Consider the following 64,354-nt stretch of genomic DNA (forward strand, 5'->3'; position numbering starts at 1 on the left):
GCAGAAAATATTTCAAATACTTTCAAATATTTCAAATGAATAAGGGGGAAGGATTAAGTGCCATTACCATCACCATCACTAAAGAAGTAGTATTAGACAAACTAATACAACTTGAAGGCAGAGTAGGATCCTAATGGAGATAGTGGATGCGTTGGTTGTAATTTTCAAAAAAATTCTGGATTCTGGAGAAGTACCAGTGTACTGGGAAAATGTAAATGTGACACCCCTCTTCAAAAAAGAAGGGAGCCAAAAGATAGGTAAATATAGACCAATACGTTCAGTTTTTATTGTTGGAAAGGTATTGGAATCAATTGTTAAGGAAGCAACAGCAGAACATTTGGAAAATTATACTTTAATCAAGCAAAGTCATCATGGCTTTATGAAAAGAAGATTTTGTCTGGCTAATTTATTAGTGTATTCAACGCAGTCTCAAGCAGAATGGATAAAGGGAAACCAGTACATGAGTTGTATTTGGACATCCAGAAGATGTTCAACAAGGTACCACATGAAAGAGAAAGTGATAAGACCCCATGGTGTTTGAAGTGGTATACTGGCATGGATAGAGTCAAGAGTGGTGATTGAAAAGCACAGCAGGTCAGGCAGCATCAGGAAGCACTTATGCCCGAAACGTCGATTCTCCTGCTCCTCGAATGCTACCCGACCTGCTGTGCTTTTCCAGCATCATACTCTCAACTTTGATCTCCAGCATCTGCAGTCTTCACTTTCTCCCGACATGGATAGAGAATTGGCTACTGGGTAGAAAGCAAAGGATCAGTGGTTCTTTATCAGGTTGGTGACTATGAGCAGTGGGCTTCCAAAGGAATTGATATTGGGACCATTACAGTTTGCAATGGGAGTGAATGACTTCAAGGAATTAATGTACTGTAGCCAAATTTGTAGATGCCACTGAAATAGATGAAAAGACGGGCTGTGAGAGGGATACAGCAGTTTACAGAGAAATTAATACTTTAAGTAAGTGGACAAAAAGTTGGCAGATGGATTATAAAATAGGAAAATGTGAAGTGATTCAATTTTGAAGGGAGAACAAAAGAACAGATTATTATTTAAGTGGAGATAATCTACAGGAAGTTGCAACACAAAGGGACTTGTAGGTACTTGTACTTGAAACACAGAAAGCTACCACAAAGGTGCAGCAGGTAATCAGGAAGGTTAATCGAATGTTGTTATTTCAAGATAGTTAATCAATTAGGAGAAAATAAGGACTGCAGATGCTGGAGATCAGAGTTGAAGAGTGTGATACTGGAAAAACATAACCAGTCAGACAGCATCCAAGGAGCAGGAGAATCGACATTTCAGGCATAAGCCCTTTATCGGGAATGAGGCTTGTGGGCCAAGGGGATAGAGAAATAAATGGGAGAAATGTGGGGCTGGGGGAAGATAGCTGGGAATCCGATAGGTAAATGAAAGTGGAGGTGAAAGTGATAGGTTGGAGAGGAGGGTGGAGCAGATAGATGGGAAGCAAGATGGACAGTTTGAACTGTTCAAGAGGGCTGTGCCGAGTTGGAAGGTTGGGACTGGGATAAAGTGGGGGTAGGGGAAATGGGGAAACTGGTGAAATCCACATTGATCCTGTGTGGTTGAAGGGTCCCAAGTCAGAAGACGAGGTGTTCTTCCTCTAGGCATCAGGTAGTTAGAGTTTGGTGATGGAGGAGGTCCAGGATCTGCATGTCCTTGGGTGGAGTGAGAGGGGGAGTTAAAGTGTTCAGCCACAGCAAAGTGGTGTTGGTCAGTGCGGATATCCCAGAGAAATTCTCCAAAACAATCCACAAGTTGGTGTCCTGTCACCCCAGCATGGAGGAGACCACATCGGGTGCAACGGATGCAGTAGATGATATTTGTGGAAGTACAGGAAATTTCTGTTGGATGTAGAACAATCCTTTGTGGCCTTGGACAGAGGTGAGGGGGGAGATGTGGATGCAGGTTTTGCACTTCTCGTGATGGCAGGGGAAGGTGCCGGGGTTGTGGGGGGGGGTGGGAAGTGTGGTTTGGTGGAGGGCCAGGAACCTGACTAGGGACTCACGGAGAGAATGGTCCCTCCAAAATGCAGATAGGGGTGGGGAGGGAAATATATCTCTGGTGGTGGTGGGAGTGGTTGGGGGAGGGATGTGGGGGGATCTGTTGTAGCTTACACCTGAATGGATATGCAACAACAAAGAGTGGCCGAGCAGAGGCTGATAGCCAAGTTCGGTACCCATGGGGATGACCTTAACTGGGACCTTCAGTTCATGTCACACTACAGGTGACCCCACTACAATATACACACACCACTCAAAAGGTGAACACACGCAAACACACACTCTCACATGCACACACACTTCACACCGCCCCCCTTCCCCCCCCCACACACACACACATGTGCACACACACTCTCTCTCTGTCTCCCTCACATGCATGCACACAGACATATAAGTCTATGGGGTGAATTTGCATTTGCAGAATTGCCATTGCGGATACATTCTATTTTGTTCAAAAAGCACACAGTCTGCAGGCAGTCATTGCAGGCAGTCAATCCATATAACATTTTATAAATTCCTACTTTGGAAATTGAACCGGTCTGACTCAAGATTGGGATAGGACAGATTCTAACCTCACATCTTTAATGCATTGTCTGAGCTGGGATGTCTCCGTTTTTTACAAAATCTTAAGTTTTCTCGAGAATGTGATTTGAAAGACATTCTGCGATTTACATATTAATGAACCTAAACATGCAACCCATTCTAAAAGATGAAAGACTTAACATCAAACAATATATCATATCAGTTGCATGTATGAAACTGTGATCCTTTGCTATAAATTCTGTGTCTTATGATTCTGCTCCACAGTTACCTGATGAAGGAGCAGCACTCCGAAAGCTAGTGCTTCCAAATAAACCTGTTGGACTATAACTTGGTGTTGTATGATTTTTAACTTTGTTCACCCCAGTCCAACACTGGCACCTCCATATAATGAAAACAGGGCCCGCAGCAAAGATTATTCAAAAAACCAGCATGAGATAGAAAAATTAAAGTCCGTACTTTCTGTGCAAGAGAAAATGAGATGCACAATTGTGACAATTAATCAGATGGGGACAGCAATTACGGGAAAGACTGGAAGGTAATGGAAGACCAAGCCTCTAGATAAGCTGCAAGCAGTAAAGACTGGGGGCCGCCCCACCTCCCTTTCTAGAGGAAGGACATCTTTCGGTAACCCCAGGATTTTATCCTACCCCAATAAAGCCACTGACGACAACCCATCTGGACAGCCAAAGCAATAATCTGATTACTCAAACAATCCTGGCTACTCACTCAATTGGCAGAGATAACAAAAAAGATCCCGGCATTTGAGATCTCAGCTGACCCCCTATATGTTTTTCAAAAGCACCTGCCAACAAAGGGACTCAATAATATCAAGCAAGTAAAAATAATGTTAAGGTAAATAAGCCCTGCACTCCATTGCCCAATCCTCAGAATGTGGGAGAAGGGGAGCTGCAGGCTATCACAACGCTGTAGGATTAAAAAGGGGAGACCCTGTGGAGAGATTGAATAAGTATAGACAGCGAAAGGGAAAGCACCCAAATGTATTTCCTATCATCTGTGGATACAGTTCACAGGAATCTTCAGTAACTAAGATCAGACTGTGCTGACACCGCAAACAGGGTAAAATGGACTCAAGCCTGTGAAAATTCTGCTCCAACAGACAACACCCATACAGAGTTCTCACAGATCACAAGAGTGCACTCATCAAACACAAACATCATTGTGATCATTATCGAGGGTGAGGTAGTAATAGACAGACCAGACCCAAACAACCTTTGCTGGATGGCAGGACTAAAGAATGGTGCAGTCAGACACACCGTGTTGTGTACTGGACCCTAATATTACAGGGTTATGACATTGCAGCCACATTCTTCGCTGACAACTTGAGCTACAGACGAGAGCTCCATGAGTGTCAGAGAGTGGCAACAGATCTCCCCAATGGAGCATTTGTGCCAAAACAAAATTAAAGCAAGTCCTCAAGGTACAGTATACCCACATCTTCATAACAGTTAGCTGAGACTTCTTACGTACCTGTATAGTCTGTGTCTGATCACATTTTCACCTCAAGCGATCAACAGAAGGACTATGGTCAACTGACCAAAATTGGACATTCTAAATTAATCTACAGTCTGTGCCTCTGACAAGACAGTCCCCTATCACAATCAATCGCTTGGAACCCAATCAACCCCTCATTACATTAGAGCTATTCTCGGTATCAGAAACTTGGCTGTTCATTCTACATTCCCCTGAGAGTCCATCACCCCCTACATTTTCCAAAACAGCACACATATTTGAGATGGGGATAGCTGCAGGAAAGTCCTGCACTACCAGCCTCCCTCTCCTACATTTCCTGGAGTTAATCCATCAATCTGACTGTATCTGCAACTTTGCTCCCTTCCTATAACTGCCATCCATCACACACCCTGGTTCCTGTAAATTCCTCATTGCATCTAACTACTTCTCCAACTGATCCATGTGATCTGATAGGATTTGCAACCAAAAACACTTGCTGCAAATATAATCATTAGTAACATGGAAACTCTCTGTAAACACACACACCCAAAAGGAAGAACACATCACTGTACTAGTGGCCATCTTTGCTCCTTCACAATCTACAAAACCAGAAAATAGCACTGTCTTATTGCTGTAAAAACACTGCTCCAGGATAACTTAATACTTATGGCTTATATTTTTAAAATTTTACTGAGACAGATCTCAATAAAAGATATAATCAAGGAGGAACCCCCTCTTCTCACTATTGTAGATTTCCAGCAAGGCTACTATGCATTTAAAAACTATGCATTTATTTGTTCATGTGCTGTGAGCTTTGCCACACAGGTGCCTCCAAGGTCAGCTATAAATTTCGCTATTGGTTGATTTTTCTGAGATGCACTTCGATGTCCAGAGATACTTGAACTCAAAGAGCAAAGGCAGTAGCTGTGCAGATTCACTGCTGTGTCAGACAGCAGTATAGATTTCTTTATCTGAACATGTGGTCACTACCTTTGTCTGTCTTTACCCTTTTTGAAGTGCTGTTGTTTTGATCTTTTTTCCACAAAGTTCCAAAACAATGCAACAGTATATAACACAGTAATTACTGCTCCTGTAATTCTAGGCAATCACCTCCAAAACCTAAAAAAACTCAAAAAAGGAGCTCTTACAGCCATAACTTTTTCCCGTCCTCCATCTTGGATGACCTAGAATCCAATGATTGAAAAAGTTTTAGTATTTACAGAATACATTCCATGTCAAATAAACAATCTGAAGGCCTAGAAACATGGCTAATTTGTTTCTGATATTGCTCTAAATACAATCTGATACCTATTTGATAATATCTCTAGAATTATAAAGCTTTATTATGACCAGCGAAAGAATGGGAGTGGTATGAGTTGCCCTCCAACCTTGGTCATATTTAATATTAAGCCACTGTGTTGCTACTGAAAATCCATCTTTATAAATATGGAACTACATCTCTTATGATTGTAATTAATGTTGAAATTTTCTAAAAGGAAAATTGTTTATTTTCCTTCTGCTTCTTTTATGTTCTTCTACCAATTTCATCTTTCTTCGCCGCTCTTTTGCTTTACAGATTGTACTTGGATTTTTTTAAAAAATATATTTTTACTGAAAAATAGATTTTTTAATATTACAACAAATACAAAACAAAACAATACAAAGAAAGAACACAGAAAAATTTAAAAACCCAAACCACCCTCATGTACAAATTTATAAATATATATAAATGTATATTTTCAAAAACCCCAACTAACTACTTAATAAATAAATAACAACTAAAAACAAACTAATTAATAGAAATAATACAGCTCAGCAAAATGAAACGCTAACTCTCAAGTATCAAGAGCATTAATTTTCACATATTCATACGTTCGCAGGTCCCCTTCTCTGGATACTGGACTAATAAAGCACAATCGTTATGGCTATATAAAACCCCTTATTAGTGTGGCAGGCAAATCTTTACATTTGGGGCATGCTGAAGATACTCCTGCTTTAAATTTTGACAAACGATCCGGAGCCAAGTGGATCCTGTGGAGAAACTTCAACTGTAAAGCATGGGTCCTACTGCAAATTTATTTCTTTCTTGTGTTTTCCCAAATATCTTCCCATGCCTCTGAGGAGACCGCAACACCTAGCTCTCTCTGCCAAACCCTGCAAAGCCGATTGGACGCATCTAAGGGGCCGCTCCCCAGTTGATGATATGAAGTGCTGACAGAAAGTGTACTCCTTGCACTGAGCACCCTCCTCTATGTTGGAGTTTGTAGGGACCAGTCAAAAGTGTAGTTATTTTTGAATGAAATCCCTAACTTGAAAAAAATGAAAGAGGTCCCTGCTAGATTGCTCGTATTTCCATGCTAACTGATCAAAAAACATCATTATGTCTCCCTCAAATAAATCACCCATGCAAGCCACACCCCTAGCTGTCCAATGTTTGAACTCTGAATTGATCATTCCCGGTTGAAACCCTAGCATACCCACTACAGTTGTAAGAAAAAATATCTTGTCAATATTGCCTTCCATCTGCCGAATTGCCCTCCATGCTTTAAGAGTATTGATGATTATTAGGTTATGGCAATATTCCTTAACTGTCCTCATTTTGTCCAAAAACAGCAAGCTAGTAACGGGGCACTTTGCCTGAGAGGTTCCAATATCTAACCATATTGAAAGAGGGCTCCCACAGGCCCAGTCACTCACGGAAGTTAGAAGTGAGCTCAGTTGATAATTTTTCATGTCTGGGAGATCCACTCCCCCCATTCTGTTAGGCAATTGCAGTTTAACTAATTTAATAAGGCGCCGTTTACGATGCTAAATAAAAGAACTGAACCAGCCGTTCAGTCTCCTAAACGTTTGCTTATCGAAAATCAGGGGGAGCAGTCATACTGGGATACAACAAAGTGGGGAGAATATTCATCTAAATAAGTGCTATCTGATCTAACCATAAGACTGGAAGCGCCTCCCATGTTTAAAGGTCTTGTTTGATTTGTCGAATAAGTGAACAAAATTAACTTTAAACAACCAATCAAGAACTGGAGTGATGAATATGCCCAAATGTATAAACTCCCCCTGTGACCACTTAAATGGGAATCGAGATTCACTCTCAAGACCTAGCACCTTCATAAGCCTCTTAGCAACCAATACCAACATAGGATGAGGACGTTGATCCAGACCTGACCTCCGCACTGTGAGCCGGTGAGCCTTCTCAATCTTCAAGTTTCCCATTCCAGCCTCCAAGTTAAGGAATTTCAGCAACCAGTCCTCAACAAATTCCACTGGTCACTCACCTTCCTTACCCTCCAGCAGACCGACGATCCAAATACTTTTTCTCCTGCCCCTATTCTCAAGGTCATCAACCTGGACAAGCAAATTATGGACCTGCATCTCCAGGGCCTGGATTCTATCCTTGGAGGAATTGATATCAGCTTCCACCACTGTGACTCTGCATTCTACCTCATCTGTCCTTTTCTTGAGGTCTCCCAGCTGCTGTTCCTGCTTCTGCAGTATGATAGAGATCGGGGCCAACTTCTCCTCTATCTGCTTCCCCAACATCTCATGAGATTTCACGAGCTCCTTTACCAGGACCTGATAGGATATCAAGTCCAAGGATCTGGGCCGCAGGCCACGGACACTCCTCCTCCCTTCTTTGGCATCCCTGGATGGCGAAACCGTGGTAAGTTGCTCTCTAAGTTTCCTGGGACTCCACAAACTTTCCAGAGTCCCAGGATATCACAATGGTCCAGGTAGGGTGGGTCAGGGCTTTGTCCCGCTTGTAGATCTTTCCAGATTGCCCCCATCTTGGATCCCCTTGTGCTTGGATTATTTTAACTTCCACTTTCTGATTTAGCCGAGGAAGGTAAATACACAAAAGCTTTCATAACTGATGCAGAAATTAAAAGCAAAGAACCGTGGAAGCTGGAAATCAGAAACAAAAACAGAAATTGCTAGAAAAGTTCAGCAGATTTGGTGGTGTCAGGTCCACTGAACCTTCTTGAGCATTTCACTGTTCATTACCTTCTTCAGTTTGGTGCATTCTCTGGCATCCATGGGCTGGTCTCTTTGATTTACCTTTAGAAGGTAAATTACAACATTGATTCAAATGATGGATTCTGCCACAGTGAATGCACTGGGTGTCTCCCTGCTGGTATTGCCAGCTTCCACTGAAAAATGCTGGTATTTCCAAATGATGCTTCCTCTGGAAATTTTGTGGATTCCCAGGGAACTTAGAGAGCAACTTACCTCGGTTTTCGCCATCCAGACATGCCAAAGAAGGGAGGAGTGTCCAAGACTGGGCCCGTGGCCCAGCCTTCCAGATCCTCAGCCTCGATATCCTACCAGGTCCTGGTAAAGGATAGGTTTCTTTTTAGGTGGTGTGATAGATTTGGGCCCAGCCAACTGATGGGCTTGGAATGACCCTTAGAATTATGCCAAATCGTACTCTGGTTTTGCTTCAAATATGTGTGATTGCTTATTGTAACATTAAGTCTTCTTTAGATTGCAAACATCAGGGAGTCTGTTATTGAGGACTCCAACCACTAGTCCTCTCATATAAGCTTTAATGTGCTATAACTGCGTAAGCTGGCCAATCTGTGTAAAACAGTAATAAAATGAGATTGCTGATTCGCTGGCTGCTTGGGGCTGCAGTTTAAACAGATTAATAACCTCCAACCTCCAACCACCATACTGATTCCTGATGAAGGGCTTATGTCCGAAATGTCGATTCTCCTGCTTCTCGGATGCTGCCTGACCTGTTGTGCCTTTCCAGCACCACACTCTTGACTCCATACTACACTCAGCTTTACTGTTGAAATTAAGCAATCCTTTTTTCAACACATTAGTTGAGAAAAATGCCAATGTGTTTTTCACCACTAACTGCTGAAATGCGACATTCACTTTGTCAATAGGTGTGTTTGGATTCCTACAGATCCACCTTGTATACGATCAAGTTTATTTGTAACCTTGTAAGTAAAGACCTTGTCATCTGATCACCATGTAACCCCAAAGCCATTTTGCCTATGACACAAATTATTAATGTTATATATTACCATACTGGTCTTATAAGGCCATAGAGTACACACCAACAACTTGCAAACTTTATGAAACAATTGTCACTGTGAATGTCCGCAATGGTCAGCTTGCTGACTGTGCTTTAGAAGCATTTGCTTGCAAAGCTCAGAACATCATGCCCAATATTAAATGTGACCCTGTTACTGTGCAAAGAACTAAACCAGAAAATAATTTTCGGTTGGGCTTGCAATATGATTCATTTCTGAGCACTCTAAGTTCCATACATTCACATGTAAGACCTGTTCTACTGAGACAAAAGGAATGTCTCCATTCACTGCATCTTTTTCAATCAGATAGAGGCCATGGAGACAGCCAAACCATGCTGCATTCCACGGTACAGTGGCCAATGAGAGTCTATCACCTGGTCTGAGTAAAATCAGTTGAGATTGACAGTTGACAGTTTCTGTTGCATACAGTTTCTCCATACCAGCCATGGCCCAAAAAATCAACACCCTCTTCTCATGCTGCTTGAACTGTTCGATCATAAAATCATAAAATGTGGTAGCAAAAGTAGGCCATTCAGCCCATTGAGTCTGTACTACTGCTCAATGAGATCATAGATGATCAGTTAATCTTCAAATCCATTTCCCTGTCTTTTCCCCATAACCCTTGATCCCTCACTGATTTAAAATCTGTCTATCCTACTCTTGAATATATTTCAAACACCCAACCTTAACAGCCCTCAGAAGTAAAGAGTTCTACAAGTTCACTACTCTCTGGGAGAAGAAATCTCTACCCTTAAATGGATGATCCATTATTTTAAGATTATGCCCTCTGGACCTAGGCTCTTTCAGTAAGGGAAACAATCTCTTTACATTTACTCTGTCAAGCCTTGTAAGAATCTTCACATTTTAATAGGTTGCCTCTCATTCTTCTAAACACCAATGAGTAAAAGCCCAATGGTCTCAACCTCTCCTCATACCTCCATACCCAGAATCAGCTTCGTGTACATTCCCTGAACTGCCTCCAATGCCAGTATATTTTTCCTTAGATAGGGGGCCCAAACCTGTTCACACCATTCCATGTGGGGTATGTCTAATACCTTGTATAGTTTTAGCAAGATCTTTACATTTTTATACTCCAGTATACTTTGACGGAATATAAAGCAAACACTTCATTTGTCAATTTATTACCTGCTGAAATTGTATGCTAGATATTTATGATTTAGGCAGGAAGCTCCACAAATCCCTTTCTGTTACAGCTATGTGTCGTACTTCACCAACTAAGTCATACTCAGCTCCTATTCTCTTCCAGCCAAATTGTAAAACCTCATATTTTCCTGCATTATTTACCATCTGTCAAGATATTGCCCACTCATCTAACCTGTCTAAATTCCTCTGTAGACTCTTTGTGTCATCCTTGCTTACCCATTTATTCATCCACAAATATGGCAATGAAGCATTCACTTCTGTCATCCAAGTCATGAATTTATACAAGTAATTTGTGGCCCCAGCTCTGGGCCCTGTAGCCATCCAATAGGTACAGATTGCCATCCTGAAAATGCACCCTTTACTCCAACTCTTTTTCTTCTTAAAGTTAACAATCTATTATCCATACTGACATACTACTCTCAACAAAATGAGCTCTTACCACTATTAGGAAACATCACAGTATCTTAACGGACAATGTTTGGAAATTCAAATACATTACATCTACTGGTTACCCTTGATTTTTGTGAGTTGTTATCTCCTCAAAGAATCTGAATAAATTTGTCAAACATAACTTCTCCTTCAAGAAGCTATACTGACTCTGCTTGATTATGTTATTTGTTTCTAAATGCTCTGTTGTAAATCTTTTAACATTTTCTTAATGACATATGTTAAGCTAATTGGCCCACAGTTTCCTATTTTTGTCTCCTTTCCTTTTCAAATAAAGGTACACTGGCAATTTCCCAATCATAGAGTCATAGAAACGTACAGCACAGAAACACAACCTTTGGTCCAACCTGTTTGGCCAACCAGATATTCTAAATCAATCTGTCCTATTTACCAGTATTTGACACATATCCCTCTAAAACCCTTCCTATTCATATACCCATCCAGATGTCTTTTAAATGTTGTAATTGTACTAGTGCTCAACGCTTCCTCTGGCAACTCATTCCACACATGCACCATCCTCTGCGGAAAAAATTGCCCCTCATGTCCCTTTTTATATCTTTCTCCTCTCAACATAAATTTATGCATCTAGTTTTGGACTCCCTACCTAGAAAAAAGACTTCGGCCATTCATTCTGTCCACGCCCCTCATGACTTTATAGACCTCTAGAAAGGTCATCCCTTAGCCTCGGACACTCCAGAGAAAATAGCCACAGTCTACTTAGCCTCTCCTTATCGCTCAAACCCTTAAACCCTGGCAGCATTCTTTGTACAAAGTTAAAAATCACACAACACCAGGTTATAGTCCAAACAGCTTTATTTGGAAGCCCTAGCTTTTGGAGCTTTGCTCCTTCATCAGGTGGTTGTGAAGCATAAGATGGTACGATACAGAGTTTATAACAAAAGTTTACAGTGTGATATAACTGAAATTATATATTGAAAAAGACCTGGATTGTTTGTTAAGATTAGATTACTTACAGTGTGGAAACAGGCCCTTCGGCCCAACAAGTCCACACCGCCCCGCCGAAGCGCAACCCACCCATACCCCTACCCCTACATTTACCCCTAACCTAACACTACAGGCAATTTAGCATGGCCAATTCACCTGACCTGCACATCTTTTGGATTGTGGGAGGAAACCGGAGCACCCGGAGGAAACCCACGCAGACACGGGGAGAACGTGCAAACTCCACACAGTCAGTCGCCTGAGGCGGGAATTGAACCCGGGTCTCTGGCGCTGTGAGGCAGCAGTGCTAACCACTGTGCCACCGTGCCGCCCACCAAGTCTCTCATCTTTTAGAATGGGCATGCTAGTGTCAGTTCTTTCATATGTAAATTCCAGAACTTTCTTAAAGTTACATTCTCAATGAACTTCAACAATAGGTGCCATGTTAGCCCAGATATTGCACTGAAGGTGTGAGGTGTCCTGTGTGAGGTTGTCTGTGCCCCATGTTCAGAAGGATTCTAATCTAAAAAAGGCACTTACAGAATCTTATATGGATTCATGCATTTTTTGAGCAAAATAAAATGTAATTCAGCAAGTACAAACTCACCCCACAAACATATATGTGGGTGTGCATGTGGATGTGTGTGCAGGGGGGTATGAGTGCCAGTGAGAGTATGTGTATGTGTATGTGAGTGAATGTGAGTGTAAAGGTGTATAAGTCTGTGCAACGGTACATGTGTGAGTGTGAGAGTGTATGTGTGAGAGTATGAGAGAGCTTGTGTATGAGAGAGGGTCTGCGTGAGTGTATGGGTCTATAGGTGTGTGTGTGTCTGTCTATCTGTGAGTATGTGTGTGTAGTGTAGTGGCATCACCTGTAGTGTGACATGTACCCAAGGTCCCAGTTGTGGGCATCCGCATGGGTACCAAACTTGGCTATCAGCCTCTGCGCGGCCACTCTGCATTGTTACCTGTCCCGAAATCTGCTATAGAGAATGTCCACCCGAAGGTTCAAGGTCGAATGTCTCAGACCGCTTTAAGTGTTCTCCGACTGGGAGGGAACACTCCTGTGAAAGGCGAGATGTGAAAGTGTGGGGAAGATCTTGGCGAGGTGCTCATCCTCTTTGATAATGTGTTGCAGGCTGCGAAGAACATGGTGTAGTTTTTTGGCTCCTGGGAAATACTGGACAATGAAAGATACCTTGTCATTGTAACTGACAACACATTATCGATGTGGATTAGCACTTTGCCAAGACCTTCCCCACACCTCCACTTTTTGCCTTTAAACAACCACCAAACACCAAACAGATCATTGTTCGTAGCAATCTGCCCAGCTTTCAGGACAACACCATACAACCTTGTCACAGTAGATGCTGCAAGACGTGTCGGAGTGTCGACACGGATACCAGCATTACACGTGGGCTCACCTCCCACCATGTACATGGCTGGTATTCATGTGACTCGGCCAATGTTGTCTATCTCATACGCTGTGGGCAAGGATGCCCTGAGGCATGGTACATTGGTGAGACCGAGCAGAGGCTACAGCAATGGATGAATGGACACTGCACAACAATCACCAGACAGGAGTGTTCCCTCCCAGTCGGAGAACACTTCAGTGGTCCAGGATATTTGACTTCAGACCTTCAGGTGACCATCCTTCAAGGCAGACTTCAGGACAGGCAACAACGCAAAGTGGCCGAGCGGAGACTGATACCCAAGTTTGGTACCTGTGGGGATGGCTTCAACCAGGACCTTGGGTTCATATTACACTACAGGTGATCCCACAGCACTACACACACACACACACACACCTTACACAGACTGTCTCTCATACACAAGCTCTCTCTCATATGCTCACACATACACTCCCACACACACTCTCTCATAGACTTACATACCTTTACATTCACACTCACACACATGCACACACACCCACATGCACACACACCACAGGTAAGTTTCTGCGGTGAATTTGCACTTGCAGAATTACATTTTATTTTGCTCAGAAACTGCATGAATCCATGTTAGGTTCTATAAATCCCTTTTTTAGATTAGAATCAGTCTGAACATTGGGGCACGGACAGTCTCACACAGGGCACCTCACACCTTCAGTGCGATATCTGTACCAACATGGCACCTATTGTTAAAGTTCAATTGAGAATGTAACTTTAAGAAAGTTCTGGAATTTACATATGAAATCAATATGCCAATTCTAAACAATGAGAGACTTAACAAACAATCCAGGTCTTTTTCAATATATAATTTCAGTTACATAAATTCTGTGTCCTACCATCATATGCTCCACAAAAGCCTGATGAAGGAGCAGCACTCCGAAAGCTAGGGCTTCCAAATAAATCTGTTGGACTATAACTTGGTGTTGTGTGATTTTTAACTTTGTTCACCCCAGTTCAACACTGGCACCTCCAAAACATTCTTGTAAATCTTTTCTGAACCCTTTCAAGTTTCACAACCTCTTTTGTATAACTAGAAGACCACAACTGAATGCAGTAGTCCAAAAGCCCCTGGGTTTTTTTCCAGAATCTAAGGAATCCTGGAAGATTACTATTATTGCATCCGGTATGTTGGTAGCTACATCCTTTGATATCTTAGGATGCAATCCTTTAGAGCCAGTGGACTTATCTGTCTTCAGCTTCCTTCGTTTGCCAGCACTTATACTCTAGTGATAGCTATTATATTTATTTCTGTTCCCAGATGCCCTTGGTTATTTATTATTTAAAATACAATTAGTGCCCTCCATTGTGAAGACTGATGCAAAAGATTTTGTTCAACATTTCTGCTATTTCCTGGTTTCCCTGTTGTCGGTTTTGATAGTACTTGTCAATTTAATGTCAAAATTTATTTTCTCACTCTTTACTCTTTTGGTTTTCTTGTGACACGTCCTGGTCAATGCAAGATAATAAATTTTGACTTTGTATCTCTTTTCAGCAAAGTTTAAGTTCTGCTAGAGATAAAAAAAAACAGAAGCATAATAAATCTTAGCAGGACTTATACACTTAATGGTAAGGTCCTAGGGAGTGTTGCTGAATAAACAGACCTTGGAGTGCAGGTTCATAGCTCCTTGAAAGTGGAGTCACAGGTAGATAGGAGAGTGAAGAAGGCGTTTGGTATGCTTTCCTTTATTGGTCATAGTATTGAGTACAGGAGTTGGGAGGTCATGTTGGTGCTGTACAGGACATTGGTTAGGCCACTGTTGGAATATTGCATGCAATTCTGGTCTCCTTCCTATCAGAAAGATGTTGTGAAACTTGAAAGGGTTCAGAAAAGATTTACAAGGATGTTGCCAGGGTTGGAGGATCTAAGCTACAGGGAGAGGCTGAACAGGCTGGGGCTGTTTTCCCTGGAGCGTCGGAGGCTGAGGGGTGACCTTATAGAGGTTTACAAAATTATGAGGGGCAAGGATAGGATAAATAGACAAAGTCTTTTCCCTGGGGTCGGGGAGTCCAGAACTAGAGGGCATAGGTTTAGGGTGAGAGGGGAAAGATATAAAAGAGACCTAAAGGGCAACTTTTTCAAGCAGAGGGTGGAACGTGTATGGAATGAGCTGCCAGAGGAAGTGGTGGAGGCTGGTTCAATTGCAACATTTAAGAGGCATTTGGATGGGTATATGAATAGGAAGGGTTTGGAGGGTATGGGCCGGGTGCGGGCAGGTGGGACTAGATTGGGTTGGGATATCTGGTCGGTATGGACGGGTTGGACCGAAGGGTCTGTTTCCATGCTGTACATCTCTATGACTCTATGACTCTAAATAGCTGATGTTTCCGAGGGAGCAGGTTAAATCAACAGCAACTTCCTGATTTCTGCCTTTTTCAGCAGTATTTTTACCTCAAAATCAGTACCTCAAAAACAGTGTCATCTACCTGCATTTCTTCTGCAAAGTTTTTATGAATTGAGCCCTATGGTTGTCTGCCTAAGACTTAAAATACTAATCAGGTTATTAACTATCAAATCGCTTTTTTCTCAATTGGACAGCATTTAAAATTGTGGAATAAAAGCAGAAAAAAACTAGAGAATCTAAGCAGACAGAGCAGCATCTGTGGAGAGAAAGTAAAGTCAACATGTGCTTCCAGTGACCCTTGATAAGACCGATTGTAGCTGGGCAAAAGTAGTACTATGTTGTGGGAGTGAGGCAGATTGAAAAGATTAAACAGAAGGTGGAAACTGAATCCACAGGAAGAGAACAGCAGTTGGGCAAACAAAGGGATGGATAATAGTGAGCCAGAGAGAAAAAAACACACCTGTTAATGGAGACTATCATTGGGTGGATAAAGCTAAAGATCTCACAACACCAGGTTATAGTCCAACAGGTTTAATTGGAAGCACTAGCTTTCACAGCGCTGCTCCTTCATCAGGTGGTTGTGCACAACCATTTGATGAAGGAGCAGCGCTGTGAAAGCTAGTGCTTCCAATTAAACCTGTTGGACTATAACCTGGTGTTGTGTGATTTTTTTACTTTGTCCACCCCAGTCCAGCACTGGTACCTCCACATCAATCACTGGGTGGAAATGAGTAGGCTGTTGTGAAAGTAGCCCATGTGATGACAAAACCTGGGGGTGGATGTGGGTAAAGGTCTTAGAAGAATGTGCTCAAGCCCTAAAATTATTGAACTCGATACCGATTGGTGAAGGCCAAGGGGAACATGTTTTGCTGTTGTTCCAGCTTGTGCTGAACTTGGCTGGAGCACTGCACCAAACCTCAGTTAAATATTATCCTGGGGATATGGTGGTGAGTTGAAGAGGCAGACAACAGGAGCCGCAGAGTGTGTGTGTTTTTTTTTGGCAGAGAGAACATGGGCAGGTAATCGGGTCTGTGTTTATTCTCCCTCATGTACAGAGACGCAGTGCGTGGCGTGTCACTCCTTAGCGCCGTGAACACCCGCCGGTCTGCATTCAACACACTGTGGGGATTCACTCAGTCACTTGGCAGCATTGCAGCCGCGGGAATTAGAGCGCTCGCTGTTTACATCAGGTATCCTGGCTTTATTTCTCCTGCTGCGAAACGGTAAAATCGGATCTGCCACTGGATCCAGTTTAAGAGTGGGGAACTTGTGAGTTGACCGGAGCATGGCGGAGCCCAGCACTACCCTTCCCTCCGTATCATTCACATCCCTCGGACCAGGCAACAGCACCTACTGTAAAGTCAATAAAGGCTTCACATCGAAGTTCCTGCCCACCGTCTACACCATCGTGTTTATACTGGGCTTCCTGGGGAATTGCTGGGTGCTGGGAGCCATGTGCTTGAGCCGGAGGAAATTCACCAGCATCACCGTGTTCCTGTTTAACCTGGGCCTGGCTGACCTCCTGTATGTCATCACTTTGCCCTTCCTGGTGGTGTACTACGCCAATGGACACCGCTGGACGTTCGGGAAAGCGTTTTGCAAAATGACGAGGCTCCTCTTCCACCTGAACCTGTACGGCAGCATCGGATTCCTCACTTGTATCAGTGTGCAGCGATACCTGGGCATAGTGCACCCCATGAAGGTGCTGGGCAGGTGGAACCGCCGCCGCTCGCTGCTCATCAGCCTCCTGGTCTGGGGGCTGGTTCTAGCCCAAACCTCGGCCGATCTCCATTTCACCAAGACCAACATCAATGGCACCAAATGCCAGGACAGTGCCTCGGTAAAAGAGCTGGGGGAGTACACGAAGTACAATCTCGCCTTGACCGTGATGGCTTTCGTCCTCCCTTTCCTCATCATTGTTGGCTGTTACAGCCGCGTTGTTCTGGTTCTGATCCGCAACAAGAACGTGGAGCGAGGCTTGCGGCAGCGCTGCCTGAAACTGGTGCTGATCGTCACCGCCTTGTTTTCCCTTTGCTTCGCTCCTTATCACCTCCTGAGAAACGCGAACCTGATCTCGAGGCACTTCCAACTCCAGGGCCAGTGCATCCAAACCTTCAAAAACATTTATCTGGGTTACCAAGTGGCCAGAGCCCTGGCCAGTTTGAACAGCATCTTTAACCCACTTGTTTATGTTCTGGCTGGAGACGATATGAAGTTACGAGTGGAAAAGCTCGGGAAAGCTGCGCGTTCGTTGTCCTCAACACCTGCCGTCCAGCGAGCTCAATCCGAAAAGAACTTACTTAATAACCTTTAAGTATTAAAGCACCTCATCGCATACTACCAAATGTTCAGAAATATACCAAAAGGTATTTTATCACGTACGTTACTGATCCTGTTTCACCGAGCTACATAAACTCTTTTAAAAAGCCTATGCATTATTTTCTGTGCATGTTTGAAGTATTAACAACTGAACGGGGAACCGGCAGATTTCCTCTTTCTAATATAACTTTTCCTTTAAAGGAGAAAATAGCTATTAAAAAGAATCGCAGAGGTTTCAGCATCCATTTCCAGCAAGACCAACACAAATTTTATAAATGGGCCAAAACAAAATCCTAAAGAATTGCAGATGCTGGAAATCAGAAATACTACCAGATATCGGGAGAGGCTGAATAGGCTAGGGCTGTTTTCCCTGGAGTGACCTTATAGAGGTTTATAAAATCATGAGGGGCATGGATGGGATAAATAGACAGTCTTTTCGTTGGGATGGGAGAGTCCAGAACTAGAGGGCATAAGTTTGGGATGAAAGGGGAAAGATGTAAAAGGGACCTAAGGGGCAACCTTTTCACGCAGATGGCGGTATGTGTATGGAATGAGCTGCCAGAGGAAATGGTGGAGTCTGGTACAATTACAGCATTTAAAAAGCATCTGAATGGGTATTTGAATAGGAAGGATTTAGAAAGATATAGGCCAAGTCTGGAAAATGGGACTAGATTAGGTTAGGATAAGTGGTTGGCATGGACGAGTTGGACCGAAGGGTCTGTTTCCGTGTTGGACATCTCGATGACTCTATGAAAAAGGGTCACTGGACCTGAACCATTAACTTGGATTTTTCTCCATAGATACTGCCAGACCTGCTGAGTATTTTTCCCAGCAATTTCTGATTTTGTTTCTAAAGAAGCCATCTCAGTGTAAATAGACTTTTTTTCTTAACATTTCAATCAGATTCATAGAGTCCCATCTGCCTGCGACTCTACTTTCAAGGAGCTATGAACCTGCACTCCAAGGTCTGTTTGTTCAGCAACACTCCCTCGCACCTTATCATTAAGTGTATAAGTCCTGCTCTGATTTGCTTTTCCAAAATGCGGCACCTCACATTTCTCAGTTCAACATTTGTTGCAGCACAATTTACTACTTGCCACCACATTTGAGCAGAGCTCGTTAATTATACCGTGTTTTGTCATACTAGGAGAAAGTGAGGACTGCAGACACTGGAGATCAAAGTCAAAAAGTGTGGTGCTGGAAAAGCACAGCAGGTGAGGCAGAATCCGAGGAGCAGGAGAGTCAATGTTTCGGGCATAACCTCTTCCATCAGGAATGACCTTTAATACTGTTGAACAGTGTGAGTTGACTGCTGTTGCTAATTGTTCACAAACTAGAAAATACTCCAGTATTAATTGGAGATTTTTTATTTGCTGTATCTTTCTTAAAAAATGAAAATGAATCGTTACTGTTTACACAGCAAAGACACTACGCAATTTATATCACCCAGCCAGTGGGTGAATGTTTTGAAGATAAAATGTTTGATATTTCACTTCCTACATCAACTGTGACGGATTCTGGTAACCACTAAAGATTAAACTTATCCGCTATATTCACTTGTAGCATCAGATGCCTTTAAGAGTTTTTAAAAAGTGAATTAAGCATTTTCCAAATATTTTTGACTATGATAAAAAAATGATTATTTGTTGCTTGCCTACCTGAGGTTACAGTTTGTAATTCTAATGAAATTAGAATAACACTTGATGAGAACAAAAGTGACCCACAGTCTTGCACTGGTCTTGTTGTCCATAGAAAAGGTTATCGAAAAGGTTTGGCTTTCTTTCTTTATCCTCGTGCACCATTCGCTGAAATTACAAGTGCAGCAAGCAGTCAAGGGGTTAAACTGTATGTTGGCTTTCACAGCGACAAGGTTCCAATTCAGGAACAAAGATGACTTGCTGCAATGACACAGGGCATTGGTGAGGCTACATCTGGAATATTGTGTGCAGTTTTAGTCTCCTTATCTGAGGAAGAATGTTCTTGTTACAGAGAGAGTGTGGTGAGGGTTGATTCCACAGATGGCAGGACTGATGTATGAGGAGAGTTGAGTCCGTTTTAATAGTATTCACTAGAATTTAGAAGAATGAGCGTTACCTTATAGAACCTAACAGGATTAAACAGGTTAGATACAGGAAGGATGTCCCTGATTGCGGGAAATTCCAGAAACAGGAGTCAGAGTTAAAGGAAAAGATAATGCTTTTAGGACTGAGGAGAAATTTCTTCACCCAGACACAGTGACCCTGTGGAATTCACTACCATAGAAAGCGGTTGAGGCCAAAACATATAGCTCTTTTGCCTCAAAGAATCAAGGGAGAAGGAGAGGAGGGCGGGATTCAGGTTTTGTGCTCAATGATCAGCCATGATCAGACTGAATGGTGGAACAGGCTGAAGAGGTTGAATGGCCTCCTCCTGCTTCTATTTTCCTTGTTTCTATTTTATAAATCATACCATAACTCTTTCTCAAATCACCCCCCCCCCCCCTCCCATTCCATTATTTGTGGTATCTACTCAGAGTATAAACAAACACCTCTTGTCAGCTACAATATGTTGTATTGAAATTAGTAGTCAGTTTCAAAGGTACCTCAGGCCAAAGCACCTTAATTTCGTTCAGCCATGACTCTACCCTATTAGGGCAGTGGTGGCAATATTCTCTGATAAGTATGTAAGTTAGCTAACTGAGCTGGGAGGTTTGTTTTCAGATGTTTCCTCTCCATGACTAGGTAACATCATCAGTGAGAGTCTCCAGTGAAGCACTGGTGGTATGTCCTGCCTCTCTATTTATAGGTCTTCATTTCTTAAGGTGGGTGATGTCATTTCCAGTTCTTTTTTTTCAAGGAAGGTAGATAGGATCTAAATCAATGTGTTTATTGATAGAGATCTGGTTAGAATGCTACGCCGCTAAGAATTCTTGTGCATGTCTTTGTTTTGCCTGTCCTAGGATGTGTGTGTTGTCCTAGTCAAAGTGGTGTCCTTCTTTGTCTGTATGTATGGAAACTAGTGATAGAGGGTCATGTCTTTTGGTGGCTAATTGGTGTTCATGTATCCTGGTGGCAAGTTTCCTGCTTGTTTGTCCGATGTAGTGTTTTTTACAGTTCTTGCATGGTATTTTGTAAATGACATTAGTTTTGCTGATTCTATCTTATGGATCCTTTAGGTTCATTTGCCACTATTTAAGTGTGTTGGTAGATTTATGGGCTACCATGATGCCAAGGGGTTTGAGTAGTCTGGAAGTAATTTCTCCTATGTCTTTGATGTAAGGTAATGTGGCTACAGTTTTTGGTTGTGTTGTGTCTGCTTGTTTGGAGTTGTTTCTGAGGAATCGATGGATTGTGTTTATTGGATATCTGTTTTTCTTGAAAACATTGTATTAATATTTTTCTACTGCTGTTTGTAGTCTTTGGGTGCTGCAGTGTGATGTAGCTCGTTGAAATAACATCTTGATGCAGCTCCGTTTGTGGGTGTTGGGATGATTGTTTCTGAAGTTAAGTGTTTGTTCTTTTTCTGTAGACATTGACTTGAAGCCCTCCGTTAACTATACTGTCCCATTTGAAGCTCTCCGTTAACTGTCACGTCCAGGAATGGGAGTCTGTTGTCATTCACCTCCTCTTTTGTGATTTTTATCCCTGTCGGGATATTGTTGATGGTGTTGTATATTTCCTCTGATAATTGCACAATGTTTAGCATCAAACCATAAGGAAGCATTTAATGTTTAGATGCTGTAAGATCTATACAACATTTAAATGGATAAGTTTATTGGACCAGGCCAGACCCCTCAAAACATTTCAAGAAGGGAGCCTAGACTCTAACTTTGCTAGTTATTTTAAGCAGGTGTAAGTGGATATTTCAGGAGAGAATCAGCTGGTCAAACCACTTGGTTTAAACAAAACAATTTATTTACAAGATTACCGAATGAAACACAAACAACAGAAAACAGAATACCGAATAACTTAACCTCTGTAAAAACCCATCAGATCATCCCAATTTAATGATTCTGTTCCAAATATTTGCAACAATCCCCATAAACACCCCTTGGCACAAAAGGTAAAATCAAACACAGGTTCTTACAGGATAGAAGTCAGAGGTCAGAGAGAGAGAGTATGAGCCTGGAACTGCTTCTATGGGTCCAGCGGCTTTTCCACATTAATGTTAAAAAACATAGAGAAAAGCTAAGCTGGGAGAACTGGTCACACCCTTTTCATTGTACATTTTCTTTTAAACTTGAAAGCCTCTGATTGAGGCAGTATCTGCTAGCTATTAGCAAGGGTTGGTGATGATTCATCACGGCACATTCGTTGCCACCGATTAGCCACTGCCGGTTCGCCACCAGTGTTTCTCCACTGGGGACGTTTGACCTCTGGAGACTATTTGCCACCGGAAAACATATATATGTACTGATTGTTTTCCCTCCCGCCTGTTCTTTCATACTGCTCAGTCCCCTTTATTTATACAACTACATACTACATAGTGATAAAAAAGAGGTAAAATAAATATCATTTTATTGGTTTATATATAAAAATGAGATACAAATACTTACGATGGCGAATCGTCTTCAGTGGCCAATGGGCAGTGGCTAAGCGTCCTCGGCAGTGAAAGGGCAGTGCTAATCGACGGCGGCGAAACAGCTGTGGCAAATGGTCCCATCCCGATTATCATATCAGCCCTAAAACCCTTCAACCCCCAAACTTTTCAGAGTCTGTGTTGTTTATGACCTCTCTGGGAAAAAAAGCCAAGGACGTGATAACCTTGTTAAAGGAGCAGCTTCATCACTGAAGTGACAACTGACGTTGGTACTGCACAAGTACTAATTCTTCCAAAACACCGTAGATTCTGGAATGATTCCAGTGGATTAGAAAGCAGCAAATCTAACACATTCAAGAAAGAAGGGAGGCCAAAAGTGAATAGCTGCAATCCAATCATCCAACATCTGTTGGAGCAAAGTTGCTAGAATCCATTATTAAGGAGGCTAACATCTAATTTGAAAGGGAAATAATATTTCATAAATCTAATTGAGTCTGCTCATGAAGGAACATCTATGGTGGATAGAAGATAACTAATAGATGTGGTATACTTAGATTTCCAAAAGGTATATGGTTAGGTCTACATGAAAGGTTGCTGCACAAAAACACAGTGTGGAGGTAGTGATGGATGTGTTGGCTGTTGGGGGTGGGGGTGTGAAAAATGGATTGGTTAACTAACAGAATTCAGAATATAGGGATTAATGGGTCTTTCCTAGTGTAACAAGCTGTAACTATTGGAGTGTGGCAGAGATCAGTGCAAATTCCTCAATAATTTCCAAACTATACCAATAATTTGGAACGCGGGGGCAGAGGAGAAATGATAACATATATGATGGCTAAATTTGCTAATGACATTAATATATGTGGGAAGTTGTCAGGACAAGTAGAGGCTCAACTATGCCAACAAAAATTGAACAAATGTATGATAATGTGGATAAATATGAATTTGTACTCTTTGGCAGTAAGAACAGAAAGGCAGTATACTATTGAAATGGTCAGAGATTACACAACTCTGTGTTGCAGAGGAATCAAGATCTACTAATATATCAGTCACAAAGTTAGTATGCAGGTGCAGCAAGTGATTAAGAAAACAAATGGAATATTGTAAATCATTTCAAGGATAATGGATTATAAAAGTTGGTTAGTTTTACTACAACTGTACAGGAAGTTAGTGAGACCACATCTGGAGTACTGTTTGGTCTTCTTAGCTAAAAATAAAATAGGATTGCTTTGGAAACAATTCACAGAAGGTTCTCTCAACTCATTCTTTGGATTAGCGGGCTATCTTGCAAAGAAAGATTTAACATGTTACGTCATGTTTGAACATCTTAGACATTTTAGACAAATGAGACATGATCTTAATGAAAACACATAAGACCTTGAGTGGACTGGTCGAGGTGGATACCTGGAGATGTCTTCCCTGTGGGTATGACTTGAACCAGGAGAAATTATTTAAGAACAATAAATGTAGAATAATAGGTTTGGGCAATGGGCCTGGGTGGGTTATTCTTCAGAGGGTCAGTGTGGATTTGTTGGGCCGAGAGGCCTGATTCCACATTCTAGGGATTGTATTAAATTCTTAAAACAAAAGATGTTTCCCTTTGAAGACAGATGAGATTTTTTTTCTGTTAGAGAATCATTACAAAGAGTGTGGATTTCTTATTTCCAACAGAGAGTGGAGACTTGGTGTTCAAATTTATTCAATGATGCATTAGATACATTTTGATACATAATGGGGTCAAAGGATATGGGGTCCACACAGGAGGGTAGAGGTGAGACCACAATCAGATCAGCATGATCTTATTAAGTGATAGTGAGATCCAAAAGGCCAAATCCTTCTGTGTAATTCTTATATTCCAACCTCAAACAAGAGAAAAACTATTTCCTTTTGATATTCAAAAGTATTGCCATCATATCATTCCCCCATCAAAAACTTCCATAAACTGAAGTGGATTGGCAAATGAAAATTGTGATCACAAGAGCAAGTCAGAGACTGGAAATTATACACCAAGTAACTCACCTCTTGCCTCCCGAAAACTATCCAACTAAAACGTACGTCATAAGTTTGCATTTGGCTGGAGGAGTACAGCTCCAATAAAACTCAAGCAGCTTGATACCATCCAGGATAAACTAGCACACAAATGGGTATTCCATCCACCATCAGCATACTGGCAGCAGTGGCAGTCTGTACTATATACAAGATGTACTGCAGCAACTCACCATGACTCCTTCAAACCTGCACCCTCTACTATCTAATAGGATAATAGCACCAAACGCAGTGGAACACTAACACCACTGGATTCCCCTCCTAGCTGCTCCTAGCTGTACACCATCTTGAATTGGAAATGCATCATTGTTACTGAGTCAAGGTCCTGTAACACACTTCCTAACAGGCTGTTAAGTTGTATCTACATCATATGAACAGCAGCAATTCAAAATGACTCACTATGATGTTCTCAAGGGCAATTCCAGATCGGAAATAAGAACTGGCTTTGCTAGGAATACCAGACCCCAAATCAAAAAGAAACTTGGCACAGGGGTGAATACTGATAGGTCTGGATAATTTCAAGTATGTCAAAATTTGCATTACAAATACTGGATGCTTTTGAATCCATTTCACATTAATTTATTCCCTGCTTGATCCTCTTCAGGGAGTTCTTCATCTCCATGTATCCTCTTTCATAACTGGCAATTTGAAGGAAGTTTTTTTTTCCCCAGCTAGAGCTTGAAAACAGCCTCTAATCACAGACTGATTGCTGCAGTGAGAATTCATCCATATAATTGAAACAACAGAATAAGCTCATAAAATGTTCTAAAGTGGATTGTTTATATTTTTGTATGCCATCTTATAGATTTGCAAAGAAGTTTCAAGAAATATCACTGTGCTCCAGACAATGGTTCTGTTTACTGGGCATAATTAGTGTGCAGAATATACCTCCTTCCATGGACAAGATGCCCATACTACCTTTTTGGCTGCTGTGTAAATTTATAGAGTCTTAGTATCACAGAGCACGAGAGATGATCCTTCAGTGCAACTCGGTTATGCTGACCAGATATCCTAAACTGATCTAGTCACATCTGCCAGCACTTGGCCCATATCCATCTAAACCCTTCCTATTCATATACCCATCCAGATGATTTTTAAATGTTGTAATTGTACCCACCTCTACCACTTGCTGTAGGAGAAAGTGAGGACTGCAGATGCTGGAGATCAGAGCTTAAAATGGTGTTGCTGGAAAAGCGCAGCAGGTCAGGCAGCATCAAAGGAACAGGAGAATCGACGTTTTGGGCAAAACCCCTTCTTCTACCACTTCCTCTGGCAACTTGTTTCATACACTAACCACCCTCTGCTTGAAAACTTTCTTGTAATCATTTTCTCAACTAGAGTATTAGCATTAGTATTTGCAGTCAGCATTTTGTACCAGTGATGTGTCAGAATGCTCTTCTGCAATGTGATCTGAACTACATAAATGTAGTGCACACAGCAATTGTTTCCAAGATGTGATCTGTCCCTCTACTGAGAAACTTCACTCAAATATGTGTAACCTGTTTTTAGATTAGAGTAGGTTACTTACAGTGTGGAAACAGGCCCTTCAGCCCAACAAGTCCACACTGACCCACCAAAGCACAACCCACCCCTACCCAGTTCCCTACATTTACCCTTTCACTAACACTACGGGCAATTTAGCATGACCAATTCACCTAACCTGCAGATTTTTGTACTGTGGGAGAAAACCGGAGCACCCGGAGGAAACCCACGCAGACATGGGGAGAATGTGCAAACTCCACACAGTCACCTGAGGTGGGAAATGAACCTGAGTCTCTGGCGCTGTGAGGCAGCAGTGCTAACCACTGTGCCACCGTGCCGCCCATCTGTGCTTTCTGTGATATGGTTGCATACAAGATACAATTTGACAGAACTAACAAAGTAAACTCAGTACTTGTGTGTTCCATTAAGTAACTCAGACACGCAAAGCAGAGTGAATAATTCCAGTAAATTAAAGGAAAATACTAGGAATACTGAAAATCAGAAATTAAAACCAAAAATGATAGAGAAAATCAGCAGGTCTGGTAGCATCTCTGGAGAGAGGACCAGAGTTAATGTTGCAGTGCAATACTGAGGGAACTCTGAAGTGTCAAAGGTTCAATTCTTTGGTTAAGGCATCAATTCAAAGCTCTGTTAACACTTGAGTGGGCGTGAATGAACTTATGGTATCTTTTTAAAGAGCAGCACAGGAGTTTTCACTAGTTCTTGCTATTATTTATCCTTCAACTAACTTCACAATCTGTTTATTAGTTAATCATTATGATTTGTGAGATATTGCAAAAACCATTGCCCATTATTCCTATATGACAACAACAGTGATACTTAAAAACGTTATTGGTAACGCATTGTTTTGGAACGCATGGTCATGAATAATGCTAGATAAATTAAAATGTTTTTATTCAACACTGAACTGGATTGACAGTTTTATCAAGGTTACACAGCATTTGAACCAATAGTTTTAGTTCCAAAAAAAGACAAACAAACAAGAGCTGTAAGTTCTTAATAAAAAGATGAAACTTGCTTTAAAAATTGGAACTTCAGATAAATACCGTTAATATAAACTCACACTAGTCTGCTTCCCTGGCCAGGTCAATGCCAACTTAAAAACATTATGTTTTTGCCTGGAAACTACATATAAAAATACAGTTTTCTCAAATTAACTGTACACTGTGCGCTGGCAATAAATGTGTGAGATTAACACCCTCCTGTTTTGGTTTTTGCTACTGTTTACCTATTATTTACTTATCTATGCTACTTAACCTTTTACTGTATTCACTGTATTGCTCACAAGGCAAAGCTTTTCATTGTGCCTCCGCACAAGTGACAATAAATTCAATTCAATAATGTTTACATGGAGGGGTTCATTCAAGGTCAGAAAATGTGAAAAAATCTAGCAATGTGGAGCCACTACTAAATTTAATGGCAGGATATCATGAGCATCTTTAGCACAATTTCCAAACCAACATCCACGCAGATTGAGAGAGAAACGACTGGTGATTCTTTGAGCCGAGGGTCACCATGTGCTTTAGGCCAGGGAATGGGTTGAGAAGGAGAATCCTTACTGGTAACCTCAGACAGTGCAGGAATTGAAACCACAATGTTGGCATCACGCTGCATTGCAAGCTAGCCATCCAACCAAGGTAACCGGCTCACTGCAATGTACTACTTCTAGGCCAGAACGTCTACGCGCGATTACTTCCTGCCCTGCAAGTGTGTCAGAACATGTTCAAATGGGTCAATTTTTTTTTAAAAACAAAAGATGCAGATCAAGGCTGGCTGTCAAGATCGGGATTCATCTGAGAGGAGCAGTGTGCGCAGCAGGAAGAAGAAAACGAAAGACCACAGACAGCTCCTTCCTCCCCATAACTGCTGTATATTTTGATGCCTGACAAACCTGGACCCCAGCTATTAATTTCAAAATCATCCCCAATCTAAGGATGGAGCCTTCATTTTAATATTAGAAACACCAACCCACTACTTTTATTGAATGATTTCAAACTCGCCAAGATCACAGCAGAAGTAGATATAGCTGGGATTGGGTTTGACATTTTAATGGTTTAACCAATCAAGATTGCTTACAAAATCTCTATCAACCTATCAGACACAGCATTCCAGCCAAGAATTCTTTTTACTCTTCCCAATGATCTCAGAAATTGCTGTCAATCAAAGCTATTAATTAATCGTTGCAACCTATGCTTTGAACGCGTATCAAGTTGCTCATTATAGCATGTTTTGCTAAGAGCCAATGAATACACCGAATAGTGTTTCTGTTTTTCTGGGGTCGCCAAAAATAAATCAGGCATCACTCTTCTGTTTCATTACCAGTGGAACTGATCAGAGTATGCAGAGTTAAAAAGGCTTTTCAGTAAAGTGCACAATATGTGTGAGACCACTTGGCAATTGGCTTCTTTTCAAAATAGAACCAATTCCACTGCCAGTGTTAAATGGAGTGATAAGGCTACTTACTAATCTGATACTGTTACCGTCAGTACTGCCAAATAGTTAAACTCCTGTACGGTTTTAGTTAAAATAGAGTAACGCTTAAATATTACTAGTACAAATCTGTGCACGGTCATAGAATAATTCAGTACAGTAAAGGCCCTTTGGCCCATTGAGTCTGCTCCACCAAAACTACCCACTGTCCCACTCTCTTGCTAGGCCCACAGCACTGAATATTATGACATTGCAAGGGCTCATCCAAGAACATTTAAAAGTTCCCTGCCTCAACTATTCTCCAACGTAGTGCATCTCAGCACCATTTAAATGTTTTTTTTTCTCAAAACCCCTCTGAATCTTTTACCTTTCACTTTAAATTTACACTCCTTTGTTATTGATCCTTCCTCTAAGAGGAACAGCTGTTTTCTATTCACCCTGTCCATACCCCTCATAATCTTGTACACCTCTAACAGGTCACTCCTCATCCTTGTCTGCTTCAAAGAAAGTAGTCTCAGCCTATCCAGCCTCTTTTTAGCTGAAATGCTCCATTCTGGGCAATGTGCTGAAGAATTTCCTTCGCACCTCCCCAGCTACATTCACATCCTCCCTATACTTGCTGCTCAGAACTGCAGAGTCCTCCAGCTCTAGCTTAACCAAAGTTCTCCACAGCTCCAACATAACCTTTCTGCTCTTATAATCTATGCCAAGACTGAGAAAGGCAAGTGCCCCATATGTCGTAACTACCATATGAGTCTGTCCTGCCATTTTTAGGGACAAGGTCATGACCAATCTGTCCCTTTGCGTTTCCTGGTGTCTTGCCATTCATCAAATATTCTCTTGTCTCGTTCCTTCTTCCAAAGTGCATCACTTTGCATTTATCAAGGCTAAATTCCATCTGCCACTAATCTGCCCATCTGACAAATCTATTTATCATCCTGCTGTAACCTACCACCTTTCTCTTGTCAACCACCCAGCCAATCTTTGCATCATCCGTAAACTTAATTTATCTACATTATTTATGAATTTTACAAATAAAGAGTACCTAGTGCTGATCCCTGTGGGTAGTCCACTGCACATCGGGCTCCAGTCACACAGTCTGTCACCACCACCATATCTCCTGTCACAGTTTTGGATCAATTGGATTCAGTGTCTTACTTAACAGGAGAAAGTGAGGTCTGTAGATGCTGGAGATCAGAGCTGGAAATGTGTTGCTGGAAAAGCGCAGCAGGTCAGGCAGCATCCAGGGAACAGGAGAATCGACGTTTCGGGCCTGAAGAAGGGCTTATGCCCGAAACGTCGATTCTCCTGTTCCCTGGATACTGCCTGACCTGCTGCGCTTTTCCAGCAACACATTTCCAGCTCGTGTCTTACTTAACACTCAATTCAACTAGATTAATTCAACATGCAATTTCATCCATAAATTTATGCTGATTCTTTGACTAGATCAGATATGTCCAAGCTCTCTCTCGCTTGCTCCCACTAAGAAAAGACATTAGAGGATGATGGTGTGATTGACAATATGAAAGGCCACATAATGCATTAGTTTTCCTTTATCTTTATGATCACTGTCAGAGGATGTCATTTATGACTTTAATTAGGGATACCTCAACACTGTGGGAAAAATTGTCATTGAAAAGTGTCAAAACAGAATTGCAAGATTGATAGGCATAAATTTGTAAAGTGCTGAAGGTGTTGAAGAGTTCAGAGAGATTGGAGATGTTGTTTGCAGGGACAGAAAGATTGAAAGAGGGCTGTGTTGCCACATGGCAGCTTGGAGGGTTTGTGCTTGCTGATCAGCATGTTGACACATTGACGTCCAATTCCAGAAGCTACTACCGCTGCACATGGACCTCACAAATCCATGTAATAGCAGAGAAAATTGGAGGGAATGTAGCTGCTAACAACTCACTGTCCAAATGCAGGTAAACATTATCTACATGCAGTAGTAAAATAACCCCACCAACACAACAGCAAAGGTCCATGGCTTCAGGCTCCTTCAAAGACATCAATAGCCAAATACAGAGCACAGATGATGCAATCTGTTCCACAATCGGAAGATAAGGAATGACCCAAAGTATGACTGTGGCCTCAAGTCCCAGATCATGACTTGGATGAGAAGGTTGAGGAGTGGGTCAGTAAATTTGCGGATGACACAAAGGTTGGAGGTGTCATCGATAGTATAGAGGGATGCTGCAGCGCGATATAGACAGGATGCAGAGCTGGGCTGAGAAATGGCAGATGGAGTTCAACCTGGATAAATGCGAAGTGATGCATTTTGGAAGGTCAAACCCAATTGCTGAATATAGGATTAAAGACAGGGTTCTTTCATTAACAGGGGGATCGAGTTTAAGAGCTGTAAGGTTTTTCTGCAGCTCTACAAGTCCCTGGTGAGACCACACTTGGAATATAGTGTCCCAACTATAGGAAAGATACAGAGGCTTTGGAGAGGGTGCAAAGAAGGTTTACCAGGATACTGCCTGGACTGGAGGGCTTGCCTTATGAAGAAAGGTTGAATAAGCTCTCACTTTTCTCCCTGGAGAGAAGGAGGAAGAGAGGAGACCTAATCGAGGTGTACAAAATAATGAGAGAAATAGTTCGAGTCAATAGCCAGAGACTTTTCCCCAGGGTAGGATTGACAAGAAGTCATAGTTTGAAGATATTAGGAGGAAGGTATAAAGAAGACGTCAAAGGTAGGTTCTTTACGCAGAGAGTTGTGATTGCATGGAATACGTTGCCAGCTGTGGAGGTGGAAGCAGAGGCATTGGGGACATTTAAGCAACTGCTGGACATGCACATGGATAACAGTGAGTTGAGGGGTGCGTAGGTTAAGTTACTTTATTTTACATTAGGATTAAATCTCGGCACAACATCGTGGGCCAAAGGGCCTGTTCTGTGCTGTATTTTTCTATGTTCTATGGGATGCACCACTTTAACCTGTCCAAAAAGATGTGTTTTGGTACACATCTTTCTTTCTATGCAGTCTCTCAGGGAGCTCTCCAATGTGATAAACAAGTCAACCCCTTATCAGGTTTCCTTGTCAGATGAAAGACATGACAACATAATGTGGTAAAGAGGACAGGAAGTGAAGAGGTTCAGTTGCTTAGTAGAAAGTGGATCAAGGATAAAGTAGGTGGATATCACAACAGGATGACCTTGAGGAGGTATGAGAGGAGAAGGAGGAGAACATAAAGTCTTTCACTTTAAGAATATTGCATTTCCCCAAACTAATGCCAACTTCCTCATTTGTTAAAATAACAAATGAGGAAGTTGGCATGGTTTGGGGTAGTGCGCTGGAAATCAATCCCCATTATTGCCAGAGTTATCACAAGAGTGATTTTATCAAAGTACACAAAAATTCTCCCATTTACCTGTTTTTCTAGATCCAAGTTGACAGAAAACACAGACTAGGGTTCCGTACTTAACGAGATTTACAGTTTATTACCAATAAATAAGATTCTAGCTACAGATAAACAATTATGAACATCAACATATTATTCTACTAGTTAAAACTCTACAACTCTCCAATAAAACTCCTCCCACAAACACATATAGACAGACAGATAAACAGACAAGAGCATTGGTGTTATGGGTAGAGGGAAAGATCACTGGGAAGTTAGTTCAATGGCTCTGTTTCATAGGGTTCACGGACATGATCCTTTTGCTTGTCAGGACACGATCAACTTCAATCATTCTGCAGGTTCTTTTCACGTCCTTACAGGAAGCACAAAACTGTCTTACTGATTAAAAGCAAAAGCTTACAGTAGTGATGTGAAGATAAACTGACCTTCTTCAGGTTTCAGGTATTTTCTACCACAGGGAGAGACACCATCTCCCCTTCTAGAATTTTGAAGGCTTCTGGCAATATTGTTCACACCTATAATCTTTTCAGCTGCCCTGAAGCCAACCATGTATTTGCTGGCAGGCAGATGGCCTTTGTCATCCACAACTGGTCACAACTCCACAAACCAATGAGCCACGTGCTGCTGGCCAAATCCCACGTTATACACACCCACTGCTGCCAGCTCATCTGCAACCAGCTCACCCACCCCTCTTACTACATACCCCCTTTAATACATGTAAACACCACATATAAATTTCAGTAGCTTCCTTTTAATAAGTGCACCAATCCTTTCACAATCAGAGATTTTTTTAGAAGCCCTTTTTCTCATTTTAGTCTACAATCAAAACTACAGTGTAGAAAGATAACATTTTGAGTTGAAACAAAGCTCCAAGTTGGGAGCATGAATTTATAAAAGATTCCTTTCAGGTTTTATGCAAAACAGTGAATATCTGATTCTCTCTCACAAATCCACATTTTTGTTGCTAATACCATAGAAATAATTTTCAGTTTATACTTTGTGAAAGCCTAGACTTTGCAGGGAGAATAAACATAAGAATAATCAAATTCATCAAATTGAAATCTGCCTTATCACTGGAAATCTGCAATCCCATTGATGGTATGTACAGAGTAATGGCCAAGACAATCCTGCACTGAACATAAAATAAATAAGGCAAAAATGAGAAAGAAGAAAAGTTTAAACAAAAAAAAAATGAAAGAGGTGAAAAATGTGTGTGACTGAGTGTTGTCAGTGGTCATGCATATGTGAATTTTTAGATGTTAATAGTGCTTATTGGGAACTTGGGTATAGAGGCAAGGTGATCCTGTAGGAATTTCTGTGCATTAAATGTGGAAATATGTATACACTACTCCAGACTCTGTTCAACCACATACAAATCAATTTTGTGTCATCTGTTTGACTTCAAATCATTCAAAACTTAACTTCTAAAACAAATACAGTTGCAGAATGGCTGTCATATAAACAGTACAAAATATTGCAAGCGCAATTCTAATTTTAATGTATCAAATGTTTTACCATAAATCGAAATCTTTGCATCAAATGCACTGTCAGTAAATATTGAATGTTTCATTCTTACTTGCTGAGTGCAGACAAATATTAAATGCAATTTCATTTTAAAGGCTTTTAAATATCCTAAGATTTTACAGCATTGCCATATGCAGCCACTTCAGCCAATGGTGATAAGATGATGGTGTAAATGGATTAACATTTCCCATCTGCAAATTGGGTTTTTAATCAATTCTCTGCTCAGCACCCAAAGGCATTCGAACAAAAGAAATATAAGTCGTCTCTTTCTTTTTAGAAATCAGTCAATAGAGCTGGCAGCAATTCTGTACTCATTTAGTTTTAATGACAAAAGAAAATATCACTAGTGCATTAAAGGTGGGATCAAGACACATTGCTGGGCAACAGCAAAAGAAATTTTAGTTACACTTAATCTGTATTTAATGGAGGTCTGTTTCATGGTGATGATGAGTGGCAAAACTGGAAATACGTTCCATTGCCTAACACTGCCTGGAGAAAGCATATTATTACAGATAATTAGTTGAAGTGTCTATTATGAAAAGGACTGCATGCTTGTGAAATCAATGATTATTACACTAAATTTACACCGGTGTATGTCCAGTTGTTTTATTCATTGATCAAAACTCTGCATCTTGCCAGAAGTACAAAGAACAAATGTAATAAAAATCCAGGCACTACTATAATAACAGTGCAATGTAAGCTGTAAACATGGGGAGCTATGTATGTAATAATTGTGTCAATACAATTGGTGAAGACAGAACAAGTAACTCCAAAAATGAACACCACATTGACAAGAGATAGTGTTTTTCACACATTTCCTCATGATGTCTTCAATACATTTTATCTTGCTTAAGTAGTCTGAGGGGTAAAAAGCAGTTGTTGTGGCACCCATTTTCCAGACAGGTAACAGACAAAAATCCACTTCAGTCTTATTTCTGTACCTGAAGTATAAATATCCTAACAAGATTAATAAAAATGAAAATGTAAATAATGACCTTCTCAGCTTTATGCATCAACAGGAATAACAAAGCAAGTACTTCCAATAATGAGGAGGATAAAATTATGGTAGTATTTCTCATGGGTTGCATGGATATAAACATGAGTCAACGTGTGTGGTGCTGGAAAAGCACAACCATTCAGGCAGCAACCGAGGAGCAGGAGAATCCAAGGATACAAACATGACAAATTTCACAGGCTGGTTCCTGTGCTTTTAAGATGTCTGAAAAATACCTCGTCATTCTGGCTATGGACAATTTTCAGTCACCCAGTAAGACAGACTAATAAAACGGTAATGTGCTTGTTTTAGAATCGGATGGGAAATGACATTGGTCCTACTTCACTCAATGAACAATTTGCTGTAGCCATCAAAACAGCAAGTTCATTATTAAAAAAAATTAAACAGGAAGAAGTACTGATTTATCATTAGCTGACAGAGGGTGATAGGTAGTAACTAGCAGGTTTCCTAGCTCATATTTAATCTGATGCCATAAGACTTTAAAAGATTCCGAGACAGTGCTGTGAATTTCTCGGCTATGTCTTCCTGATTATTATCGAGTGTCAACACAGCTCATGGACTTTTTCTATTGGCAAGATTAGATATACTTAGGAATGCTGACAATGAAATGTTGAAAGTTTGCTTAAGGGCATGATTCTGTAAAATTGACTATCTCAGGCAGATATTCCCACATTTTAGTGAGAACGACATTGTCAGTGTGACTGAGCTGGGTGTAATTTAGGATTATCTGGCCTGAATATGCCTATATTGCTTTTTGGAGTCATGACCTATATTGGGTAATGTGGCCAGCTGCCATGCTTCTTACGTTACAACAGGGACGACAATTCAAAAGTATATCATTGGCTGCAAAGAACTTTGTGACACAAGGTTGCAAAATGCATTGTCATAACTCATGTCATGTCTTTGTCTTGCTCTCAGCAGAATTACTGAACTAGAAACTTGTTGATAAATACCAGTTTTATGTGCAAAGAGTCATTATTTTATCAGATATGGGCTTACTGCCTGTTGATGTTCCTTTTGTCCTCAATGCAGCTGCTACCAGGCCCAATTGTGTTCAGGAAAAAAGTTTACATGCAGTGTAGCCCATGGTTTTCAAAGGAATTGCTAGAAGCTACCACCAAAAAGCGAAGCTTGTGAAACAAATATTTACCTGAGTGTAGATTTAAGAGAATATTCCTATTGCTCCCTGTTTCACAGTGATGCTGAACATCTCTGGTGGATTCCATTCTGCCTCCAGTTGATCACAGGCAGCTCTAAGAAACTGGATGAATTCCCACATCAATTAAAAACATTGTTCTGCAATGTTGAGGGTGGCAAATTATGGTCAGCATCTGAATGTTGAGTAGCCTATGCTAATCACATAAAACGCCATCATGACTCAGACCATAGCGATGTGCCCTCCACAGCTTCTCTTTCCCAACCTAATCTCAAACTCCCAGTTTCTCTTATCGACGTTTTACAATAATTAAAAACTTAGTCCTGTAGTATTTAACTTTACTATTTTATTATCGGTGTAGGTGGGGAGGGTAGGCAGTGCAGTGGCGTCAAGAGCTCCTCCCCATTAAGTTAGTCATGTATCCAGGTAAATTTGGATCTTGCAGATTCTCAGAGCATGAGTTTCTTCTTCATATAAGGCACTGCAAGGAGTCCACAGAAAAGTTAGTCTGTCATCATTTGAAAAGAAAAATAAATACATTGCTGTTTAAGTCAAGCAATAGGTAGCAACTCAACGAAAGGATTTTATTAGTTAGATGTTAATAGATATGCTACACGTCAAACATTTTCTGGTGTTAATTCAGATTTGCACGAGAAATTGGTTTTTCTTTTTGTTCACTGGTATGGTGTTGGATTTCCTAAATGCCATGCAAGAGACTTATAAGCAAAACTGAAGTACTTACGATTAAAGGTAATGGCATCTTAAATATGAAATTAGTTCAGAAGAAAGCAAGAATAGTGGAAAATAATTAATGACTTGGAACAGAAGTCATCATTTCAAAATGTACAGATGACTAAATGTGGAAATACAGCTTCCAATTAAAAGGTACAAGCAGATTTCAGCTAAAATGGGCATGAGAAAAATCTGCTTTCTCTACTGTTTTTCTTCCTAAATGTGTTTATTAAATTTTATAACTTTTCATTGACATTTGCCATTGTTGACTAAATATCATAAAAGGTTCCTGAAATCATTTTCCATTTAGTGCTTGAAATCTGTCAGTTAATCTCTAAAACACCAAAACCTGTTCAGTGGAAGACATCTTGAGGCACGAAAAAATGATTATTCATTTATATTACTGCTGCCTCCAGATTTCTAAAATGTGCTCATCAACTTCCTCCTTAAATAAAAAAAACCGGTCCACTCACAACCTAACCATCTACTGCCTGCACATGCACACCTCCATTTTAGTCCCTGAACAATAGCATCAACACACAAATTAAGAGCAGAAGTAGACCACTCAGCCCCCTCAGTCCACTTGGCCATCCAATTAATCATAGCTGATCTGATAACTCCATATCATTACTTTAAAAACCTACCTCATTACTTTAAAAAAAAACATTATTTTCTTCATAGAAAATCCATGTTCAAAATTAACCATGACTTTGTCTCACTCTACCTCTGCAACATCCCTTGTGTCTCACCCTGACTGCTATTAATTTTGGATCTCTCTCTCTACTTTATCATTTGTGGATGACCCTTCCATGTTCTTATTGAGTACTTTATCACACAAAGTCAAAAATTAAATAATATCTATTTTGTAATATCAAACAGCTATAAGTTTCCAGGACAATATAAATATATTACATGTCCACTTGGGAATGAGGCAATGCCTAAAACCTTAAATTACATTTTCAATTAACGTGGTATTTCGCATGTGCAAATGAATTTTCAAAGATATTGACATGGCGGCAGAAACACTGCCACTTCAAAAAGGAAAGTTTTGTATTACAGCCTGTTATTTCCCAAGTACTATCAGAACAATTCAAATCTGGCTTAAGTTCAATAGATGGTTGTTTTAAGTACAGAAGAAAAGGCATTGAAGGCAGCAATGTTATATTGCCAACGGAATAAATTTACAATATCAACTTAAATAATATCAGCTTTTAAAGGGTTACCAAAGCAGTTGTGATCAGGATGTGCTGCAACCTTGTCTAATAACACAAATGATTTTTATCATTAGTCTTAGCGCTGAATTGCAAAACGTTCAAAACGACAAATACAAAATAACACAAACCACAAGAACCATTTTACATTAATTAAAACAGATACACCTTACAGCAAAAAATGCTGTGCACACTGTCCACTTTTAAAATATATCAAAGAACAATGAATTACTAAATCAGAATTTGGTCATTTTCTTGTGTGTGTCTGCTTTCCTTTGTTCTTGTTGGGCCCCTGATTCTTGAGATTTTAGATAGGACAATTGCTTCTTTGCATTAGATAACTTCTCTTCCAGATGGGTGGTTACTGCTTTGTCTCTGTGATTTAAAAAAAAGTAAAGAAAATTGAACCGGATTACCAAGGGATGTTGTGGAGACAATACCCACTGAAATTCCTTAATAATGGAGGTGAATCTTGATCCTTGCTCAGCAAAACACAGAATCTAACTTTACTTGTACACCATTGGACAAATAAGGATTCTACACAATGAATCAAACTCTGACATAGGATTAAATTATCTTCAGTAATTTTAGAAAGGCTTTGTTGAGACTATCTGCAAAGCCCAACAATATGATTCAGCTTTCGATGTGTACTGAGAGATTACCAACATACAAGAAGATGCAACTTGCATTTATTTGCTCTCTTTGGTAGCCAAGTGTAGATTCCCTGTGGATAGCAGGGATTGTGCACCAATAAGAAGCTGGGTTTGTGGGCAAGGTTCCAAAGACAGTTCAAATATTTAGCTCAAAGGCATGTAAACGAGGCAGATCTTGAAGTCACACAGCAAGGAGAACGAGTCTCGAAGGAATCTGTAGATGGCAAGGTGATGATGTTAACTGCTATAAAAGTCAGGGTGGTGAAGGAGAATTGCAGTAAATCCAAATTTAGGAGAACAGGCAGTGAGTGGGTGTGAAAGACTATGAGTAGTATACAGAAATATGGCAGTGAGAATAGGAGGATTTGAGAATCAGTATACTAAGGAATAGAAAACTACCATAGGTTAATGTAGATGGGAATGACATGTTAACAGGCTGAAAAGTGGAATTGAAGGTTTCAAAACAGCTGAGCCCAGGACTGAACAAAGTTGTGGCAAAAGATCTGAATGGCCATCTAAGTCAGGCACAGGTGGGGATGGGCAAGTAACAGATGATTAGAGCAGAAGATTGCAGCCAAATAGAGTCATAGAGATGTTCAGCATGGAAACAGACCCTTCGGTCCTACCCGTCCATGTTGACCAGATATCCTAATCCAATCTAGTCCCACCTGAAAGCACCTGGCCCATATTCCTCCAAACTCTTCCTATTCATATACCCATCCAAATGCCTTTTTAATGTTGCAATTGTACCAGCCTCCACCACTTCCTCTGGCAGCTCATTCCATACATGTACCACCCTCTGTGTAAAAACGTTGCCCCTTATGTCTCTTTTATATCTTTCCCCTCTCACCCTAAACCTATGCCCTCTAGTTCTGGACTCCCCCACACCAGGGAAAAGACTTTGTCTATTTACCCTATGCATGCCCCTCAATTTTGTAAAACTCTATAAGGTCACCCCTCAGCCTCCGACACTCCAGGGAAAACAGCCCCAGCCTGTTCAGCCTCTCCTTATAGCTCAAATCCTCCAACCCTGGCAACATTCTTATAAATCTTTTCTGAACCCTTTCAAGTTTCACAACAGCTTTCCGATGGGAAGAGACCAGAATTGCACGCAATATTCCAACAGTGGCCTAACCAATGTCCTGTACAGCCGCAATATGACCTCCCAACTCCTGTACTCAAGGAAAGCATACCAAACGCGTTCTTCACTATCCTATCTACCTGTGACTCCACTTTCAAGAAACTATGAACCTGCACTCCAAAATCTCTTTGTTTAGCAACACTCCCTAGGACCTCACCATTAAGTATATATGTCCTGCTAAGATTTGCTTTCCCAAAATGCAGCACCTACATTTATCTGAATTAAACTCCATCTACCACTTCTCAGCCTATTGCCCCATCTGATCAAGATCCTGTAGTAATCTGAGGTAACCTTTTTCACTGTCCACCACACCTCCAATTTTGGTGGCATCTGCAAACTTACTAACTATACCTCTTATGCTCGCATCCAAATCATTTATATAAATGACAAAAAGTAGAGGACCCAGCACCGATCCTTGTGGCACTCCACTGGTCACAGGCCTCCAGTCTGAAAAACAACCCTCCATCACCATCCTCTGTCTTCTACCTTTGAGCCAGTTCTATATCCAAATGGCTAGTCCTCCCTATATCCCATGAGGTCTAATCTTGCTAACCAGTCTCCCATTGGGAACCTTGTCGAACACCTTACTGAAGTCCATATAGATCACATCTATTGCTCTGCCCTCATCAATCCTCTGTTACTTATTCAAAAAGCTCAATCAAGTTTGTGAGACATGATTTCCCACACATAAAGCCATGTTGACTATCCTTAATCAGTCCTTGCCTTTCCAAATACATGTATATCCTGTCCTTCAGGATTCCCTCCAACAACTTGCCCACCACCAACGTCAGGCTCACTGGTCTGTAGTTCACTGGCCTGTCCTTACCACTCTTCTTAAACAGTGGTACCACGTTAGCCAACCTCCTGTGACTATTGATGATACAAATATCTCAGCAAGAGGTACAGCAATCACTTCTCTAGCTTTCCACAGAGTTCTCGGGTACACCTGATCAGGTCCTGAGGAGTTATTCACCTTTTGCGTTTCAAGACATCCAGCACTTCCTCCTCTGTAATATGGATATTTTTCAAGGTGTCACCATCTATTTCCCTACATTCTATATCTTCCATATCCTTTTCCACAGTAAATACTGATGCAAAATACTTATTTAGAATTTGAAGTCAGCCAAGAACAAAACAGCAAGGGGGTAATTCTCACTACCTCCTCTTAGGAACTAGCTTACATTTTTAATGGAGAAAAGTTATGAGAGTTCTTACAATGATGAACCATTCTTGTTGGGTTACTATCGAAGTAGCATGTATGAAACTTACTCCCTATGTCACACAGTGAGCAGATGACTATGGAATGGAAATGGAAGGTGGAGTGGAGGTGTAGGTGTACTTTAAATGGGATTTATGGGCAACTATCTACTATTATAAACAATACTGCAACTAATCAAATCAGGCCCACGAACTGAATTAAGCCCAAAACAGTAAACAAAGCTGTACATAAGATACCTTCCAACATTTCTTGCAAGTGCCTCCATAATTCTTGCAATGTCCTTTTCTGTATGTTCAATCTTCTCTGTTATTTGAAAAAGATGGATATTTAGAGCTTTCTTTGTGCCTTTAGTACCCCTATAACGTTCTTTGCTACTTTTTTCTCTCATGGGGAATCCAGTCGGAACTGGTGAACTGCTAGTCTGACCAGTACTTTGAAGTTTGTCATTCAAAAAGTCAAATACAGTCTGACAAGGTTTTCTTTCTTTAACAGTATGGGAGCCTCCTTCGCTTTTCCTCTTGTACTTCTTTTTGTGCAGATGGTTCAGTTTTCCTTCCCGCTTTTTTTGCAGGATTTCAGCACATTGATCGAGGGATTTTCCCGGAGGTAAAACCACTGCTTGTACAGGCTCCACTCGACCATCAGCATTCTTCCCCAAACCTAAAAGAGAGCATGCCCTCCAAATCAGTTCAACATGCACGATATCCATCAGTAACACACAGAGGCAGCAATGTGTACTACCTACAAGATGCTATGCAGCAACCCATCAAGGCTCCTTCAAAAGCCACTTCCAAACCTGAAATCTCTATGGCCTAGAAGGGTAACAGCAGTATATGCAGAGGGACCATCACCTGTAAGTGTTCCTCATGGGCATACACTAGGCTGACTTGGAACAATATCACTGTTCCTTCATTACCATTGTATCAATATCCTGGATCTTAATTCCCAACTGCACTGTGAAAAGCTACGTCATATGGATTCCAGTGGTTCAAAAATGGGTCATCACCAGGTTTTGAAGCGTAATTAGGGACAGGCAAGAATTGCTAATTCACCTACATACCCTCAAAGAAAAAACTTTAAAAATGTTACCAGTTTATGTGCTGCTCCTTTAACAAGGTTACGTTGTCCCTTTTTTTCTCCAAGGCGGGTTGTAAAAGGCAGAGGTTCCTATTTGTCTGGGTTAGACCACTTTGATTATGGCTAACAGATACTCCTAAGGCAACAATCAGGGAAAAGGGCTTTTATGTTTTCGTTAAAACACTTGCACAATGAAAGGGGAGCGGCCAGCTCTTCCAGTTAGGGGATTTTTCTAGTTTGGTTTAGTTTAGCAGTTGTAAAGTGCTGGGGACCCACAGAAACAGTTACACTGAAAGAGGCTTTATGCTGATTCTCTCTTTGACATCTCTCTTTGTGAGAACCTGTGTTTGAATTTACTTTTTTGCCATGAGGTATATTTATGGGGACATTACAGGAAATTGGAGCAGCATCATTAAGTTGCGATTGAGTCTGTTGAGTTTTCAGATAGGTTAAGTTATCCTATATTATGTTCTCTTTTGTTCATGTTTCATTTGATAACCTGTAAATAAATTGTTTTGCTAAAACAGAGTGGTTTGACCAGCTGCATCACTCCTGGAATATTCACTATACACCTGCTTAAAACAACTAGAAAAGTTAGGGTCTGGGCTACCTTCTTGAAAGGTTTTGAGGGGTCTGGCCTGGTCCATAACAAAAGTGATAACTTTTTAATGATAAATATCAATATTTGCTTTTCAAAAAAATTAATGATTTCTTTACTAACAACATCTTCCCCGTTTTCAAAACTAGACCAATATCCAAAAACTGGAGTACAGGAAATAGTAAGATAAATTTGGGACTGTTACACATAATAGAAAATTGCTTAAGTTGTAATCACCAGTGTTCATTTTTTATCTCAACAAAGGTATCAAACACATGGCAGTTCTCAAACAGAAGATCACCATTTGAGAGCAATGCAGTAAGGCAAATTAATGAATTCTTACCTTTTCCAAATTCGTAACCCAGTTTAACCATTAATTTAGATCCTATTCCCCGAGTATGAGCTTCCCAACCAGCAAATGAAGAGCTGCAAGCTGGACTCCAATTTCCCCATGACACAGACTTTTCATCCAAAACTGTGAAATCAAATTGTAAAATAGGAGTGGTTTCATTACAACTTTAAATTATTTTTGTGACCTTAAGATATTTAATCAAGATAACATATATTGATATAAATAGCAATATACCACCAGTAATTCCACAGGAAGAAGTGCATGCAGCAAACAGGAAGTTTGCAACAAAATAGCAGAAGTGAATGAAACCACAGCTGAAGTGATATGTTTACAATAAATCTTGGAGGATTGAAATTTATTTTAAAAAAAACAGTTCTTGAAAATTCTGAAACATGGTATGTGACAATTCACCAAGTGCTACTGCAGATACAATGGGCCAAAAGGCCTCCTTCTGCACGGTGACAATTCTGATTTTCTGCAAAAATGCTGTGAAATACAGGCAAGAAAGGGAAGCAATGGGACTGAAACAGCAAAACAAAAACTAAGATTTTAGACTGAAGAATTATGCAGAGATGGGGCCAGAAGAGGCTCTGGAGAAATTTCAATTCAAATTTTAAAATCAAAATGTTGGAAGACAACATTGTTAATTATTCTTAAAATCTACCATTATGGTTAAATTTAGGATAAATTTTGTTTTGCAAAACGCTTAGTCAAATCTGCAGGGACATTGATTGACACATATAGGTAAAGTGTTTCTTCATGAAAATCAATTTACCAAACATAATTCAGTATTTGGTTGCAATAAATGACAAAATTTAGAAATTTAAATAGTGATGCGAGAGTTAATCTTGCATTCACCGCCTAGACTTCTCCATCTCCTGATGCTGCCTGGCTTGCTCTGTTCTTCCAGCCTTCTGATTGTCTACTTTTGACAGGAATCTGGATGTAAGTTTGCTCACTGAGTGGAAGGTTTGTTTTCAGACATTTTGTCACCATACTAGGTAACATATAAGTGAGCTGTGCGCGGGTGGCACTCTGTCGGATGGCGCTGGTTTCCCATCTTCGGGCCAGTTTTAGTGTGTTGCGCCCATAGGTGTTAGCGAGTTTGGAGAAGATTTGTAGCTCAGGTTAACATTCTGGATGCAGGTTTGCTCGCTGACCTGGTAAGTTTGTTTTCAGACATTTCATCACCATACAAGGTAACATTATCTAACAGAAGGATCTCCTGACATTTATAAAACCTGTTTTTATGCATTATGTAAGATTAGTTTTATCATTCGTTCTTTAAACAGAAATCATAGAATCTGCAGGATTTCACTGAAATTAGTTCTATCAAGAACGGATAAACTCTGCCATATTGTCATTCAGTGAACATGAAAATTGACTCCATTATATATATATGAATATATATATTATAAAAATTAGTTTTCTAGCTCATCTCCTCAGATTTAATTTAGTACATAATTGCAATAGGTTGCATGTCAATACATGTTAACATCAAACCACTAATCAATGAAAATTATTTCTAGTCAAGAGATTCATTCATGACTCCTCCTAATAATTTAAACACAAATAAAATGGTACTGTTAGCAGACCCTTTTCTTATAAGCCGAGTAACTGTAATGGATAGTGGATCAACAGGATCCAAACATTATTACTTTGAAAGTAAGTGGCCAACAAGGTAACTCACAAGCCAGTGTAGCTACTCAGCAATAAATGTGCATTTAGTTGAATACAAAGGGCTTAGTTTGCTCAGCTGCTTGATAAACCTAAATGTACTAATGTAGCAGTCTGCTGCCAGTGTACTTCCTTATACAGTAGCAGAACTTTGTTATAATTATTGATGTTTAAAAAGCTATCTGACTTCCCAATGGCCAACTTAAAGGAAACTCACGAAAAGTTTCAATTCTAAATACTTTTTCTGCAAATAAACTAAAAGAAACATACAGACTAAACATTACTAAGTAGGCAACCATAACTTGAAACTACAGAAAAGATAACCATCTTTAACATGATTACATCAAAGAATATTTTTTCAAAAAATGTTACCAGTTAAGGTCATTATTTGAATAAGTATTTTAAATAACATTTGTTTTATGGAAAAAGTTAATGATTTCTTTACTAACAATGTTTTTCTTGTTCTCTGGACTACGCCTATATGCAAAGACTGGAACTATTAAATTAAATTTGGGACTACTGCACAGAATACAAAAATTGCTTAAGTGATCACCAATGTTAATTTTGTATCTCAGCAAAAGTATCAAACACATTGTACCACTCCCCAAAATCCAATGCCACATTTATACTTCACAACACACTTTCCACAGGACTTTATAGAATATCTGTCACTGTTCGGTTCCGACAGATTCATGTCTCCCTGTTTCAAGAACTGCAACACCCATATCTAAAGTTCCTTTCCCAAAGTCTTAGAAAGACCCAAAATAGATCTTCAGTATCAAGGCTCACTCCAATGATTCCTTCCCACAGCCACGTTGAATCTTTCACAGCCCTTAAATTCTTGCTAGTTCCCTCTCCCTGACCAAAGAACAAGTTTACACCAGTAATCGCTTTGTTAGCTAACAAATTGACTTAACCTGCTACATGGCACAGCTCCCTGTAACATCCTCCATTGCAAAATCCACAAAAGACTAGATTTTCTAAAGAAAACTGAAACCCATTTCACAGGTTTCCTAGCCCAAAGATGTGCACTTCAGGTGGGTTGGCCAAGCTACATTATCCATAGTGTTCAGTGATGTGTTGGTTAGGTGCATTAGCAAGGTTAGAGAATAAGGTAGGGGGAATAGGTCTGGGTGGGTTGCTCTTCAGAGGATTGGTGTGGACTCATTGGGCTGAATGGTCTGTTTGCACACTGTAGGGATTCTATCAAAAACAAAAGTACTTACCTTTTGCATAACCAAGCTCTCCTTCATCCTCAGAGCTAGAGGAGGAAGACTCATCAGCCTGAGGTATTGGCATGATCCCATCTCCCTCCACTACAATCTCCTTTTGAAGCAAGGAATCAAATTTTACTGTAAAATAACCATTGTCAATATCTGAAAGACAGAAACCATTTCCATGATTAAACAAGTTTTTAAGTATGAATTTCTCAAAACCTTCTAAAATTACATGAGTTGCTCATGTTGACTCCTCGCCTCATTCTATCTTTGGGATTTGGATAATCTCTATCGCCACATTTTCATCTCTCACCTAACCTCTGTCTGGCCATTTAAAAAACAAATTGCATACAATAAAGTTGAAGCTTGGAGGTAAAAGTGGGCTGAATAGTAATCTATGTTTTAATATATTTCGCAGCCGAAGGCAAGGCATAATTCACGAAGAGCTGTTGAGTGAAGCTAGAAATGGGGTGATTGTCTCAGGTGAAGGATGTTTTTTGTTGTTGTTGGGGGGGGGGGGGGCTAATCAGCAATTTTCCTCCATGCTGTGGGGCAATCAAAAAAAGGAAGAGGCCTCCAGAGAATAAACATGGACAGTTTGAAAAGACAAAACTTTTAAACAGAAGTGTTTTATTGAAAACTAACTCATTCAAGAAATCTTTACTTTCAATCCAGGAATACTTTCATTATGACTTGTGAAATACAGTAGTTCAATATCAAATCTGCATGGAGGTATAATATATATGTGGGTGTGTGAACATGCATGTATTTTATGGTGAATTGTGTACTAACACAAGCATATTATTTTTTGTTTTCCCAGCAGGTAAATTACATTAGATGAAATCAGTCAGGAAATGTAAATACGTTGTACTTACCTAGGATTTTAGCTGGGTACCAAATCTCATCTTCATATTTCGCTAAACAGGCTGACCCCACCTCAAGTGGACTTAGGTCCAATTCTTCAAATTCACGTAGTTCAGACATAGCTACCACCTCTCCATGGGAGTACCTAGTCAGACACAATTAGTTCCAGCACTGTAAAGTCTCCTCTAAAATCCATATATCTTTCATTATATGTTTTTAGTAAAATTTTACCTCCTCCTTTTCTTTTCCACATGCACCAGCCATGTCTATACCTCATGCAAACAGTTACGTTTCACGTGAGACCACAGGCAGTGAGTGATAGCAGGCCAATCAACCACATGACCTTTCTGGCAGAAGGATGCTAAGGCATATCAGGAAGGGAATCATTAAAACGAGGGAAAGATAATAAATTGAGGTCCCAACTTGGGGCTTTCATTTACCTTGCTGTTTTAAAAAATTCTCAAGGTCAGGTTCGTAGGAGAGTAGTCTGACACAGAACAAACGACCAAGAGGCGAGTCTGCTAGAATATGGGCATTTTATTCCCCGCAGCGTCGCCACAACGGGTCTGGCTTATACTCACTCTACATGTTACCGGAACTGGGAGCCGTCAGTTCTCGTAGAGCGGTTGCCAACAACCCACGCTCGGCGGTTAAACGTAACCCCGGAGCAGACTCACCGAACTGGAGACTTTTCCAGCTGATATACTCTTTTCCAGATATAAACATTCATGTGAACAGCAGAGCAAGGCTAAAAAACACATTCCATTCTGGTTACATACAGATAAGAAGATTCACACGGGGAGGTGTGTAATAAAATTCACACGGGACTAAGCAACACCTCCATTCCGGTTAGATTCACACATGTATTGGGACATAATTTTTAACCGTTTCACCACACTTGCAGACAGAACAGATAGTTCGGAGGCACAGAGGGATATGAAAGGGAACCAATAAACCTAGGAGAGAGAATTATTGGAGGGCCAGCATCAAGGCCATCCCTTTCCTTGCAGACAAACTAGCATGAGACATCTGTCTGTTGCAGCTTTAGGGAAACATGGCATTGAAGAAAAACTGACAACATGGTAAAGTTGTGAAGTTGAGTGGTTGGTGAATAAATGCTTCGCATGTGCATTGCTCAGTTGTCTGGATAGCTGGTTTGTAATGCAGTGATGCCTACAATTTCTGTACTGACTGAGGCCAACATAAAGGTCCTCTCAACCTCACCCCTCGCCTAAAGCAATAATGAAATTCAACCACCACAGATTGTCACTCACTAATGGAAGAGCAGCCCTATGATCCTCTGAGAAAATGGCAACTCTATACCACTGATATTTGAAAAAGGAGAGAGTAACTCCAAGTGAGGTAGGCAAAGGGTCCAAGAGTTGAACAGTAAGAGATTTGGCTTTACAATTGCCCAATAGATTTCAGATTCTTTCAGCTTATCAGGATAAGAGTGGGGTGCTACAGGGTTGATGAGCTAACTGACCATGGGGCATTGATACAGGAAGCTGTTCATGTGGAGTAAGCAAAAAGAATAGTAGTGGTAGAAGGGGACAGTATAGCTTGTGAAATTTACGCTGTTCCCAGCAGCAAAAAGAGAGAGTCCAAAAGGTCATGTTGCCTGCCCAGGGCTATAGTTTGGGGCATCTGCTCAATGCTGAAGAACTTACAGTGGTAGCAGGATGATACAGTCATCATGGTCCATGTAGATGCCAACAATATAGGCAGCACAAGGATGGAATTTCCATATAGTCAGCATAAAGGTTTTACAAAAAAATTTCAATCATGGGTCATGGTTAGTGACCCGGCAATTATTACCCATCCCTCGCTGGCCTTGAGAAGGTGGTGATGATCTGCGTTCTTGAACTGCTATTGTCCTTGGGCTGTAATGTTGGGAAAGAAGCAACTCCAAGATTTTGACCCAGTATAGTTTCATGTCAGGACAGTGTATGGCTTGGAGACAACTTAGAGATGGTAGTATTCCTATACATGAGCTGCCCTTTTAAGTGCAATAGGTCGTGGGTTTAGACAGTGTTATCTCAAGAGCCTGGGCGATGTACTGCAGTGCATTGTCATAGTGCACCAGTGATAAAGGGAGTGAATTCTGATAAGCAGTTGCAGTCACAGCTATCAAGGGAAGTAGAAAGCATTTCAGCACACTCCTGACTTATGTCTTATAGACAGTGAACAGACTTTGTGGAGTCAGACTGAAATTTGCTGCAGCAAAACTTCCACCCTCAGATCTGCCTTTGCAGCCATAGTATTTATATTGCTAATCCAGTTTCTAGGATGTTAGGCTAATAAATGAAGTGGATGGGTTGTCTTATGAGGAAAGGCTGGACAGGCGATGCCTTTAAACAGTGGAGTTCAGAAGAATAAAAGACAACTTGAGTGAAACATTCAAGATCACGCAAGCTTCTGGACGGATGCAGTGGAAGAGGATGATTCCTCTCGTGGAAGAATCTAGAACGAGGAGACACTGTTTAAAATTTCTTTCTATTATTGGTTAGAGTATTGACTACAGGGGTTGGGAGGTCATGTTGCGGCTGTACAGGACATTGGTTAGGCCACTGTTGGAATATTGCGTGCAATTCTGGTCTCCTTCCTATCAGAAAGATGTTGTGAAACTTGAAAGGGTTCAGAAAAGATTTACAAGGATGTTGCCAGGGCTGAAGGATTTGAGGTATAGAGAGAGGCTGAACAGGCTGGGGCTGTTTTCCCTGGAGCGTCGGAGGCTGAGGGGTGACTTTATAGAGGTTTACAAAATTATGAGGGGCATGGATAGGATAAATAGACAAAGTCTTTTCCCTGAGGTGGGGGAGTCTAGAACTAGAGGGTATAGGTTTAGGGTGAGAGGGGAAAGATATAAAAGAGACCTAAGGGGCAACTGTTTCACACAGAGGGTGGTATGTGTATGGAATGAGCTGCCAGAGGAAGCGGTGGAGGCTGGTACAATTGCATCATTTAAGAGGCATTTGGATGGGTATAGGAATAGGAAGGTTTTGGAGGGATATGGGCTGGGTGCTGGCAGGTGGGACTAGATTGGGTTGGGATATCTGGTCGGCATGTATGGGTTGGACCGAAGGGTTTGTTTCCGTGCTGTACATCTCTATGACTCTATTAAGTCGTCACTCATTTAAGACATAGATAGGGAGAATATTTTTCTCACAGAAGGTTGATTGCCTTTCAACTCTCTTTCTCAAAAGTGGCGCAAGAAGTGTATTTCAATATTTTAAGGCAGAGGTAGATGGAAGGCCACTGTTGGAATATTGCGTGCAATATTTTAAGGCAGAGGTGGAAACTAGCCACGAAACGACACGACCAGCTATCCCTAGTAGACACACACGCAGACGACAAGCAACATGAATTTGACTGGGACAACACTACCATTACAGGGCAAGCAAAACAAAGAACAGCCAGGGAATTCCTAGAAGCATGGCACTCATCCACAAACTCCATCAACAAGCACATAGACCTGGACCCAATATACCGGCCACTACAGCGACAGCTGAAACTGACAACCGGAAGCGGCAGGGACAGGCCACTATAAATGCCGGAGGAAACACCACAGAAGCGCTTCACAGGAGGCTCCCAAGCACTGAGGATGTCACCTAGACAGGAGACGAAACGTTTGCAACAAAAACTTCCAGCTCGGCGAACAGAACCACAACAGCATTCTTTGAGGAAGCAGCTAATGATGACAGTTTTGAAGGTAAGGAAAATGTTGCCTTTCTAAAGGAACTTTAATAAGTTAGTTAGTACTGGGTCAAGATAGTTGGATGAAGAAACAAGTACAGCAGAAATTAGTTGATTATGATTGGGGTGAGGGGGTGAAGCTGGAGCAATAAAAGACTAGGGCAAAGGTAAGCATGTTTTTAGGAAAGGGTAGGAAGCAACAGCTGACACAGCCACAAACACTGAGGTAATATTACTGATAACTCAAATGTATGGTTTCAGTTTTGTCTTTCATCTTGAAAGGATATCTAGAAGATTGTGTTTCAAGTGACTTTCTCTCGCTGCTGACTTGTATGCTAATACGTTGTTCACATATACGCATCACAGGATCAGAAGCAGGCCAATTTCCCTCATTTCGAGTTTTACTCTTGAGCATTACTCTGATTTTTGAGGTCTATTTTCAGATTCTTACTACCTTTTATTAGAAAATGCAGGCATGTAGTATCATTGCTTTCTATGTTTGTGTTGAATTATGAAGCATTTACAGTCGCACAGTATCGAAACAGACCCTTCTGTCCAACAAGTCCACGCCGACCATAATCCCAAATTAAACTAGCCCCAACTACCTATGTTTGGCCCATATCCCTGCAAACCTTTCTTATTCATGGACTTATGCAAATGTCTTTTCAAAATTGTAACTATATCTGCATCCACCACTTTCCCACACAAAAAAACTGTGAAAAAAAGTTGCCCTTCTTCTCTTTCCATCTTAAAAATATGCCCCCTAGTTCTGAAATCTTCCACCCTGGAGAAAAGACACCTGCCGTTCACCTTAACTGTACCTCAGCACATTATAAACCTCAACCTCCTACACTTCAGTAAAAACAATTCCAGCCTATTTTTAGAACTCAAACCTGCCAATCCCAGCAACATTCTGGTAAATCTTTTCTATCCTTCCTACAACAGGGAGATCAGATCTGAACACGGTACTCCAGAAGAAGCCTCACCAACATCCTGTACAACCTCAACATGATGTCCCAACTCCTGTACTCAAAAGATCCGAGCAATGAAGGCAAGCATGCTAAACACCTTAACCACTCCATTTTCACATGACACAAAGTTCAAAGAATAATGTATCTGAACTTCAAGGTCACACTGCTCTACAACACCACCCACAGCCCAAATTTTAAATTGCTAAAGTCCTACCTCTACTTGTTTTACCAAAATGCAATACTTGCACTTATCCAAATTAAACTCCACCTGCCATTCACCATCTTTAAAATTAAATTGGAAAAGATGGAGACCTCACAGTCATATCTTGCCAATCTGTTGAAAAATAAATGAATTTACATATACACTCTTTTTTTTCTGGCTAGCCAGTCTTCTATCTTTGCAAATAAATCACTCCATACACAATGAGTGCCTACTTTCAACAACAACTTTTCCAAGCCACTTTGTCAAATGTCTTCTGGAAATCCAAGTATAGTACATCAAAGGGCTCCCCTTTATCAAAATTTTTTTTCTTTATTCATTCACGGAATGAGAGTATCGCTGGCTAGGCAGCATTTAGTGCTCATCCCTAATTGCCCAGAGGGCAGTTGAGAGTCAACCAGATTTCTTTCCCTAAAGGACATTACTAAACCAGATAGCTTTTTCCCAATAATTGGCAATGGATATATATAGCAGTCATTAAGTTCTTATTCCAGATATTTATTGAATTCAAATTCCACCATCTGCCATGCCGGGATTTGAACAATGTTCCCTAGAACTTTATCTAACCGTCTTGAGTAACAGTCCAGCGATAATACTACTCGGCCATCAATTCCCTGTGATGACTCTTCAGAGGCTGTCCTGTGAATCCATTCTCTCCATTCCCAACCCCCAACCCAGTGACTGACACCTCACTCATTGAGTGAGTGGACTCTCACAGAATTAGAAAAATCCATTAATATTTCCAGTGTTATCAATTTTCCATTAAACGTAAAGCCACAACAAACAAAGAAAGCATTAATTTTATACAGTTAAAAACCACACAACTCCAGACTACAGTCCAACAGGTTTATTTGGAAGCACTCACACACATACACTCATACTACCTCCCACCCTCCTCTGCATGCTTTGCATGCATACACCCACATGTATAAGTTTGTGGGGTGAATTTGTACTTGCAGAATGATGTTGTATTTTGCTCAAAAATTTAATAAATCCATGTAAGATTCTGTAAGCCCCTTTTTTAGATTAGAATAAGTCTGAATACTGGGGCACAGGCAACCTCACACAGGGCACCTCACACCTTCAATGCAACATCTGGGCTAACATGGCACCTACTGTTAAAGTTCAATTTAGAATGTAACTTACATATGAAAGAACTGAAACCAATTCGCCCATTCTAAAGATGAGAGTTAACAAACAATCCAGGTCTTTTTCAATATATAATTTCAGCTACATCACACTGTAAACATTTGCTATAAATTCTGTGTCTTACGATCTTATACTCCACAACCACCTGATGAAGGAGCAGCGCTCCGAAAGCTAGGGCTTCCAAATAAACCTGGTGTTGTGTGATTTTTAACTTTGTACACCCCATTCCAACACCAACACCTCCTAATCATTAATTTTATCGACACGGTATTTAAATTGCACAATGACAAAAGTCAGCGATGTTTCTTTCATCAAAATAACTGACATACTTCTATACACAAGAAGCTTTCACCCTAAATACATCCTCCAGAATAGTGAAATTACAGCTAATACGTATTCATTGCATATTCAAAGCTGGAATATTTCAACCAGGCAGTGACTAACCCAACTTACTTCACCTCAGTGTTAAGTTTAACAACCAAGAGTTTGTGAATGACACTAAGATGAGTGGTAGAACAAAATCAGCAGAGGACTATGAAAGTTTGCAGAGGGACACAGATAGTTTAAGTGAGTGGGTTAAGGCCTGGCAGATGGAGTACAGTGTTAATAAATGTGAAGTTATCCATTTTGGTAGGAATAACAGTAAAAAGGATTAATACTTGAATGGTAAAAAATTGCAGCATGCTGCTGTGCAAATGCAGCTGGCTGTCCTTGTGCATGAATCACAGAAGATTGGTCTGCAGGTATAACAGGTAATTAAGAAGGCAAATGGAATTTTGTCCTTCATTGCTAAAGGGATTGAGTTTTTAAAAGTAGGGTGTTGATGAGGCCACACAGAGTCATAGAGATGTACAGCACGGAAACAGACCTTTTAGTCCAACTCATCCATACCGACCAGATATCCTAAACTAATCTAGTCCCATTTGCCAGCACTTGGCCCATATCCATCTAAACCCTCCCTATTCATATACCCATCCAGATACCTTTTAAATGCTGTAATTGTACCAGCCTCCACCACTTCCTCTAGCAGTTCATTCCATACATGCACCATCCTCTGTGTGAAAAGATTGCCCTTTAGGTCCCTTTTATATCTTTCCCCTCTCACCCTAAACCTATGCCTTCTAGTTCTGGACTGCCCCTACTTGAGAACGAATGTACAGGACTAGAGGGAGTGCAGAGGAGGTTCACTAGATTGATTCAGAAGTTGCGGGGGTTGGCTTATGAGAAGAGGCTGAGTAGACTGTGATTATATTCCTTGGAATTTAGAAGAATGTGGGGGGATCATATAGAAACATTTAAAGTTATGATGGGAATAGATAAGATACAAGTAGAGAGGATGTTTCCACTGATAGGTAAAACTGGGACAAGAGGGCATAGCCTCAAAATTAGGGGGAGCAGATTTAGGACTGAATTGAGAAGGAACTTCTTCACCCAGAGGGTTGTGAATCTGTGGAATTCCCTGCCAAGTGAAGTAGTTGAGGCTTACTCGGTAAATGTTTTAAAAGCTAAAAATAGATCATTTTTTTGAACAGCAAAGGAATTAAGGGTTATGGTGAGAGGGCGGATAAGTGGAGCTGTGGCCACAAAAGATCAGCCATGAGCTTACTGAATGGTGGAGCAGGCTCGAAGGGCCAATGGCCTACTCCTAGCTCTTATGTTCATCACAATAATATCTGCTGCAATTTTTGCAAAAATCTCCTGAACATATGCAGCACTGAACAAGGGAATTCCAAATTCGTTTGCAAGTATTTTATTATCTTGTGATTTTCCCAGTTAGCAGCCTGCTCTCTTCGCAACACCAGTTCCTCCCTGCCACTCCCACCTCCCTTGTTGCCCCTTCAGATGCCTCTGGTCTCTGACTGCCCTCAGAACCTCCTTTTCCCACCTAAATCCATGTCCCCATCTTCCCACCTACTCAGTCCCTTTGCATAGCCCTAAACCCCTTCGACCTCCAATCCATTTGCAAACCTTCCCCCCGCCTCTTTGTAGACTATGCTATCCCTTGTCTCCCCCACCCCTTTGCAGCTTTCTCACTGCTGTACTATTGATAGAAGTGAGCCGAACAATAGCATGCATAAGAGAGCTAGCCTCTGATTAGAGACACTCCTTACGATCTATATACAAGAGCAACTTTTCACTGATCAGCCACCCTATTATATTTTCTTGTGATTAGGGAAAATGCATTCACCCACTGCCACTATATATTTTAAACATTGATTTGACTCATCAAGCCTGTTCCACCATTCAATCAAATCACGGCTGACCATCTACCTCAATACTATTTTGCCACACAATCCACATATCCCTTGATGTATTTTAGATCTAGAAATATTTCTGTCTTTAATATGATCAATGACTGACCCTCCACAGCTCTCTGAAAAAAATAATTCACCAAGTGAAAAACTTCATCCTCATCTTAGTCCCAAATGGACAACCTCCTATTTTGAGACTGTTCCTTTGTTATAGATACACCTTCCTGCATCAACTGTGATAAGTCTTGTAAATATTTTATATGCTTCAATATGATCAAATCTCATTCTTCTGAACTCTAAAATATAGGTCCAGTCCCCTCAAGCTGTCCTCCTAAGACAATGGGCGGCACGGTGGCTCAGTGGTTAACACTGCTGCCTCACAGCACCAGGTCCCGGTTCGATTCCAGCACATTGTCGCCGTGTCTGCGTGGGTTTCTTCCGGGTACTCTGGTTTCCTCCCACATTCCAAAAGTGAATTGGCCATGTTAAACTGCCCATAGTTTTTAGGTACATTAGTCAGAAGTGGGGGGGGGGTTGCTCTTCGGAGGGTCGGTGTGGACTTGTTGGGCTGAAGGGCCTGTTTCCATATGGTCAGGAATCTAACCTAATCTAAATTCTTCCCACTAAGGAGTAAGTCTGATGAATATTTGCTTTATATACCACAATGGCAAGTGTATCATCCCTGAGGAAATGAAACAAAGCTACACACAATATGCAAGGTGCAGTCTCACCAAGGCTCTATATAATTGTAGCATGACTCCTGCAAAATCCTGTTGCAACAAAACTAACATACCATTAGCCTTCCCAACTGCCTGCTGACTCTGTACATTACCTTCAGTGATATACAAACAAGGTTACCCAGATCTATTTTAATATCAACGTTTCTCATTTTCACCACATAATACTTTGCCTTTCTAATTTTCCTACTAAAATGAATAGCTTCACACTTTCCACATGATATTCCAAGTACCATTCATTTTCAGCCGGTCTAAATATCCTTGAAGCCTCTGTGCAGCATCCTCACAACTCACATTACCACCTAGTTTGGTGTCATGAATAAACTTGGAAATATTAAATTCGGTCCTCATGCCCAATATATATAGCTGGGAGCTGAAAATGTGTTGCTGGAAAAGCGCAGCAGGTCAGGCAGCATCCAAGGAACAGGAGAATCGACGTTTCGGGCATAAGCCTTTCTTCAGGAATGAAGCAGGCTAAGATAAAAGGTAGGAGGAGGGTCTTGGGGGAGGGGTGTTGGAAATGCGATAGGTAGAGGGAGGTCAAGTTGAGGGTGATAGGCCGGAGTGGGGTGGGTGGAGAGGTCAGGAAGAAGATTGCAGGTTAGGAAGGCGGTGCTGAGCTCGAGGGATTTGACTGAGACAAGGTGGGGGGAGGGGAAATGAGGAAACTGGAGAAATCTGAGTTCATCCCTTGTGGTTGGAGGGTTCCCAGGCAGAAGATGAGGCGCTCTTCCTCCAACCGTTGTGTTGCCATGGTCTGGCGATGGAGGAGTCCAAGGACCTGCATGTCCTTGGTGGAGTGGGAGGGGGAGTTAAAGTGTTAGGCTACGGGGTGTTGGATTGGTTGGTTCGGGTGTCCCAGAGGTGCTCTCTGAAACGTTCCGCAAGTAGACGGCCTGTCTCCCCAATATAGAGGAGGCCACATCGGGTGCAGCGGATGCAATAGATGATGTGTGTGGAGGTGCAGGTGAATTTGTGGCGGATATGGAAGTGTCCCTTGGGGCCTTGGAGGGAAGTAAGGGGGGAGGTGTGGGCGCAAGTTTTGCATTTCTTGCGGTTGCAGGAGAAGGTGCCGGGAGTGGAGGTTGGGTTGGTGGGGGGTGTGAACCTGACGAGGGAGTCACGGAGGGAGTGGTCTTTTCGGAATGCTGATAGGGGAGGGGAGGGAAATATATCCCTGGTGATGGGGTCCGTTTGGAGGTGGCGGAAATGACGGCGGATGATACGTTGTACATGGAGGTTGATGGGGTGGTAGGTGAGGACCAGTGGGGTTCTGTCCTGGTGGCGGTTGGAGGGGCGGGGTCTGAGGGCGGAGGAGCGGGAAATGGAAGAGATGTGGTGAAGGGCATCGTCGACTATGTCTGGTGGGAAATTGCGGTCCTTGAAGAAGGAGGTAATCTGGGTTGTACGGTTTTGGAACTGGTCCTCCTGGGAGCAGATGTGGGGGAGACGAAGGAATTGGGAATATGGGATGGCGTTCTTACAGGGGGCAGGGTGGGAGGAGGTGTAGTCTCGGTAGCTGTGGGAGTCAGTCGGTTTATAGTAAATGTCCGTGTCGATTCGGTCACCCGAGATAGAAGTGGAAAGGTCTAAGAAGGGGAGGGAGGAGTCTGAGACGGTCCAGGTGAATTTGAGGTCAGGGTGGAAGGTGTTGGTAAAGTGGATGAACTGTTGAACCTCCTCATGGGAGCATGAGGCAGCGCCGATACAGTCATCAATGTAGCGGAGGAAAAGGTGGGGGGTGGTGCCAGTGGAGCTGCGGAAGATGGACTGTTCCACATATCCTACGAAGAGGCAGGCATAGCTGGGACCCATGCGGGTGCCCATGGCTACTCCTTTGGTTTGGAGGAAGTGGGAGGATTGGAAAGAGAAGTTGTTCAGGGTGAGGACCAGTTCAGTCAGTCGAAGGAGGGTGTCAGTAGAAGGGTACTGGTTAGTACGGCGGGAAAGGAAGAAGCGGAGGGCTTTAAGTCCTTCGTGATGGGGGATGGAGGTGTACAGGGACTGGATGTCCATGGTGAAGATAAGGCGTTGGGGATCGGGGAAGCGAAAATCATGGAGGAGGTGGAGGGCGTGGGTGGTGTCCCGAACGTAGGTGGGGAGTTCTTGGACTAAGGGGGACAGGACCATGTCGAGGTATGCAGAGATGAGTTCGGTGGGGCAGGAGCAGGCTGAGACAATGGGTCGGCCGGGGCAGTCAGGTTTGCGAATTTTGGGCAGGAGGTAGAAACGGGCGGTGCAGGGTTGTGGGACTATGAGGTTGGAGGCGGTGGATGGGAGATCCCCTGAGGTGATGAGTTTCTGGATGGTCTGGGAGATGATGGTTTGGTGGTGGGAGGCGGGGTCACGGTCAAGGGGGTAGTAGGAGGAGGTGTCCGCTAGCTGGCGTTTAGCCTCAGCGGTGTAAAGGTCGGTGCGCCAAACTACTACGGCGCCTCCCTTGTCTGCTGATTTGATGGTGAGGTTGGGGTTGGAGCGGAGGGAATGGAGGGCTGCACATTCAGAGGGTGAGGTTGGAGTGGGTGAGAGGGGTCCAAGCACTAATCCTTGCAGCACCCTTCTAGTCACAGCCTATGAACCTGCCGAGAATGAGAATGATTATTTCCATAATTTATTTTGAATTTGTGGCCACTCTTTACAAAACTGAGACTATTTTATGTTTAAATAGATATACAACTGTAAAATGCACAGTTCTGCGGCCTTTGAGGTAGATCAACCTTCAAATTTTCAGCACAATAACATTTGGCCAACTTGCCTATGGTGCTCCATACGAGCATAACCTCATCCTTCTTCATGGCATTACCTCATATTCATTGCACTAGCCTTTTTTAAGTAACATCTCCTCAACACCATGTGTCTCAATTACTCCTGTAGAGGGTAAACATATCACGAACTCTAAAATTAAACCTTAGATGTTGAAAATCTGAAATGAAAACAGAAATTGCTGGAGAAACTCAGCAGGTCTGGTAACATCTGAAGAGAGAGAGAGAGCAGAGTTAACGTTTGGAAGGGTCACTGGATTCAAAACGTTAACTCTGTTTTTCCTCCATAGATGCTGGCAGATCTGCCGGGTTTCTCCAGCGTCTTGGTAATGTGCTCCTGAATGTTTTTGTGGGCTGTACCAGCGATTATGACTGACCCTAACTTTGAACTCCCCCCAATGATGTTTTTCCATGTGTTGAGCCTTCCCTTCCTGAGTTACCTGCATGAGTCCAGGAAGCGGCAGGTCCCACTCAGGTAGAAGGGGCAGGGTTTCATGGCTCTCTGGGTCGGGTGGATCCACAGGACACGGACTGTGGGCTCGGGCGGCTGGTCAGCCTCCATACCCACCACCATGGCGTTGTGATACTGCACAGGGCCCCAGGCAGGGCGGTAAGGAGCCCGCACCTTGGCGCCGCTCATCTCCCCAGCCTCAGCCTCGGCCTCGGCCTCATCGCCGCTCCCCGGCTCCCGGCTCCCCTCGGCCTCGCCCAGGGCCGCCTGGAAAGCGGCGTATTCGGCGTCGAGCCCCGGCTGGGCCTCGGGCTCCGGCGACGAGGCGCCTCGCTGTAGCTGCTCCAGGAGCTGGCTCTTGCGGACCGATAGGAGGCTGGACTCGGTCAGGGCGACCAACTGCTGCAGGTCGGCCTGGAGCTGGAGCAGGTCGGCCTGAGCATCGGCTTGGGCCCCGGATCCCAGCGCCGCCTCCACCTGCTGCAGCTGGGCCTTGTACACCTCGATGGCCGCCTCCAGGCTCGCCTCGTCCATGGCCAGCGCTACGGAGCCACACTGACAGCGATCACAATTGTTCAGCTCCCGCCGCCATCCCTCAACAGGGACAATAACTCCGGAAGGAAAAGGCAGCGAGCAACCTCTGACCTGTGGCTGAACTCACACTGGGGAAAAATGTTCAAAAATCACACAACACCAGGTCATAGTCCAATAGGTTTATTTGGAAGCACTAGCTTTCTGAGCGGTGCTCCTTTATCAGGTGGTTGTGGAGCAGGACCATAAGACACAGAATTTATAACAAAAGGTCACATTGCCATGCACCTGGAGAAATAGTTCAGCTTTCAATTAGGAGCAGGGAGAACATCACAATAAAGCCCACTCTCTTACATTTCCAAAATTTAGGGTGTAGGTTTGCTCGCTGAGCTGTAGGTTTGATACCCAGAAATTTCATTACCTGGGTAGGTAACATCATCAGTGGCGACCTCCAAGTGAAGCTTCACTTGGAGGTCGCCACTGATGATGTTACCTAACCAGGTAATGAAACGTCTGGGTATCAACCTACAGCTCAGCGAGTAAACCTCAACCTGAGCTACAAACCTTGCAAAAATTTCCAAAATGTTGCACTTCTACTTTCCATGGTTTATTTTCGTTTCTATCCAAAATTTTTGGTATCATCTACCTTTTTTTCTAAATTTCTGCCCATCTTCTGTTTTAATTCCATTCCATGCCCTGTCGTCACCCTCTAATTCCACGTATTTCATTAAATAAAGTTTGTTTAAATAGCATCTTTTCTGTTTCAAGACACCCTAAATATTAATCACTGACTACTTTCTTCAAATACAGTCACATGCATTCAAGGCAACAACATAGCAAGATACTGCAAACAGCCAGGAGTTGAAAGATGCATGATCCAAACGAAAAACAGAAAGAAAAATGTGGAACATTCATGGAAGGAACAAATAAGCTGATGATTTGGAAATTAATGTTGCAGCAATACTGACTAATTAATCTGTTTACAAGAGTATATGTTTTTATAAAGTGAACAAAAATTGTTTGATCAAGAAATAAATGTTCAGCTGGGGTAACATAAAGGACTTCTGTCCTTTAAATAGATAAGCAAATTAAATAATTCTTTTCACTTTTGCCAGCTTTCTATTTACAAAATTAAAAATAAATTATCAATTGTCATTGTGAGGTGGGATTTTTCATGTTTTTTTCTGGATTTTAAGTCGAATATCATAACCACATTATCTCTTTTATTTATTTTCTTTATTATTGAAAACTTGTCTAAATTATTGTAATACAATTTCTTTCTCAGATGAGATTTTAAACCACACTTGTATTCTCAGGTGGTGTCAATGATCTCTGGTGGTCACTGTTCAAAGACACAAAGGTTCTCCTGTTGCCCTGACAAACATTCAAGCCTTGCACAACCACCATAAATTCACTCATTCATTCGTTTGCTGCTATGGGATCTTAGTGTATACAAGTTGTCTGTTGTACTTGCCTTTCAAATAATTAAAATCTTCAAAAATCAACAATTGGCTATGAAGCACTTTGGAATGTTCTGAATACATTGTTAAACCGAATCCAGAGAGATGAATAAATTCCTCACTTCTCAATCTGGAAGTTTCATTAGTTTGAATTTTAATTTTTTTTTCAATTCAGCATATGCTTGAAAGTATATAAAAGCTACATGAAAACTTAAGCCTGATAGATTTCTTGAATCAACAAAATTTACTTGAGTTTATAATAAAACTAATTTAAAAAGTAAAATATACACATGCACATGCTGTAGCATCCAGAACACAAGTTAAAAAGATGATAGAGATGAAGTTGTAAAGAAGTTTAAATCCATGAAATGTGTTCCAAGGTTCGTCTGGCAGTCTTGCTGTTCTAATGGTATTACAGCTGATGTAAACTGATTGTTCTTCTAAAGCTAGTCTCCTTTCAAATGCATTATTTTCCAGAGTCAGTGCCATGGCATTTTGAAGTTTCTTTTTTAAAATTTCCACCTCTGTAATGTATTTGAACTTGTAACAGGGAAATTCCATGCAACTTGAGGGAGATAAATTCAATAGATGTAAAGGATTTATTTTGTTTGGTTTATTATTGCATAAAATATAGAGCACACAATCAGGCCATTCAGCCCAAATGAAATTTATACTCTAATGGACAACCTCAATGCACGTTAAAAGCACAACTTTCGAATAATTTTCCTCTCAAATACTCATCTACCCTTTGTTGTAATGCGTTTACAGCATTTGTCTCAAATACCTTTTTTCATTAGTATTTACATATGCTAACTGCCTATGGGGTAAGATTTTTCCTCAATTCCCTGTTAAGATCTCTCCTACATGTAGAAACAAATCCATATCAGGAGAAAGTGAGGACTGCAGAGGCTGGAGATCAGAGCTGAAAATGTGTTGCTGGAAAAGCGCAGCAGGTCAGGCAGCATCCAAGGAACAGGAGAATCGACGTTTCGGGCATGAGCCCTTCTTCAGGAATGGGGAAAGTGTGCCAAGCAGGCTAAGATTAAAGGTAGGGAGGAGGGACTTGGGGAAGGGGCGTTGGAAATGCGATAGGTGGAAGGAGGTTAAGGTGAGGGTGATAGGCCGGAGTGGGGATGGGTGCGGAGAGGTCAAGAAGAAGATTGCAGGTTAGGAAGGTGGTGCTGAGTTTGAGGGTTGGGACTGAGACAAGGTGGGGGGATTGGAAATGAGGAAACTGGAGAAATCTGAGTTCATCCCTTGTGGTTGGAGGGTTCCTATGCGGAAGATGAGGCGCTCTTCCTCCAGCTGTCGTGTTGCTATGATCTGGTGATGGAGGAGTCCAAGGACCTGCATGTCCTTGGTGGAGTGGGAGAGGGAGTGGGAGTGTTGAGCCACGGGGTGGTTGGGTTGGTTGGTCCGGGTGTCCCAGAGGTGTTCTCTGAAACGTTCCGCAAGTAGGCGGCCTGTCTCCCCAATATAGAGGAGGCCACATCGGGTGCAGCGGATGCAATAAATGATGTGTGTGGACGTGGAGGTGAATTTGTGGCGGATATGGAAGTGTCCCTTGGGGCCTTGGAGGGAAGTAAGGGGGGAGGTGTGGACGCAGGTTTTGCATTTCTTGCGGTTGCAGGGGAAGGTGCCAGGAGTGGAGGTTGGGTTGGTGGGGGGTGTGGACCTGACGAGGGAGTCACGGAAGGAGTGGTCTTTTTGGAACGCTGATAGGGGAGGGGAGGGAAATATATCCCTGGTGGTGGGGTCCGTTTGGAGGTGGCGGAAATGACGACGGATGATACGATGTATATGGAGGTTGGTGGGGTGGTAGGTGAGGACCAGTGGAGTTCTGTCCTGGTGGCTAATGGATGGGCGGGGCTCAATGGCGGATGAGCGGGAAGTGGAGGAGATGCGGTGGAGAGCATCGTCGACCATGTCTGGGGGGAAATTGCGGTCTTTGAAGAAGGAGGCCATCTGGGTTGTTCGGTATTGGGATTGGTCCTCCTGGGAGCAGATGCGGCGAAGACGAAGGATTTAGGAATATGGGATGGCGTTTTTACAGGGGGCAGGGGGGGAGGAGGTGTAGTCTAGGTTGCTGTGGGAGTCGGGTCGGTTTATAGTAAATGTCCGTGTTGATTCGGTCGCCTGAGATAGAAATGGAGAGGTCTAGGAAGGGGAGGGGGGAGTCTGAGATGGTCCAGGTAAATTTGAGGTCAGGGTGGAAGGTTTTAGTAAAGTGGATGAACTGTTCAACCTCCTCGTGGGAGCACAAGGTAGCGCTGATACAGTCATCGATGTCGCGGACGAAAAGGTGGGGGTGGTGCCAGTGTAGCTGTGGAAGATGGACTATTCCACATATCCTACGAAGAGGCAGGCATAGCTGGGACCCATGCGGGTGCCCATGACTACTCCTTTAGTTTGGAGGAAGTGGGAGGATTGGAAAGAGAAGTTGTTCAGAGTGAGGACCAGTTCAGTCAGTCGAAGGAGGGGGTCAGTGGAAGGGTACTAGTTGGTATGGTGGGAAAGGAAGAAGCGGAGGGCTTTGAGTCCTTCGTGGTGGGGGATGGAGGTGTACAGGGACTGGATGTCCATGGTGAAGATAAGGCGTTGAGGACCAGGGAAGCAAAAATCATGGAGGAGGTGGAGGGCGTGGGTGGTCTCCCAAACGTAGATGGGGAGTTCTTGGACTAAGGGGGACAGGACCGTGTCGAGATATGCAGAGATGGGTTCGGTGGGGCAGGAGTAGGCTGAGACAATGGGTCGGCCGGGGCAGTCAAGTTTGTGGATTTTGGGCAGGAGGTAGAAATGGGCGGTGCAGGGTTGTGGGACTATGAGGTTGGAGGCGGTGGATGGGAGATCCCCTGAGCTGATGATTTTATGGATGGTCTTGGAGATGATGGTTTGGTGGTGGGAGATGGGGTCATGGTCAAGGAGGCAGTAGGAGGAAGTGTCCGCGAGCTGGTGTTTAGCCTCAGCGGTGTAAAGATCGGTGCGCCAAACTACTACCGCGCCTCCCTTGTCTGCCGGGTTGATGGTGAGGTTGGGGTTGGAGCAGAGGGAGTGGAGGACTGCACGTTGTGAGGGTGAGAGGTTGGAGTGGGTGAGGGGGTGGAGAGGTTGAGGCGGTTAATGTCGCAGCGGCAGTTGGATATGAAGAGATCGAGGGCGGGTCAGAGGCCAGCACGGGGTGTCCAGGTGGATGGGTGTGTTGAAGGCGGGAGAAGGGGTCGTCAGAGGGTGGGCGAGAGGCTTGGTTGAAGAAGTAGGCGTGGAGGCGAAGGCGGCGGAAGAATTGTTCGATGTCACGCCGCATGTTGAACTCGTTAATCCAGGAGCGTAGGGGGATGAAGGTGAGGCCTCTGCAGTCCTACATTGAAATTACATTTTTAAAATGTTGTTTTCAGGACACATGCATGCTACAATATTATGTCGTGTATAAAATATCCAGAAATACCCGGCATGTCAAGCAATGTCTACACTCAACTTAGGAGCTGTGACCTTTCACAATTTAAAATGGCAGAGGGCTTGCTCTGCGCATGTCTATCTCATCATCGCCAAGCTTCCCCGCCCGGGGGCACAAGGGATTATGGGTATTGTAGTTTTAATTCTCCGCCTTCACTCAGAAGAAAGCGACAGAATAACTACATCATCCAGAAGGCCAAGGGGCGCAAGTACATCCGGTTTCATCAGTGGAAACTCCCGGTTTGTGTCGTTTTCACAATTTGGAGTCTGACATATATGGGAACGATTTAAATGGATACAAAGGTATAAAGGTAAGAGATCCATTTACCAGGCATTATTGGCAGCGAAAAGGTGATTCTTAAATTGAGAATCATTACTCTAGGGCATGCTTTAGGGATGTTGAAAAGTTTTATACTTCGTTATAGTCATTAAATCCAGAGTATGACAGATAATTTTATGAGCGTCGGACTATCTTACATTTTTAAACACGAATAATTAAACGTCATAAGGTGTCCTAATTCTTTCCTCAGGATCGTGTATCTGTAAAAACATATGGTACATTATTTGGAGCTTTGGAATTTTATATCTCGTAGAGATGTGCAGCGCAGAAAC

General features: G+C 41.9%; 3 protein-coding genes across 13 annotated transcripts in view; 2 read left to right on the plus strand and 1 right to left on the minus strand.

The window, feature by feature from the left end:
• Positions 1-16,149: 16,149 nt before the first annotated feature.
• Positions 16,150-59,990, plus strand: LOC122560091 (P2Y purinoceptor 1). Of its 10 annotated transcripts, none has more exons than XM_087994910.1 (5): positions 16,150-17,812; positions 18,913-19,065; positions 49,267-49,772; positions 50,702-50,807; positions 59,640-59,990. In XM_087994910.1, exon 1 carries the CDS (start codon positions 16,732-16,734, stop codon positions 17,758-17,760), a length of 1,029 nt encoding a protein of 342 aa, XP_087851036.1. In that variant the 5' UTR covers positions 16,150-16,731; the 3' UTR covers positions 17,761-17,812; positions 18,913-19,065; positions 49,267-49,772; positions 50,702-50,807; positions 59,640-59,990. The 10 variants fall into 10 exon arrangements, with proteins under 10 accessions (XP_087851036.1, XP_087851037.1, XP_087851040.1 ...); XM_087994911.1 differs by having other exon boundaries at positions 49,456-49,772; XM_087994914.1 differs by having other exon boundaries at positions 18,913-18,979.
• zgpat (zinc finger, CCCH-type with G patch domain) lies at positions 36,695-58,886 on the minus strand. The gene is made up of 6 exons (XM_043710319.2): positions 58,288-58,886; positions 46,072-46,205; positions 45,206-45,355; positions 42,294-42,425; positions 40,512-40,935; positions 36,695-37,637 (listed from the first exon to the last, which is right to left on the minus strand). Exons 1-6 carry the CDS (start codon positions 58,830-58,832, stop codon positions 37,499-37,501), a joined length of 1,524 nt encoding a protein of 507 aa, XP_043566254.2. The 5' UTR covers positions 58,833-58,886; the 3' UTR covers positions 36,695-37,498.
• A 3,927-nt stretch (positions 59,991-63,917) lies between the features above and the next one.
• Positions 63,918-64,354, plus strand: part of arfrp1 (ARF related protein 1) — a 36,692-nt gene continuing 36,255 nt past the window's right edge. The window contains exon 1 of one of the 2 annotated variants that reach the window (XM_043710321.2): positions 63,918-64,053. The gene's annotated coding sequence lies outside the window, so the exon portion shown is untranslated. The remainder of the gene's footprint in view (positions 64,054-64,354) is intronic. The other variant, XM_043710320.2, reaches the window with a different exon arrangement.

Source organism: Chiloscyllium plagiosum, unplaced genomic scaffold (genome assembly GCF_037043375.1).
Source record: "Chiloscyllium plagiosum isolate Xiang-an unplaced genomic scaffold, Cpla_swu_hap1 HiC_scaffold_15, whole genome shotgun sequence".
In the NCBI taxonomy this organism is placed as follows: Eukaryota; Metazoa; Chordata; class Chondrichthyes; order Orectolobiformes; family Hemiscylliidae; genus Chiloscyllium; species Chiloscyllium plagiosum.

What these genes read in the sequence shown, in the direction of transcription:
- LOC122560091 (XM_087994910.1), top strand. Translation starts at nt 16,732, where the DNA reads ATGGCGGAGCCCAGCACTACCCTTCCCTCCGTATCATTCACATCCCTC.
- zgpat (XM_043710319.2), bottom strand. Translation starts at nt 58,832, where the DNA reads ATGGACGAGGCGAGCCTGGAGGCGGCCATCGAGGTGTACAAGGCCCAG. An exon ending in GTACCCAGCTAAAATCCTAG is followed by an intron (nt 45,356 to 46,071) that starts GTAAGTACAACG and finishes TCTGTCTTTCAG; the next exon opens with ATATTGACAATGGTTATTTT. An exon ending in AGAGCTTGGTTATGCAAAAG is followed by an intron (nt 42,426 to 45,205) that starts GTAAGTACTTTT and finishes TTGATTTCACAG; the next exon opens with TTTTGGATGAAAAGTCTGTG.